A 72,089-nucleotide genomic window follows, 5' to 3' on the forward strand; every position below is an offset into this window, starting at 1 on the left:
GATAGGCTCAGCTTCTGAAGGACAGGCGACTTTGGACATTGCCTCCGTCCATAATCCCTCATCTTGAAACTCCTCCTTCCTCACTTCCTGCAGCCACCGCCCATCTTTGAGACAGCCTATCCCCAACTCTTCCTTTGCCTCTCCCATTCCCACCATCAGCTGCCTGGGTAGAGATGGGCTTTCTTACCTCTTCTGCCTTCATTGAGACATTGCACTAACCACTCTCAGTCCCCCGTGTGTTCATATCCCAGTATCTCTCCCTGGACAATCTAGGCCACGGGAGGGACAGATTTAATTACCTTCACTGTGTGCCCCACCCCTGAACCTGGTACCAACAGTCAGAATACAAAAAAGAGTCTCAGACTGAGTCAATGGATCAGGCATGGGTGAACAACCAATGGCTCAATTATGGGACTGAGTTTATTTTAAATTTATTCTTTTCTTTTTCAGATACAGGTGTGCAGCATTCACTCCTATAATCTTTCAGAAATTCGCTTACTTCAGTCAGAAGGTGGTGGTGGCACACCTTTAATCCCAGCACCTGAGAGCAGAGGCAGGCAGATCTCTGTGAGTTCGAAGCCAGCCTGGTCTACAGAGGGAGTTCCAGGACACTCAAGGATACACTGAGAAACCCTGTCTGGAGAAACAAACAAAAAATTTCACTTACTTTCCTTTAAAAATATGTAGATTATACTAAAGGAAGAGTTAGGTGTGGGGCCCTAGCACCCTCGTCCAGTATCGTCACTGCTCTGTTTCTTTCAAATGCCCTCTGCCTGCCCCTTTTAGCTGATCTAGAATCACCTCACGTCCTTTTCCACATGTGGTATCCATGCATATGTACATGGTGAATGTATAAACCTGTATATTACATGTGGATGCCAGAGGAGAACATTGAGTGTCTTCCTGTATCACTCTGCACCTTATTTTTCCACCTTTTCTGACAAAGACTCTCTAACCCTAAAGACACATTCCCATGTCGGTTAGGCTGGCCATCCCCTGGAACTCCCTTGTCTCAGCTTTTCTGTAGGTGCTGAGATTCAAACTCAGGTCTCTTGCTTGCTTAACAAGTGCTCTTATCCCTAACCCATCTTTCCTCCACCTCCCCAGCCTTATTATTCTATGTTCTTAACTAAAAATTTTAAACCTCCCTCTTTTTTCAGAATTTTACATTTATTTGCTTGCTTGTTGTGTGTGTGTGTGTGTGTGTGTGTGTGTGTGTGTTCATGCATGTGCGCATGCCAGTTTTCTCCTACTATGTGGTCTCCAGGCATGGAACTCAGCTCATGAGGCTCCAGGTCACAAGCCCTTATCCTCTGAGCCATGTCACTTGCCCGCTAAGCCTTCCTTGAGGCTGGTATTCAGTGTAGTGTTTATTTACCAAAGAATCTGGAAGAGGTTTGTGAGGCCTGGCAGGCTGGAGATGCTGCTGATGCAAACAGAGTGTGCACAGCCCTGATGTCTGTAGAGTTTATACCACAGCAGTGACATAAGGACGAAGAATGTTCAGCCTGCCCACTGCCCTGGAAGTGTCAACATGACCTAGGACAGCCGGCCTTGGGTTTGGAAATAGTGGCTCTATTGAGTGTGGAGCAAGCAAAAGTCAGAGAGGGAATAACAAGTAGCTGAAGACATGATGGGCAGATAGCAAAATGTGAAAGCACTGCGTCCAGCAGTATTGAGTAGCCCACGGGAGAGCAGTCGGGAGTGGCCAGCTGAGCTGTCCCTGAGGATCAACTTCTGGCTTCCTCCCATTACAGTGTAAGCAAAAGCTTTCTCTTCTGGAATCACTTTCTCAAGGATGCAGCATGTCTAACCCATCATCTCCTTGGTGTTCTCCTTTTCCCCCCTATGGAGCCAAGCTGACGAGCCAGCCTGACCCAGCACAGAGGGGAGGAAGAAGACTCAGGGCCGTGTTGCCCCCGAAGTCCACTTTCAGCAAGCTTAAACAGCACATGAAAATTTACCAGTGTGATTTACATCAACTTAAACAATTAGTGATGTGCTATTTCCTCTTTCCCCCACCGCTGTCATTTAATCAACTGTTGGGTCAATGGCCAGTAGCATCTTAGAAGAAAATATCTTGTGCTCATTTTTGTCAATCCATCCCAATATTTCTCAGAAATATTTTCAAATCATGACAAAAAGCAATTCTGAAATATAAACAAGTACCAGCACTAGCATTTGTTGGTTGTGTTAATACTCTCAGAATCCTTGTGTGCAAGGAGAACTTGGAGACAGACAGACTGGGAAGGTCACAGAATATTTCCTAGGATTGGTTTGTTGATTGTGATTTCTTTTTAATTGTGAGGAAAAGTCACTTGCCCTTTTAAAACCCTTAATGGGCAGACTCCATAGTAAGTGTCCTTCCTTCAAGGTAGAGGCCAAACTGAAGACTGTCCTCTCAGTCTCTGGCCCAGGGAAATGACGTTCAAACCGGGACCAATCAACAACCATCACACGTGGGGCTTTAGATGTCAAGAGACTAAAATGGTGATAAACAAGACATCAGCTGCCACCTGTCTGTGGATCTGGGGTAGTCCACCATAGAAGACGAGGGTCCCACCAGATCACACTGTGTACTGGGACACTGTCCACCATAGAAGACAAGGGTCCCACCAGATCACACTGTGTACTGGGACACTGTCCACCATAGAAGACAAGGGTCCCACCAGATCACACTGTATGTCTGGGACACTGTCCACCATAGAAGACGAGGGTCCCACCAGATCACACTGTGTGTCTGGGACACTGTCCACCATAGAAGACAAGGGTCCCACCAGTTCACACTGTACTGGGACACTGTCCACCAAAGAAGACGAGGGTCCCACCAATTCACTCTGTACTGGAACACTGTCCACCATAGAAGACAAGGGTTCCACAGTTCACACTTCAGTTCTGGTCTGTCATTGTTCTTTCTGGTTATCCCAAACTGGGGCTCCAACTCTTTGGCAATTCTCTGATCTCAAAAGACTCAGATTTAGCCGGGCGGTGGTGGCGCACGCCTTTAATCCCAGCACTCGGGAGGCAGAGGCAGGAGGATCTCTGAGTTCAAGGCCAGCCTGGTCTACAAGAGCTAGCTCCAGGACAGGCTCTAGAAACTACAGGGAAACCCTGTCTCGAAAAACCAAAAAAAAAAAAAAAAAGACTCAGATTCTCTTACATGAGCCGAAGGTGGTTTACACAGCATGGTAGTTCAGAACACTCACTGATAGCAGATCTGGAAAGTGGTTGATAATTGCTGAGTTTCTAGGGTTATCTAAATAACAAACCTGTGCCTTTCACTTAAGGAAGACAACCGTAACCCGCATGCCTTTCCATGAACCTAACATACACACATGGCAGGCACATGCTCAGACACCTGAATGTTGACGGACACATGCGTCATACGCATGCACAAATCTCACATACCAAGATGTAGAATAATGAATATCAGAACCTCCTAACAGTATCGAGATCACTTTATATACGTCACTTTCCTTCCATTTTCACATTCTAGCGACCAGAACGTTTGTTTCTCTCTCTTGTCCCAGAAGTTCAGAACGTCACCCCTCCATTGCAGCTCGGGTATGCTGGTTGGCTTTTGTCGTCCTGACACAGACTAGAGTCACCTGGGGTGACAGTGTTCCACCAGACTGGCCTGGGGGCATGACTATGGAGCATTTTCTTCCTGATAAATGATTGATGTGAGTTGGTCCACTGGGGATGACCCACCCTCAGCCTGTGGGCCTGGGCTACAAGAGGGGGAACTGAGAAGCCATGAAGAGCCAGCCCCTTAGTGCGACCCTCTGTCATCTGTTTCATCCCCTGCCTTGAGTCCCAGCTTTGAGCTCAAGCCTTAGCCCCGCGATGGGGCTAAAAGCTGTAAGCCCAACAAAGTCTTTCCTCCCCTAAACTGGGAGTTCTCATGGCAGAAAACAGCAAACTAAGACACCTGGCCTCTCTGTGTTCCTTCCTGTTGGGCTGTCAGGAGGAAACAAGAGGAAGGACACATGAATAACTGTAAGGGAGTGTCAAAGACTGACTGGGTTTTCATTTCGGCAGCAGCTGTGAAGCAACATCAGGAGGGCTGTGGAAGGCACAAGGGCTTACCAGTTTTTGAAATGATTGTTGCAATGTCGTTTACCTTCCTGAAAGCAAAAGGTGACAATTACTCTGCATGTTCATTCATTCATTAAACAAATGTAAGCGGTTTGTTTTCACTAACAAACAGTCAAGAAACTTATAATTTAGTTAACTGAACGATGCTAATCGATATGTTTCCTTTTTTCTGTTGAGATGTGTCTTATTCATCCCAAGACAATCGATACAACGCAAGTACCTAACAAACAGGTTGTTACCTAGATGCTGCAAGCCTGGTGTAGTTCCAGTGCTCTTGATAGACCCATGCCTTAGCAGATCCACAGCCCTAGCACTACCCCTGAGAAGCCTGGCTCTGAACACAGAACCGGAGATACACTGTATCCCTGAACCCAGAGCCAGAGAAAAACACCCTGACTCAAAGCCAGAGCCAAAGGAACAGAGTTTGCCCCTAGAGCCAGAGCCTGTTAAAGAAATTCACCCTGACCCTAAACTTCGAGCCATCTCTGCCTCTGCACAAAACCAACCAATCCTTGAACAGGAAAAACTGACCAATCCCTGAGTAGGAAAATAGTAACCTCTAGTTTAGAAGCATGACCTTTCCTGACCTCAGCCCAGGGAGGTAGTCACCTCTACTCTAGGGAAATGACCTCTCCATGATCTCTGACCTCAAGGGCTCCTTCCCCCTTAGTAGGGGGAGCTAATCAGAAGTGGGAAACCCCCTTACCCCTAGGAGGCAGCCAGGTCCAAGCCTGTAGAATTGGAGTTCCCCAAGCCTTCTCCACTGTAAAAACCAGTGTCCCCACACAGCTCAGGGTGCCTCCTGCTCCACTCTGCTCCTGCTGCTGCCGCTGCTGCTCAGATTGGACAGGACAGTCCAAGTTAACTCACAATAAATAAAGACTCTCTGCTTTTGTGTTGGATTCGGCCTATGGTGATATTTCAGGGATCCAGACTTTGGGCATAACAGTCTCTCTTCCATTCAGGAAAGGACAGCAGAATGAACAAGAAGAGGAAGATCACTGTGAGTGGAACCTGGAATTTGTCAAATCATGAAAGTAAGACTTTTACATACTCTTGTGGTCTCAGGGGTATTGCTCTTAGTTATTTGCAAAAGACTTCCCAGACGATTTTGAAATAAAAAGCAAGGCCACAGAGGCAACAGCAGCACTAAAAACTTCTTATGGCTGACGTATTCTTGATCATTTTCACACTTTATGTTACCTCAGACCCCTAGCTGTACACACTCAGCCAGTCCAATGGGTCTCCAGTGTTACCATGCCTCAGAGCTGCTTGAAGAGCTCGTAAGGACTTACAATGCAGTTGGCCAAGCCAAGCTCCATGACCTGAGTTGAACCCTGGAAGCCACATAGTGGAAGGAGAGAACAGTGGTTCCTACATGTCGTTCTCTGGCCACCACACGTGCACATGACATATCACACACACACACACACACACACACACACACACACACGACATAACAAACATCATGTCCACAGGCACACAGGCAGCATCAATTGCAATCAGTGCTTTATAAAACTAGAGAATGTAGAGAAGGTGAAGTTTGGAGGAAAATGTGCTGGGGAACTGGGAGGCGCTGAAATGGGAAAGCATGGGTTTGATCTAAGTACACTATATTCATGCGTGAAGTTAACACAAAAATACATATTAAAGGTTTGATAGTTTTCGGTGATGGTGGTGCTGTGGGTCCAGGAACCACACCTTGAGAACCAGAGTCCTAGGGTTCCAGGCAGTCCCTTGCCAACACATTTATTAAAAGCCAACCAGATTCCAGGCGGCCAAAGGAAAAGCAGCAGAGCCAACCTCATATGTCCTAACCCTTTCCCTGTACTGTGCTACAATCTCTACAATGACAAGACTTGCCTTTGTCAGTTGGCATCATCCTCCTATTTTAAATGTGAGAATATCACAGCCCAAAAAGATGAATCAACCTCATAGAGCATGTGCATACAAGTTGGAATTGTGAACTGAACTAGAAAATCTTAAAAAAATAAAAAACATAAGCAAAAAATAAAAATAGCTCTGGGTGTAAAGTATCTACAAGTGAATAGAATTCATGTAGGGTTAAGGAGAGGGTTTCAGTTCAGGGCACAAGCCAGGGCAAGCCACAGGAGAATGCTGCACCCAAAGAGGAGGGGCAAGAAGATTTGTTAGGCAAAAAAAGAGAAACATGCATGAGCTACTTCCCTGCAAAATGGATTGGTTTGAGAGACCTGAATCCAGAGCTGATGTTAGCTCTATGGTAGGACGCTCTAGAAAAGCTGCTTTTCTGAACAGCTGACCCCTTAAATCGTGTTAAAAACTAAGGAAATCAGTGCAGAATATTGAAGACATGCAGGGGAGGAGTCAGTGCAGGCAGACTGTGGAAGACATGTTGACATGGTTTATGTTCGACTCCTTTATCTTTGACCTGTCCACTGTCCCATGTCAACTCTGATCACAAGTAAAATGTGAGTGTATCTCCCTCATATTTTCTGACTTTTAATTTTTTCATCAAGATTGTTTACATAACAGTGAGAAGCTTTGTTTAAAAAAAAGAAAAGGTTATCTTCTAGGCCCCACACACATGGGCAACTGTAAATGCACACATGAATACACACACAAATATAAGTCAAAGACTAATCAGAATACAATGAAAATGGCAGGTTTTGTCTTAAATTTTGGCTAATAGACATAACTCTGGTATAGCTTTTATTCTTTCAGTTCTTTGGCGCCTTGGGAGCCCACCATCCACCTCCCAAATAAATACATGGAGTCTTATTCTTTCTTATGAGTACCCAGCCTTAGCTTAGCTTATTTCTAGAGAGCTCTTCTCAACTTCAATTATCTCACCTTCCCTTTGACTTTAGGCTTTTATCTTTCTCTATCCTGTATACCTTTCTTTACTTATTACTCCGTGGCTTGCTATGTAGCTGGGTTGCTGGCCCTTGAAGTCCTCTCTCTTTCTTTTCTTGTTCCTTGATCTTTCCTTCCCAGATTTCTCCTCCTATTTATTCCCTCTGCTGGCCAGCCCCACCTATTTTCCTCTCCTGCCTAGTTATTGGCCATTCAGTTCTCTATTAGACCAATCAGGTGTTTTAGGCAGGCAAACTAACACAGCTTCACAAAGTTAAACAAATGCAACATAAAAGAATGCAACAACCTATGCATCATTAAACAAATGTTCCACAGCATAAACAAATGCAACACATCTTAAATTTGTATTCGACAACACTCTGGTGTTATCTCATTGCAAAGTCTTCTGTTAGTTGTGGTACCATAGTATAATGTATAGTTGCCTTGATGACTCGAGACCTTGTGTGTCTTAGAACCACCACCAACGGCAGGAGCTACCACAGTATCCTTCTTTCCTGAGAAACACTGTGGGAAATGCATATACAGGATGCTGGAGGCTGGCTTCAATGTGCAGACAACTCCATTGTATTATCCTCCAACTACATTTAACCATTTAACTTCTTCATTTTCAAAATTGCTTTTATTTATTTTATGTATGTATTCATGGGAGGGGGCATGCAGAAGGTGCTGTGACATGCATATAGAATTCAGAGGATCACTTGGAAGAACCAATTCTCTGCTTCTGCCATGCGGGTCCCTGGGACCCAGGTCATTAGGCCTGCCAGCAGACACAAGTAAAGGCTCAGTAGAGAGCCACAGGCCCCCACCTTTTCTGTAATCAGAATGGAAAGGGGATCCGAAAGCAGAACTAACCAAATGGTTCAGTTGGGTGGGATTCAGATCAATCAAGCTCACCCCAATTTGTGCACATAGCTAACAAGCTTCATTAACTGTGACCATTTCTCTCCTTTGTGACTGGGTCAGTCACAAAGAATAAAGCTTTCCCTGGCCCTGTGCAGGGCTGTTACCCCATCATCAGAGAAAGACACGATCTGTGTAATTACCATTTGAGACATGAATCATCACTTGCAAGGCCCAGACCTGTGCGACTCTATAAAAGGAGCGCAGTTCCAGGGGCAGGGGTGCACTGTCTGCCACCCTCTGGGCTGACATATTTACCACGAGACCGAGAGGAAATGAAGGTGCTACCCGCCTCAGGCCTTGCTGTCCTTGTCACAGCTCTAAAGTTTGCCACCGCAGTCCCCACCCTATTTGCAGCCACCCCTAGGACCTTCAGGAGCAGCTACCACCTGGCACAGGTTTGTGACTCTCCACCCCATCCCTCATCCTCCTCCTAACCCAGAACACCCAACAGGGCATGTGAGAAAGCCAACAAGAATTTATTGATGTTTAAAGATCATCTTATTGTCCACAGAAGCCTGATTAACCCCACCATCTAAGATCCGCTCCTGGTGCTCTTAAGTGTGTGTTACATGGATGAATTAATGGCTGAGGAATTATCTGTGTAGATGTCTCACATTATACAGATTTTGAGTGGAGTTGTACAACATACAAAATTCAAAAACAAGGCTGTGAATTGAATGTTGAGTGCTTAGCATCCACATGGGAAATTTTTCTTAGGTTTGCATTTTGAAAAATGACCTTTGTGCTCCGGGTAACATTAGTCAGAATTTAAGACAGACCAAGCTTCCTTCTCACCACAGGGTCTTTTCACCCTAAGCTACGTTTTCTCCACAACCATTACCTCAACTTCCCTTTCCCCCTTGTTGTTTCTTGCACCTGATTGGACTATGAAGGAACCGATTGTGGTGGGAAGGATTGGATATAAACAATTATATTAGAATTTTATAAATATTTCATGGCTGGAAATCATCCCAAATACAGAGAAGTCAGTTAATGGAGAAGAGTGATTCTTAACCTGTAGGACCAGATCTCTGATGACGGAATTGCTAGCTACAGGGAAAGGTGTTTGTTGATGTGTGTCTGGATCTCTCTGGGAGGCTGATGAAAGTATAGCATGCATGTGATTCCGTCTCTGCCTGGGGGCCACTATCCGGTCCAGCTAAGAGCTAGGAATCTCTACCTAAGCACCCTCGACTGTCCCTACCAATTCTTTTGACACTCATCCATTCTAGTTGACCAGTTTCTCTTAACATGGGAGAATTCGGGGAACATTTGTAATAACAGCCCTGCGTATGAATAAGTGAGCTCAGCTCAACAGTAGACACCCACCTCCCCAGAAGATGGCAATATCAAGAGTAGACACCCACTTGAGCTGAACTTTCTTTCTCTGGAGCCCATGTGTGATGAACTCAATTCAAAGTACCTCCAGGTACTAAAATTTTAAACTGTGTTTTCTTGGTCCTTTTCCTCCAAATGCAATTCCCCCACATTCAGAAACTACAAAGCTTTTGTGGTGCACACTTCCTGACACACACACAGCAGGTGGTGCTCTACCAGAATAGATCTGAGCCAGTGCGGGTTCTGCTGTTAGTCCTGAGCTTGGGTAAATGTCCTTCTACCAGCCAACCCTGTCCAGACCATTAGATTACAGACTGTTGTCCTATAATGGTTGACTATGGTCTGCAGAACCAAAAAGCAGCTCTTTACAGAGAAATTAAGGTGGTCCCACTTGAAATAGGACTAAGGTCAGAAAGTTCTAGTGAAGTCATCTTTGCTAGTCTGGTCATCTGTGGGGTGAGGACACATTTCAAAAGAATGGTGTGACTGAGGTGCTGAAGTCTATTAGGAGACTCATATTTCATTCTCTAAGTAAGTCTCTGTTGTGCCCTCAGTACCTTGTCACCCGGCACACAGATGTTCCTGCTGCAGCGGGCCCAGGCACCCGCTCTGGAATGAGCATTTTCTTTGAGAGTCCACAAAGATGAGGGCAGATCTCTCATGCTAAGCCCATAAACTAGAAACAATTTATATACGATCTTGTAGATTTACAGAAATATCCACCAGCCTTGGGAGCTTAGAGAATCCCAAATGCAAAGAAGCAGTATCTATTGTTACTGATGGCCTCAGGGCAGTATGAGCTGCAAAGCATGGCTAAGAAGACAGGTCTGTCTCTTCTCTCACAGTGCTGACAGGAGGGTGGCAGGACCGGAGGGAGGGCACAGCGAGAAAGCAAACGTGTCTCTCGAGTGCACAAGCTTATTTCAGAAAGTAGGAAGAGACACTGGAAAGAGACTGGCTGACTGGGACTGTGGGCCATCCGGGGAACCTCTCAGACAGACACATCCGGGATGAACATCAGCTGTAGAATGAGCTTGTCCTGGAAAATCCTGGAGACAGGGCAAGCTGGCAAAAGCATCCTTAAGTGCAGGAGTCCAGTGTAGAGGAGTGTGGGGTGTAATCACTGTGTGGCCGGAGCTCAGAGACCATGAAAGACATCAGCAGACCATGGGTAACTAGAAGGCATCTTGTACTCTGCTCTTTTCTTCAGAAATCGCTAGCTACGAAATAACAACCCGGACATCTGTGTCCCCAAACCCACAGACAAACATCTGCACTCGAGAACTTAAACAGTCCTTACTTCATTTATTTATAAATCCTTAAGTTCCGGTTTGTTGATCTGCATTAGGGCTTTGAAATGATAGGATGGGGCAGTAGATGTAATATGGGCGGAGCTAGGGATACAGCTCAGTAGTCGAGCGTTTGCCTGCCACGCCTGGGGTCCTTCGTCCACTCCTCAGCAATACACACGGTGAGGGAGGAAGTGTGGGAGAATGGCTACTTGATGGCTTGCTTTTTCAAACAGTGAAGGTGTTTCTTGGTTTAGAGTGGCGCTGTCTTGATAACCTCACCGTAGGTCCCACAGCTTACCCAAAGCTCTTGTGTGGCCGCACAGCACACTGTGGTTAGCCGGCGTGGGCCTTGCTACTGTGTGGCTGCGAGCTGTGGTCATGGCTGAGAGGCTCGGGATCCAGAGAGAGAGCTACACCCGGCACTTCCAGTCCAGGAAAAGACCAAGAGGGAAACTTGGAAGTGCGGTTTGTATTGAGAGGGCATATCACCCTCGCACCTTCTTAAAGTCAAAACCCATTAGCCTACTGGAACGTGGGAACTACCTGGTGCTGTTGACATGACACCTAAAACAAGCTACTAGAGGGTCTCTAAACACAGTACTTACCACTCGCTTATGAAAAATTAAACCAAAAGAGGATCCTAGATTCTGGAGCCATTTGTACCACTTTGTTTTCTGTGATAAAGATTTTTCTAATTCCTATTATCTTTAAATTTTGGCTTCTACTTTTCTTGCTGAATATTATACCATAAAAACATTTTGGCTTTTAAACTATTTTCATAACTTTAAAGAGTTACAAATAGGGACTGAAGAGATGGCGGAGTTCCGCTCTCAACATCCACATGGTAGAGAAACACATTGGTACCGTCTCAGTAGGTAAGACAGTTAGGAAGGCTGAAGCTGGCCAGAAAGCTAAACTGAAAGAAATTCAAAGAATTGCCCTGGTCTGTTCTGCACAGCCTGCATTCAGATAGCGTCAAAGTCCTTACAGACCTCTTTCGATGACTCTGAGAGATAAGGTAAAAAAAAAAAAAAAAAGCATACTCTGGCTGCTCCTCAAACCAATGACTTGAGTCCTAAGATGTTGGCAGGGAGTCAGCAGAAACAGACCCTCTTAGCCTCGGCTACTTTTGTTTGTCAAACACTAGACAAGAAGCAGGCAGAGGACAGATGGAGTGGATGCTGAAACTTAGTGATGTGAACCGTGTAGGCGGTGCAGGTGAGAGGACACCAGTAAGTCTGGAAACCTGTGACCAAAGGACAGCATCAAAGTGGTGGCCTATAAAACGGGACAGTTCCATGTGTACCTCCAAGTGTTAAATGGAACATCTTGACTGCAGAAAGAATGTCAAAGCCTTGCTCTACAACTCCCACAGCACCAGCCTCATCCTAACTCAGAACCAACAAGAGTCCTCCATAGCAGCATTTCCTCATGCATTGCCTCGGGAATCACTAAGTCACCATCTCCTTAATGTCATTGCAGAGACATGGCTTTGTTCTTTTACTAAGTAGGAATAGCTTCTGAGTTTATTTCATTAAAACTGACTGCTCTGATCCCATCTATTAAGTTCAGCCTTAAACTTTTAAAGCTATAGGTTTGACAACCTGCAGAAAATTTAAAGGAAAAGGAAAACATTACAAGCATTGTGTAGACTCATAGGAGAAAGCATAAAAAAAACACAATCAAAAAAAGAGATTCCCCGAGTTCCATCAGCAGCTTGTAAACACTGCTAATCCTTTAGTCTATAGCTTTAAAATTAACTCGCTGTTACTGAGGGTGAGGTTATGGCCAAGGCAAGCATGGGCCTGCTTTTGGTTTGAGGTTTCGGGGTTTTTAACTTTCTATTTATTCTTTGAGAATTTCATACATGCAGACAATATATTTCAACCACCTTCATCCCACCCTCCAAATCCTCCCTGATCCTGTCAACATTCCCCACCCCAACCTCATACTTTCTCTTTTTTAAAAAATGTCCCTCTGAATCACTGCCCATACCTGTTGAAGGGGGGGGGTCACTTGTTTGTTCCCAACGGCTTGGCAGCTCAGACCCAAAATAATCACACAGAGACTGTATTAATTAGATCACTGCTTGGCCCATTTCTAGTAATCTGTGTATTGCCTTGTGGCTGTGGCTTACCCAGTAAAGTTCCGTCTGGCTCCAGCGGAGCTACATTACTTCTCTCTAGTCTATCTTCCTTCTTCCAGCATTCAGTTTAGTTTTCCCTGCCTAGCTAAGTTCTGCTCTATCAACAGGCCAAGGCAGTTTCTTTATTCACCGATGGTATTCCCAGCATACAGAGAGGAGTCCCACATCACATACCTTTCCAGGTATGGGGCTATCCCAGGAAGCAACCAGCCAGCCAGGAACCGCACCTCTAAGAACACTGGCTCCCTTCCTATGCTGGGGTGGGAGTCCCAGGGTACCCTTTACCCCTGCCCCAGATGATTCTGCTAGCATGTAAAATTTTCAGGGATTTTAAGGACTTTCTGGCATTGGTTTAAGGGGTTTGCCCAGTGTTTGTACAGATGTGTTATTTCTCTCGACTGTTGAGTCTTTAGTAACCTCTCACTGGGCCCTGTGTCCTTGTTTGTGACAATGGCACTTTAACAGCAGTAAATGCGGGTTTTGCGGAATTTACCATAAATACCCCCCTTCTAAGATCACATCTCATAAGGTAGACATCAGAAGGTCGAGTATAGCACATTCTCAAACAAGGGGGTGTTGGCATCCTTGAAACTGAAACCATCGTAGAAATACTGAGCGTCAGGTATTAGACGCAGTTCCCTTTTCTCCAAGAGGCGTAACTGAGACATCACCTCAAGCTGCCACAAACCAGAAGTCCTCAATGCAGCTTCAGCCTCAGAAAGAAAGAGAAAAAGAAAAGAAAAACATGAAAGCCCTGAGCACAGATGGAGCCCGAATCAGAATCCCAGAGTGTCAGTGTTCCTCATCCGAGTTGAAAGGCCTAAAATTTTAAAAAATGGTTCAGATCTATTTTTATTTGTGTGTGTTTGGATGAATGTGTGCCACACTTGTGTGTGTTCACAAAGGCCAGAAGAGAAAGATCTCCTGGAGCTAGCATTACAGACAGTTGGGAACCACCCAAACTGGGTGCCAGGAACCAAACCCGGGTCCTCTGGTAGAGCAACAACACTCTTAACTGCTGAACCATCCCTCTAGCTCCTTAGCCAAACTTCCCAAGGGTTGTTCCCCAGCAAAGTCACCTCCTCTGGGGACGGGAGTGAGGAAATGGAACGTGAACTATAACAACAGCCGACGTCACCACAGAAAATGTGTGGGCGCACGAAAGTGAAAGGCAGAGGCGCCTGCAGTTGCCCCATGCACCGACGACAGCACTGGCGCTCAGGCCTCGTTGCCTCCCTTCGTTGCTTACTGTATACACGTTCTTTACTTCCGAAACTGCCGGAATCCGACACAGATTTCTCTTCCCTTTTACTCTGTGTGTTGTTGTTCCATTGAGAACATTCTCTATGCCAGTAAATATTTTTTAAAGATATGATCTTAGTATAGACTTAGTTTTGCGTCACATGGATATATGATAATCTTTCTAACAAATCACCCTTTGTAGGTGGGATGTGGCCCAGCAGTCGGGCACTTGCACAGCACGCCAGTGTCTCCAGGGTGACACCCTAAAAACAAACGCATCCCGTTTGCTTGCAACATTTAAATATATTCTTTATATGTTAGTATACAAGGCATAATTTATAAATAATTAAATCTATGGTTAATGTAGAGATAAATGTTTTTATTTATTCATAGAGTTTTTATAAATTTATAAAATATAAAAATTTGCATACAATAAATAATCAACTAAACTTAAATGTAGGATGTCTAACTCTCTGGCGACACTGGGCAGGGAAAATTCCTGAACCAAACATGGGCCTCAGTCACCCTGCTCCCAGCTGAACAGCCACAGCAGGGTAATCAAGGTATCCTAAGAGGCTTGAAGTCTGTGTGCGGGTAAAACTTGGTCATGCAGGGAGGAGCAATGTTTTCTTTACTCTTTGAGAATTTCATACATGTGTGTGTTGTTTTTTGATCATATTCATCACTGCTCCTCCCCAGCTCCTGGATTCTTCCCGATCTCCCTCCCAACTTCATGCCGTGTTTTTTTTTTCCTCTGTCTCCTTTTTGTTACCCTCTGTGTCCAGTTGGTACTGCTCATGTGCACAGAGCCATGGGCCACCACTGGAACACGTCAGCCTACAAAAAGGCACGACTCTAAGGAAAGTGACCCCCTTCTCTCGGCAGCCGTCACAGGCCTCGTGTGCTCCTCCTCCTGCGTCCCTGCTGCAGGGTTGACTGGCTTGGTTCTGTAGTCACAGCTGTCACAGGCAGGGGTCCCATTTCATCCAAAGGACACTGTTGTACCTTACTCCTCCTGGGACTCTGTCTCCTCCAGTCTTCCGACCCCCTGCTCCAGAATGTTCCCCGAGCTTCATATGCAAGAAGCCTAATAATTTATGGCTCGTTTTCTTGCCTCAGAAGGTAGTGAACCTGTTTTAGGAAAACACCCTATAAAAAGAAAGGTCACCCACAACCCATCAAAACTAGTTAAGATCTCCAGTCCATACAGTGGCTTCTTTGTGTCTCTTAGAAAAAAACTACTTATTTCACATTACACATTATGTGTTCTACATCACATGATTAAGAATGACATACTAACATCAACCTGTGGTTTCCACATGAGCCCATACAAGCAAGTGTGCCCACACACACATGTGTATACCACACATATACCCAAAAACTGTAGGGGAGGATAACGGTCTACAAGCCTCAGTACTCAAAAGTAATCATTAATAAGTTTTGGCAAACATGTTTCATCTATGCAAATATGTCTAAGTTTTTAAAATAAGAATACATACCCTATTTATATGAGGAATATTGTGCCCTGCCATAGCTGAGTGGGGGCATGTAGGAGCGCTCACCAACCACACCACCGATGTGTCAGCCTCCTCTCCCTTTCAGGACTACCTTGACAAGTATTACACCCACAAAGGAGGCCCCCAGGCCGGTGAGATGGTGGCGAGACAAGGCAGCCCCATGGTCAGAAAGATTAAGGAGCTGCAATCTTTCTTTGGCCTCCAAGTCACTGGGAAGTTGGACCCGACTACGATGAATGTGATCAAGAGGCCTCGCTGTGGCGTTCCTGATGTGGCCAACTACCGCCTCTTCCCAGGTGAACCCAAATGGAAAAAAAATATTTTGACATACAGGTAATGAGATTGAGTCTTTCCCAATTCAAAGAGAAAGATGCGCCTCACACTCTTCTTTTTTCCCCAAACTCTCTTGTTCTTGATCTGTGTGGAAGGCAGAACCCACAACAGCCATAAGAAAGAGTAGAAACTCTCCAGCTGTTTTTTCAAAAATTCTAATCTCAGGATAGCTGTCCATCTCTCCCATTACAGACCTGAGCAGCTAATTAGCTCAGTAACAGTTTAAAGTTAAGTAGCCCTTGGGTAGGACTGATAACCTTTTCATCTGGCCAGCTGGGCTGGACTACTCAATCAAATGAGAGGCTAGAGGACAAATGAGACATCACCTCAGAAAAACATGGATGTCTTGTGAGAAACAGCACTGAAGTTTGGCCTCTGCCTTCACCCTACCCTTTCCCACACATACACTGCCAAAGACTCATTAATAAAATTCATTCACTGATTCCACAAATCATTTGCTACTATAGGCACTCAATTTGTGGAATATAAAGGTGCACGGCTCACCCTTCTCCTTTCTGGTCTTTAGGGGGAGATAGACATGAACAGGAAGAAAGAGTTGTCCTCACAGACCCTCAGTGGGCTCTGGGGCAGCAGACGGGGAGATATCAGGCTGGCCGGTCATACAGAAGTGACTCCTGACCCTGATTTGAAGCTAGTTGCACCTTCAAGTCCCGTTTACCCATGGTGCCTGCCTGGCACTGCCCCATCATCTGGCATCTTCCTGTTTAGACTGAGGAGGCCGCCCAGCAGGAGCTTTGGTTCCTCCTCCCTGGGCTCTCAGTAGAGAGAGCAAATTTCCTGCTCTAGCTTCCTTGATACACTCCAGGGTTCATTTAGAGGATAGCCCAGTCTAAAGAACATCACCCAGGGTGCCCACTCCTCAGCCTCAGTGAGTCTGAAGGAGGTGGGTGACGCTGTCAGGCATGGGCCTCACACAGGCCTAGTAGGTATAGCTTTGGGTGGTTCTACGCCAGATTTTTGTAGAACTTAGGCCGTTTCCAAGCAGGAACCTACCAACCAAGCTGAGTGAAATGGACTGTTGTGTGCCAGTCCCAGTGCCCAAGCACACTACTGAACTGCAGGAGAGGGCACAGCAAGGGAGTGGTGGAACTGAGGCTGGGGAGGCAACTGAACAGTAAGAGCTAGCTTTGGGGAAGGCCCAGATCTGGATTCTGTGGGCTCCAGGATCTGGATCCTGTTACATTGCCAGGATCAGCACACTTGGATGAGCCCTGGTGATGGAACTTCAGCAGGTTGGAAGAGAACAGTTTCCTTACTACGCCAGGAGCCAGCAGCAAAGGCAGGGATTCTTCGGTTTATTGCTGTGTTCCCAAGAGCTTCCTGAGCTGCTTGATGAACAATGACTATATCCAATGATGTAACTTTACAATTAGAGTGTATTTTAAAACAAAGCTAACCAGAACATATTACTTCCTGCTTTTCCATTTTGCCCCCACCTAGATTCACAAGCTTATCCATGTCTATTTTACCTGACTGATCTCCACACTCCACAGTGGCCTCTTGACTGTTGCCAATGTGGCATCCCTGACGGTTGGGCACTATTTACAGTACAGAAACCAGCAAGCCGTGCTGGCCGGAGTCATGTGTTCCCCGGTGAAGGAGACTGTTAAACCCTTCTGACAAACCTGCTGATCCGACACAAGGAAAGGAGAAGTTGGTGGGGCCTTTTGTTACCTGCTATGAGATGCCCCGTCCACAAGGTGCCACTCAGGACAAAGAAATCAAAGCAATGAGGTGGTCTGAGAAAAGTTCACCACAGTCTAAGAAACAACTTGAGTTTATGCTCTTAGAGAAAAAAAGATAAATTCATGACATCTTTTCATAATTCTTTCAACTGTGTCCTAGAATTTTAGGATGTTGCTATGCAGAGTTATCAGCAGGGTTGTGAATGTCGGAATAACTCTCGTAACTAACATAGCTGATGCACATGAGAGGCAGGAAGCACACAGAGTGCTTCTGGGCACAGCCTGGAAAGCAGACAGAGCAGGACTGGGCTCCCCCTAACCACAAAGTGCAGGCCTTGATCATCATCATTACCGACTGCCCTGGGCCTGAGAGGACGAGATAACACACCACGTTAAAAAGTGCTGAGAGCCCTGTCTGGCATGGAGCTCGTCTTCAAAGAACACTGCCTTCATACCTCCAGCTCATGCTTTTTCAATCCGTAGACCCCAGGTCAGAATTTTCTCCACTTCCCTTTCTCTCCTGTTATTCTTTTCCCCATCCTTCTCTTGGCTGTCTCAGCTACATCACCAACTCAAGGATACAGTTGCTATGCCTGTATCAAGAGGGAATGACAAGGTATTGTCTAGCCTGGGCCTAAATCGTAGGTCTGGAGGACAAAAAGGTGTGAGTATTTTGAAATCATTAAATGGTCCAGAACTGAGCAATTTTCCATCTTCTCTCTTGGTCTTTATGTTGAGTACCCTAGGATTTGGGTCTTGTATGCTAGCTCAGATCATATCACCTGCATGAGAACGATCTAAGAGACTTGCTAAAGTACAGATTTCAAAACTAAGCCAGTACATTCAACAAGCTTGCTAGACCGTTCTCATGGACCCTAAAGTTTGAGAGTCCCAGGATATCCTAAATGGCTAGCCTTTGTTCTTCCATTTGCCAAGTACCTGCATTTGGCAAATGTGTTTGTCTGTGTTAGACACGAGTCAAAGCTAGAGAAAAAGGGTGTGGCCTCAGATCTACCTCCAAAGTCAGCTGCTGAACATCTGCCTCCTTATTTTGTAGCCATTATTCCAGCCCAGTCCAGAGTCCCAGGTGAAATTCTCTCCCTCCCTCCTTTCACTGCTGGCAGAACCCCAACCTCTGGGCTTCAGTGCAGAAGGAACCCTAGGATCCAGCAACTCTGCACTTGCCTCCAGAAAACCCACTATGCTCTACTAGGTTGTCCCTTGGAGTCTCCCTGAAGAGCTCAGGCCTCTTCTCACCCCAGTGAGCATTCTGTACTAGGCTAACAAATCCTTTCAAGGAAAGCACACAAAGGGCTGGAGAGATGATTCAGCAATTAAAAGCACCTGCAGAAGATCCAGGTCCAATTCTCAGTACCCGCAAGGCAACTCACAGCCCTCTGAAACTCCAGTGCCTGAGGGATCAATGCCCTCTGCTGGCTATCATGAGCATTGCACACATTATGCACAGACAATACGTGCAAGCAAAACACCATTACACATACAATAAAAACAAACCTTTTTAAAAGTAAATTTTAAAAGAAACTGTGTCTCTCTGTCTCTTCTGTGTCTGTCTGTCTGTCTGTCTGTCTCTTCTGTGTCTGTCTGTCTGTCTGTCTCTCTCTCTCTCTCACACACACACACACACACACACACACACACACACACACACACACACACACACACACACGCACGCACGCACGCGCGCGCGCAGAGGCCACTCCACAACCCTGGAGAAATTCCACTGGCCTTTGATAAAGAATTAAGGTAGCAAACCCTCAAATAAATAACAATGAGAACTAACCGTTCAAAAACTCAGGGCTGGCTGTCTCTGCCTTCTAGGTCTCTCTGTAGTGTCCTGTTTGACAAGAGACAATCCAGGATGTTACAAAGTAGGGCAAACTACTGATTCAGGAAAAAAAACAAATTGTGCCATGGAGACCCGGATGTGTGGTCTGTGAACAGTCTATGCTATGGAGACCCGGGCCTGTGGTCTGTGAGCAGCCCGGCAGTCCCTCCTCCTGTCTGTTTGGGAGCAGTCACTGAAGCACACACATCTGCTTTCCCTTTGTCCAGAGTCTCTAAGTACACACCTTCCATGAGGCCTGCTGAGGTGGACAAGGCTGTGGAGATGGCCCTGCGTGCCTGGAGCACCGCCGTCCCTCTGAACTTCGTTAGGATAAACTCTGGGGAAGCAGATATCATGATATCTTTTGAAACTGGAGGTACTGTACTGTTTCTTGGGTTCTATTGCCCGAAACTTGCTCCTTTGACAGACTTATGGCTTGATTAGCACAGGGCTTCATCCCATAGCACTGGGACGGGTAAAGGCAGAGGCAAAGATGAGCATCCTGCCAGAGGCAGAATAGAGCGGTCTCAGCACTGTCTGACATTTGTAGGCTGTGCTGAGGGACAGACTCCCTGAGCTGCCCTTTCACTGCGGCTCTTCTCCAGGAGAGAACAGTTCTATCAGCTTTAGTTTCCTACTGACTAGGGGGCCAGACGACTCCAGTGTTTCCCATAACAATGTTTATCACTATTACCTGGTTTCATAGTGCCCAATATTCTCCTAGCTGGAGTCCCCTCTAAGGAAGTCAATTCCCCAGGGACCCTGGGATGGCCACCCCCTGTGGTAGTTACAGAGGTAGCATTCAGGGCCCACCCACCTTAAACACTACTTTTGGGAAGTGCATGTGAGTTTGCCTCTACCTGCCTGCTACTCCATTTTCTCAGCCCTCTGCAGAGAAACCCTTGAAGGAAACAGAAGAAACAGGATGCCCCTAAAACTCTCCCCTGCTCTGCTTACAGCAGTGAAGATGAATGTCACTCCCTCTTCCCCTGCCCAGATAATATTGCTAATTGCTCAAGACAGTCTGAGCCCTGAGCTTATTCCAGTCTGGTGTTGCTACAGGGAATGTGCTTAGGAGGGAGGGGAGAGGAAGCCAAGGGAGCCATGAAATGACCTGGAGTGGAACCTAGCCCTTGGCAAGTCCTGTTCCTGCCAGGCATCCAAGGGCACTTGGTGAAATGGCAGGACATTGTGAGTCAGGGTAGGTTCAGGGTATGTGGAATTGATTTGCGATTCTCTGTCATTCAAGTTGGTCTTCTGTCCCCTAGCACAAAGCCTGCCTAGAAACCAGGCAGCCTCCCATCTACTTCTCAGAACACACAGACCTGATGGAACTGTATCAAATGACACCTGAGAAATAGCATACTGAATCCGGGGGTGGGCTTTAAAAATGATAAACAGGGCCAGAGAGGTGACTGGGCCAGCAAAGCCCTTGCTGTCAAGCCTGATAGTCCAGGTCGATCCCAGAAACCTGCCTGGTGGGAGGAGAGGACCTGCTCCCTGTGTTGTCCTCTGATCTCCACATAACAGTGAGTACAGCCACTCTGTCACATACACAAAGTAAATACATTTAAAACTAACAAATTAATAAAATGAAATACAAATACCAATTTTTAAGTAAACAAAAAATCGAGCACTGTCACCAAAATTCTGAGATTTCAAGAGCAGTAGCCTCTGTGCGTTCTTCAGATGGTTTCTGGCGAGTCATGATGCTGCTAACTACAGATGGCAGAACAAAGGGCCAAAGGCCCGGGTGCCAGGACTTCCTGGGCCACCTTTACTTTCGTAGACTTTACATGTGCAGCTTTCAAAATTACAAAGACATTTTCTTTTGATTTTTTGCACTTAAATTATGTTATGCCATGCAAACAGAAAGCATGCTTTCAGTTTACTAAAACCCTCCCAGAGGAATTGGACTTTGAAAGTCCTTCCTGCTGACAGGTTTATATTGTAATCAGTCAGTGGGCCTGGTTGCTATCAAATGTCCTTCAGTTCTTTCTCCTTCTGTAATCTGTGTGTGTGACCATCTACCATATGCTGTGTCTTGTGATGAAAACCATTACCACAAAGATTGCCTGTTTGAAATGTGTCTTTGAAGTACAAAATAATCTTTCTATTTTTCAATTCCACGACCCTTGACCTTTCTATACTTAAGAATGAATATTAATACCAGGGAAATGATGTGGCAGTTAAAGAGCACTTTTGCTGCAACTGCGCCCTCTTCTGGCCTACTTGGGCACTGCACGTGTGAGCAAATACTCCCACAGGGAGTACACACATAATTTTAAAAAGGTCTTTCAAAGATAAATATTGAAAAGTGCATTTAAGGGTCAATGCTATTGAGAACGTTGATTGCCTTCTGCCCAGAATTACTATGCCTTGATCTGATTGATGTTTCCCACTTAGATCACGGGGATTCCTACCCATTTGATGGGCCTCGAGGGACTTTGGCCCATGCATTTGCACCTGGAGAAGGCTTGGGAGGAGACACGCACTTCGACAATGCTGAGAAGTGGACTATGGGGATGAACGGTATATATGCACAATTCACCATAACCTGGAAACTATTGTACCTTCTTCTGGGCTCCATCATGAAACCTTGAGGTTCAACGTCCCAAGCTACCCTTTAACTAGGGGGCTGGCTAGGAAAAACAAGTAAGCCAAAAATCCAGAAGGGAACCTACAGGGGAAGACCCTCCCACTATGATGCTATAGATTTGCCTGCTCTCTGTTTCTTGGCATTTAATCCACAGAGCCAATCCCATCCCAGTGCACATCTTACTTCTCATTCAGATGTATAAGACGTATGGTTTTTTACCTGTATGTGGAAATGAACTATATTTAAGAATGACCCTACGAAATGAATTAGTACTCTCCTGAGGAGTGTGATGGGGGAGGGGATGTAATGTTCCCAGAATGCCATGCGGGTCATCTGAGTGTGAAACACAATGAAAGAAGAAGCTGGTACACCCCACACACTTAGGTATAATCGTTAGAAATCCTTCTTTGATGCCAATTAAATTAAAATCTCAATTCCTGGTTCCACTGATGTTGACTGTAACCATGGGTAAATTATTTTGACTCTGTGAATCTATTTTCCCTCAAGCACTAACTGTAATGTTAAATGTGCATACTACGGAGCTGTGTGAAAACAGACTCCTTTTAGAGCCGGAAGTTAACCTTCCTATAACTGAACTCAGCTTTGTGTGTGAGCCCGATTTTCCCATAGCAGAAGATAATTTGATTGCATTGTACTACATTCCATTTCCATTCCGTGATTTTTTTCATATAACCAATTTATAGTATAAAAAGAGGTAGGTTGTAATAGCAGAAAGTGACTCTAGGACTTAGGGCCCAAAGCTGTGCGGTACTGCAATTTTCATCATCGCTACTAACTACCAGACCCTTTGTTATCCCTCTATCACACATCGCTGGCAATGAGAGAATGGATTGTTTTACATTTTCCTCTGCCCCCTTTTCCCCCAAAGGGTGAAGGAACCAAAAGAGATTAAAGACAGGAAAGCCAAGTGCTAGACTAGTCTCCCAAACTTTGAGTCCTGTTATGAAAGGAGAGCTAGCTGTGTTCCTGGGAGACAAGCTGAGGAAACACAACTATGTTGACTCTCTCTCTCTCTCTCTCTCTCTCTCTCTCTCTCTCTCTCTCTCTCTCTCTCTCTCTCTCTCTCTCTCTTTCTCGCTGTTTAGGGTTCAATTTATTCACCGTCGCCGCTCACGAATTTGGCCATGCTCTAGGCCTGGGCCACTCCACAGACCCCTCAGCACTTATGTATCCAACGTACAAGTACCAGAACCCCTATAGATTCCATCTCCCCAAGGATGATGTGAAAGGAATTCAAGCACTATACGGTATGATTTCTTCACTACCTCTCACCCCCTGGTTAGGGAAAGTGCAATTTCCCAGGACTTAGCTGCTTAGACAGAGATGAAGCGTGTGCACCAGAGAAAGCACTGCTGTCTTGTCTTTCCTCCAGAGTATCCTGGCTCTAAAAGGCCAAGGAAAATGGTCCATTACCTAATTTTCCAAAGCAAACAATTATGCATTGGAAGATGGAAGGTAGTGATTATAGTTTATGGTATACAAACACACACACACTGACAAATAAAGGGTCTTAGCTCACTAAAAACAGCAATAATGATGCTAATAACTCTATCACTCAACCATATAAATAATCTGTTGAGTGTGATACCTGCTTACACTTGTCATTTATGTCCTTTTCATGGCAAAGTTGTATAAACTCTAATTTCATTGAAGGTTAAAGGTAGTAGGGATCTTAAGGCATCTTTAGCTACCATTTGGTTGTGCACAACAGTAAAAAATAGCAACCTCTTCTTATGTACTATTTTCATTAATTCTCTGAGAATTTCACATAAGTTTACAATGCTTTTTGATCCTAGTCACTTCCCATACCACCCCAACTCCTCCCATATACACACAGGCTGCCAAAACCTCCTACCAACTCTGTGCCATCTTTTGTTTTTATAACGCACTAAGTCCAAATTGTACCGCCTGTGTACCAGAGCACAGCCACTCAAGGCCACATTTATAGGCAAACTGGCTTTCCAGGAGTCTTCAGCTTCTGATATCTTCAGGTATTACTAAGTTTTACACAGTATTGATAGGTAGATTCTACTGGTAGCACTCCCAATTTACAACTGATGTAACCGAGGCTTTAGGAAGTTAAATTACTTGTTTGATGTCACACAACTAATGATGCTGAGATTCAAACCCAGGTCTGCCTGCCATTGGCAACCATTTCCTTATGGTATTCTAGAGCTCTCAAGAGCAGAAGTGGACATGCTCTGAGTTGCTGGCATCATTTTACACTTTGAATCCTAGGACCCCGGAAGACATTCCCAGGAAAGCCCACCATGCCCCATATCCCACCTCACAAGCCATCCCTCCCCGACCTCTGCGACTCCAGCTCATCCTTCGATGCCGTGACGATGCTGGGAAAGGAGCTTCTGCTCTTCAAGGATAGGTGAGCCCAAGATGTCCCCGGCCTCAGCCATGCCAACAATGTCATTGTCTCAGTGACGGAAGACCGTGCAGACATGCTACGTTGATTGGAAGTAGGCCAGGCAATGGGGTCTGGGGAGATGCTGTGAGTGGAGACCGGCTGAGGTCTGGATGCTTTGCTGAATGTGTTCCTAATAGCTGCCATCTTTGTTCTAACTGCTTTCGTGATAAAGATTAGAATCCCCAAAGGCAGCAGCTTGTCTCCCCAGGCATCAGTCCAGGTGTATTGGGCTACTGTTTGTTGGTATGTGTCTAGTGAGAGGAACAGTAAAAGGCTCCTTTGCTATTTGGTGAATGACAATTAGCTAGTTGGACAGATGAGCAGACTGGTAAATGCATGCATGCATGAACGGGAAGATGATAGGTGGGTGGATGCATGCATGCATGGTTGATCAAATGCTACACACACAGGTGGGTATTTCTAATGAAAAGCTCTTCCTAAACGCCCCATTCTCAAGGCCTCCAGGGTTTTCAGTGTCAGTCGGCTGTCCTCATAGATGCCTTCTGTCCCCTTACTCTGACTACTGAGAGAGTCTCACAATTGTCCTCATGAGACCTCCGTGACTCCATGAAGGAAAATAGAAACATAGCAACATTCACCCATATTCTTTCCTTTACTGAAGAGGAAATTTAATAGTAACAGAATATAGAGACGGCCCCAAGAACATGTATGTAACCTTGTCTTCATTGGGAAAGGTGTCCAATTGAGTACTTGGGTATGAGGAACTATCATACTGTCAAACATTGCAGAAGTAGTTCTGCCTTGGCACACCTCATGAGAAAAAACATTCAAAAAGCATTGCAAGGGCAGGGACATAGCTCAGGCTGTAGAGTGTTTGCATACCACACAGGGCCCTGGATTTAATCCTTGGTACCTTGTAAACTAGGCAGCATGGTAAACACCTGTAACCTCAGCCCAGGAAGTAGAGACAGGATGTTCAGAAATCAAGGTTATCCTTGGCTATAAATAATGGGTTTTGAGACCAACCTAGAATACTGGAAACTGTCCCAATTTTTTTCCATCATTGCAAGACAGCTCAGAAGACAAAGCCATGTGCAGGAGTGAGGACGTGCTCAGGAAGAGAGGCATGTTCAGGGGTGAGGGCGTGTGCAGGGGTGAGGATGTGTACAGGAGGAGAGCCTCGTGCAGGGGTGAGGATGTGTACAGAAGAAGAGCCATGTGCAGGGAGAGGGTATATGCAGGAGTGTGCAGGAGTGAGGATGTGTACAAGAGGAGAGGCATGTGCAGAAGTGAGGGTGTGTGCAGGGGTGAGGGCGTGTGCAGGAGGAGAGCCGTGTGCAGGGGTGAGGATGTGTACAGGAGAAAAGCCGTTTGCAGGAGTGAGGATGTGTACAGGAGGAGAGGCGTGTGCAGGGGTGAGGGTGTGTGCAAGAGTGGGGATGTGTTCAGGAGGAGAGCCGTGTGCAGGCGTGAGGGTGTGTGCAGGAGTGGGGATGTGTTCAGGAGGAGAGCCGTGTGCAGGCGTGAGGGTGTGTGCAGGAGTGTGCAGGACTGACAATATGTACAGGAGATCTGTGGGCAGGGGTGAGGGAAAAGCAGGTGGTGGGGTGCTAGCTTAGACTAGTTTTGACGTCTTAAGAATCCAGACAAAGACAGTTGGTGAGCCCAAGACCACTGCCTCTGTCACTGTCGAGATCTCTCCTGAGTGAGGATGGCCCTGCCTTCTCTTCATGAGTCATGGCTTATGAGGCTGCATCCCCTGCTCCTCTCATGTGTGTAAACTGTTCGACCTCTGAAGCAAACCCCTGACTTCGTAACCCACACCACTCCCACACCTGCAGTTATAAGCTCCACTCACAGCTTCTGTGAACTAAACAATGAATGCATGGTTGACTTTGGGGCCTCTGAAGCAAATGACTAATAAACCCCCAAATGAATGCCTTCTCACCCACAGATGTGCTGGTATGTAACTCAAAGTTTTCAGGAACAAGTTTCAAAGGAAACTGTACTGGTAAACATTGTGCTGAAAACTTCCATAGTAATACTCTGGTTCTCTTCAGACCATGTAAATCTTTTAAATTTTGCCTAGTGTCAATTAATAATTAAAACTTTGTAGAATAAAACACCTTTTAAATTTTTATGTAAATAATCATAAGTGCCTTCAGGTTCATAGAGCACTTTCTTTTTAAGACCCCCTTATTCTTTTAGGGGACATGTTCGCAATGTTTAAGAGGGGCTCATTGTAATGGGGGTGAAGCTGTCACGTTTCTCTCCTAGACGCGGTGTCTAGACCTTCCGCCCGTGCACTTTGCGCATCAGGCTCAACCCCAGGACTGCTCTGGGGGTGAGCTGCTGTCTGCAAAACAATCATTATCAAAAGGTAACCTGACTTTGAAAATGCAGTAAAGGTCAATTAAGATGCAGTTGCTCCTCCAACGCCAGTCATTTCAGGAAGCAAAGGAGCACTAATAATACTGTGTGTACCAAGAAACCAATTAGAGAGTAGGTAGGAAAAAAGCAGGGTGGGGCCGGCGGTAGAGAAGAGACAGAAGAAGAACTATAAGGCAAGGTCTGAGAAGATGAGGCAGCCCTAACTAAGGGTGGAAAGAAAAGGAAACGAGGTACAGAAATACAATGGGATACCCTAAAACCATCCCAGCTCTTGGGTTCCCCAGGTCTGATGGCAGATGCTGTTCATGCTTCTGGGCAGCCTTTCACAGGTCTGAGAATTCTGGCCCCATCCCTGGGTACTCCTTCCCACGATGGGCTGTGAGTACTGGTCACACCTCAGCTCTGACCAGACTAGATATCATTTGCTCTCGCTAAAACTGTCTTCCTGGTTGTCTAGAGGTATCCAGTAGGCCAGGGTTCTCATACACTCCAGTGGCAAGTGTTCTGGATCCCAAGGATGTGTGCTTCCAGGAGGATCTGTTTCCTCTAGAGTGGCTAGACCACCATTTAAAAATGGCATCATTCAACCACTCTTGTTGAATGCCAAGAAGAGTGTTTCCCTAGCACCTCCCCTTCTTCTGCCGGTCCACAGCTTTTAACTCCCTTCTCCTTGGATTTTGCTCTTTCGAGTGTCTGTTACTGGAAGTACAGGGCAGATTTAGGCCATGGCTCCAGTCTAGCAAGAAGTAGGAATGAGCTCCCCAAAGCTCACCACGACTCCAGGATGGAGTCTTCACTTTATTCCCCTACTGCACTTTGTTATTGACACTAGAGATTTTCAGCCATCACATACCTCCTCTGAGGTTACTTAGTTACCTAACATTTCCTGATCTGTTCCCAAGGATGCTGGCAGGCCATGTCTGCATGTCTTCTGTGTACTGTTTCTCTCTTTGTACCACACCGCCTGACCCCAAAAGAATAGTCAGCAACTAGGAGCATCCAAAAGAGGGAAAAGGCACCTCTTCCTCCTGTTCCCAGATAAGGATACCAGAGAAGCAGACTCAGGAGGGTGTGGGGCTAATGTGGGTGAGAGACAAGAGCTTGGTGCAGCTGTGCTGGGCTCCCATGACTTCTGAAAGGGAAGAATGTGGGGCTGTCTAGGCAGGTTTGACAAAGATGGTCACAGCGTTTCTACTCCATGTGGGGGGCAACAGTACAGACTTCCTGAACAATGACCAAAAATTCAGAAAAAATGAAATGTATAATGAATCCCAGGTGTTTCCAGCAGCCCTCATCCATATTACATTGTGTAATCACCTCAGGCTTGGTTCTGTACCCACGATATGCATAGTTTACACTGGGCATGGTATACCTCTCAGCACGCGATGCCGATGGACACAGCACAGTACCTCACTCCGGTTTAAGACTGTTGAAATTATGTGTTATTGTGATACATACAACATTTTCTGCTCTTACAATAGTGTATGGAAAGCAATGATTTTTATCATGTTCCTAAAGTCATCCCTTCTATGAAAGGAAATAGACAAGCAAGCATCTCAATTGGACGGAAAATCTGTCTTAATCATTAAGTGGTAAAACAAAAATTTATGTGTATGCCCAAAATCAAGATAAAATTCTTTATGATTTATCATCAGTAAATGATTAATTTGTATAGCTATTTATTATGCCTATATACCTGGGTTGCTTATATCTTTCTCAGAAACAAAAAGGGTCATACATGGCAGAAATCTTAAGAAAAAACATTCAGCCTGGAAGGTAGTTCTGTGACTTAGCAAGATCCAGAATTCAATTCCCAGGGAGAAAAAAAGGGTCATCCAACAAGGATCAGATACCCTAGGACAAAAAAAATGAGTGAGACTTGATCCTGCCTGCCCCAGTGTTCCAGAACAGGCACAGAGAAAAGGCCAGGGAGGAGGCTAGCAGTACATTAATACCACATTTAATGAACTAGCGTTCTAGTAACAGAAAATGTACATTTCATAAACTATGAAATTCATTGATCAATTATATTCTGCTCAACCCTCTGGCATCAGCTGACAAATGTTTATTGGATCTTGATTATGGCAACCACCAGGTACACAAAGATAAATAGTGCGGTAATAAATATCAGCTGGTTGGTAATATCAAGTTCTACTATTGTCCCTTCCTTATCAAAGATTAGATTACGGATGTTGACATCTGTCTGCTGCATTACATAGTTCCTGTGTGTCCTAACTTGTCTTTTGCCAACAAGTCTCTAGATCGGAGGAAGTTCCATTTTAAATTCTTTATTCACTTTTAATTCATCTTTTGCTTTAATATACTGAATCGATGTTCTATTGCTTTCTTATCTACCAAACATAAGTTTTCTTCACCCGCTAGTTGATGAAGAGCTTTTGTGATAATTACATTTAGTAATAGATAGCACTATATAGAATATAGCACCGCGCGGAATGTGCACATTGTAACGGAACAGTTGAAAACAGCATTTCCTGTCCTTGGAGCCACTGATACTGTGGGCCATGCTGTCTCTTCAGTTAGCTACTCCAAATTCTGAGAGCACTCCCCAGCCTTGGCTGTGACAACCAACATTATCACCAGACATTATCGAATCCTGTGTCCCCAAGGGCACGGATAATAGAATCAGAGTGGCTACTGTGCTCCAGGTTAGTCCTCACGATATCTGCAGTAGCCAATTCTGACACCCAGGAAAGCCCTAAGCCACACTTAGCTGCCTGCCCTTAGCACTGCCCTCCTATGCCTGACAGTTGCCCATCTGAGTCCCATTGCTTCAGATGAAAAGTAGTCTTTAGGTTTTTCCCAGTCATTTGTTCATTTTCCAATTTATTTTGGAGATTTTAGTTCTGGAAATACCAGAATGGAATACAAAAGAGAAATTGGCGTGTAATGATCTATGGGGGTAAAGGGTGTGTGTTCCATGAATACCCATGCTCTACCATCTATGTTCTGAACACCCTCACATAAGTGAAGTCTCAGAGGTCCTAATACAATCAGAAAGAAGAAATGCTTTAAAAGGTTAAAAGATGAAAACCAGACATGACAGCAAACCCCAGGAACGTAGCACACAGGAGGTGGAAACCCAAGCACCTCCAAGCATCAAAGTCATCCTTGATGAGTTTGAGACCAGCCTGGGTGGGATTCATGAGACCTTGTTTCAAAAATAATAATAGTGATAGTAACAGTAGTAGAAGTAATAAATGTGTTAGACTCTAAATCACAGCAAAGGGCAGTGGGGATTTCCAATGTTCTCTGCTAATGGCTTTAGTACCATTTTAGTCCCCGCAATCTAAGATCTCAACCAATCATTGATGTTGATTTCTTCTGGCCCACCCAATAGGATTTTCTGGAGAAGACAGGTACACTTGGCAGCAGGAATTCGGCCCAACACCATCACCAGCTCCTTCCCCCAGCTCATGTCCAATGTGGATGCAGCTTATGAAGTGCCTGAGCGAGGCCTTGCTTTCTTCTTCAAAGGTATCTGCAGAGAAATGCCAAGGCCTTAGTGCCATACCTGTGTGACTCGGTGCTCTTGGGCAGGTTTCAGTTGTTCCTTCTCAGGCTGGGCACTAAATGTCACTCACACTGTTGTAGCCATGGCAGGAATGGCAGTGACTTATCAGCAGACCCCAGTGTGGGAGGTCCTTCTATCTATGTGTTGCTTTTATTGGTTAATCAATAAAGAAACTGCCTTGACCTATAGCATGGGAGGAAGAAGGTGGAGTTACAGAGAAGCCATGGAGCAGCTGAAGACACACTGCTGAAACTTTGCTTGTAAGCCACGACCTTGTGGTGATGCACAGATTAATAGCAATGGGTTAAATTAATATGTAAGAGTTAGCCAATAAGAAGCAAGAGCTAGTGGGCCAAGCAATGATTTAATTAACATGGTTTCTGTGTGGTTATTTCGGGTTTCGCCAATCTGTTGCATCAGGCCCCTTGTTTGTCCCTGTTGCCCAGAACTGAAATGACCACTCAGAAAAACATATTATTTGCAATACCGTTTGGCCAATTTTTGGCTAAACTCATATCCTAAACTAACCCATCTCTATTAATCTGTGCATCGCCACGAGGTCATGGCCTACCAGCAAGGTTTTAACGCTTCTGTCTCCAGCGGCAGCGGCTCCATGACATCTCGCTCTCTCTGCCTTTCTTCTCCCAGCATTCAGTCCAGTTTTCCCCACCTACCAAGTTCTGCCCTATCAACAGGCCAAGGCAGTTTCTTTATTCATTAACCAAAAAACCCACATAGACAGATGGACCTCCCACACCACCTCAGCACCAGTCCTTGGGCTTAGTCGGCACCATGCTACATGATCAGAACTAGGGGCTTACAACCAGGCCCTGGGCTCTATGTTTATAACAACGTGGCACACTCTAGTGAGATCCTTTAACATTCCTTGAAATCCTTGCTAGAGTCATGCTTAGAGCAGCTGGTGGGACACGAACTCCTGTTTTTTTGGGAGACAAACTCACAGGCATCCAATCTCTGGCTTCAACCCCTCATTACTTGAATAACATTGAGACATTATCCAGCTCCCATGAGATTTTATTTCTCATCTGCAAAGTGATTAGAATAAGACCAGTCTTGAACGTATGTCTCAGCAGTAGATAGTCAAGCAAAGTCACCTGGAACACGCTGACTGTGGCTTTGCTGACACAGAAGACTGTTGTCAACTCAAGTGAAAAACCTCATTAGATGTCACTTCTCTCCTGTTCTTTGTGAGTACATGAAGGTGAGGGAGGTTGATTTAAACAAAAAGATGTACTGAAAACACAAAGGTGCTAAGTGTAAGAAGACACAGATTTCTCAAGGTTTAAATGTAGCCTTGCCTCGGGGAAGTTTGAAGTCTATTGCTATTCGAATTGAGTAACTAGGTATCTATATCCACGTGTAATCGCCCCACTTATAATCCAGTACACAGTGTCTTCATGGGGGAAACGACTTGATGAGTGTGGCAGAATCTCTGCAGACTCCAACCTTTGCTTCCAGGTCCGCACTATTGGATCACACGAGGATTCCAGATGCAAGGTCCTCCCCGGACAATTTATGACTTCGGGCTGCCAAGGCGTGTGCAGAGAATAGATGCTGCTGTCTACCTCAGGAAGCCCCAGAAGACCCTTTTCTTTGTGGGAGAGGAATACTACAGGTATGTTTGACTTCTCGGCCGAGGGTGGTCTTTAAGATACAGAGCAATAGGCAACCATCTGATTATCTTTAGGACCAGCATTGTAATATTTCAGTGAATTCATTAACTTGGCCCCAGTGACCTGAGAGAGTGGAACTGGTGTCTCCAGTTTCATCACTACCATGTAGAAATGCCTGATTCCACCATTCCATAAGATCATAGAAATCTTTGTGATTTGAAACAGAAATGGATGTGGTCACAAGAGAGGTGGTCACAATGTGGTGCTCTTTGAAAGAGAGCTCTTCTTAAAGGAAAGACCTTCTGAGAAGTCTTCTACCCAAATTAGAACATAAAGACCTCTCACATGAGGGAAGCTGTGTATAATCTTCATGGCTGTCCTTCAAAGGTCACAATGAGCAGATCTGCCTAAGGTCAGACCCAGCATCCAGCAACTATACATGGGGCCACATTACAGCTACCAGCTAAGGTTCTGGGAACTGATTAAGGCTCTCTGCCAAGCACCCACAAAGACCACCTCAGCACCCCCACTACCATCCAGTCCCACCTTTCTGTTGCTCATTTCCATGAACATCAAACAAGAAGCGAAAACAGGTTCTAAGCAGGCAGCTGTGGCAAACACCATGTGTCCATGGTGGGGCTCTAAAGGAAATCAGGAGAGGAGAGCACCCAGCTTGGTAGAGAGAACTTTTGTCTCATTTTATGTTCTCTATCTATCATCTATCCATATCCATCCATTAGTCTACCTATCATCTATCTATCTATCTATCTATCATTTTAGTTTGCTTTCTTTTTCAAGACAGGGTTTCTGTGTGTAGCCTTGGCTATCCTGAAACTCACTCTATAAACCAAGCTGGCCTCCAATTCAGTGATCCTCTGGCCCCTGACTCCCAAGTGCTGGGATTAAAGGTGTATTATGCGTCCGTGCCTTCCGTTGCTTAGAAAGTGAGGTCAGCTGCAGGTGACAGGGATGCCCCCCACCCCATAATCACTGGGATTCTGATACCTAAGGCTCTTTTAATATACATCAAACAGCTTGAGCCGAACCCCAGCTGGAACTCCGGGTCACCAGGACCCAAGTATCTTCAGATATTCTGTCCCCATATGTTTTATTTTGTTACATTTTTATTTATTTTCTACAGGGGGTAGGGCACATGCCACCATGCACATGTGGAGGTCAGTTCTTTCCTTCTGCCATGGGGTCCTGGGGACTGGGCTCAGGTTACCAGGCTCAGCAGGAAGTGACTTTGCACACTGAACTATCCATATTCTAAACACGTGGCTTCCATTCCTGTGGTTGCCTCAGGATTTGAGATGGCTTGTAGGTAGGAGCATATTCAATACTTCTTGTAAGAAGAAAACTTTGAAAAAGAAGGGAAAACAAACAAATGAAGTTTCAGGCCAAGCATGGGGCCACACTAAAACTAAAGCAAGCTGTGATATAAACAAAATTAAAATTAAATTAAGCCTCTTAGCGGGGAAAAGACTCCATGAGCTCTCAGGATTTGGGTCTGATTTAGTGAATGAAGTGCACAAGAAAATGGTTGAAGAATTTCCACCATAGGAGTCTGAGGATTAGTGGGGCAGCTCAGTTCAGGCCTTGGCTTATCACACAGCAGGAACTTACAGGAAGTGGCACACACAGAGTTCAGGGGAAATCTCAAAGAGCACTTGACTAAGTTGGCACCCTGACACCACCAGATCACATCTCAAGAATGTGTGTGCGAATAATAGAACATATTAAATTAATAACTTAGTAAGCTTGGCTATGCAGGGCTGTTTCTCACATGCCATGCTACCTTTACTCCTTCCCTTCCACTTTCTAACAGCCCGTGCAGGCCAGCCAGATGTTTCTCTTTCTTCTGTTATTGAGGGCTGACTTCTCCCTTCAGTCTTCTTTATCCACCAATGGCAACAGGATGGCGGTGTCTAGGGTCCTCATGGGGTGCGAGTGCCCTTGTCTCCATAATTCTTTGTTATGATCAATGATTTCTCAGTTTATGTAGGGTGATTTGTACATCCACAGATCCCACCCCCTTTCCCTTCACACTGGCAGTGAGGACACAGGCTGGCAATATGGTAGGCTGGTGTCTCGCTGTCGTAAAAAACACATTTCCCACATCTCCTTTCTGGATGCCCCTCTAATCCTGGAAGATATTTTCATTTAAAGATTTTATGTTTAGTTACCATAGAGAAATAAATAGTAAGTGGGGAAAGTGAGACCAGTTAAGTAAAATTAGTTGCTTATGAATGTCTTAAAACAACTCATTACAACCTTGCTTCATTAAGCCTAGTTATGAGGTATGAGTATGTCCTAGACTCACTACCGTAATCTTGATACTCCAAAGAAGGCACCGTTTCCAGCTAAGCGTGTGCAACAGGACTGAGGACATAACTCAGCAGTAACACACTACCGAGCCAAAGTTGAGCCTTGACTTCTAGCAATGCCCTGCCCTCCCCTAGCAAGTGTGAGGCCCTAATCTCAATCGGCAACACTCTCACAGCAAAGCTGAGGTCCTGAGTTTAACCCGCAGGGTAGCAAACCCAAGGTGTGAGCAGGAACAGGGAACCCTGGTGTTTACATCAAGCTGACCAGCAATGATCAGGCTAGCTTTCCATCTATTCATTTACAGAACAGAGCCAGAAACCATACTTACTTCAGAGTTACTGAATTGAAAGATTAAAAAAAAAAGCGTGATGCCTGTCACCTGATATGTGCTCATAAATTATCCTACAGATAATTAGATAAATAATTAACAGATGTTCAAGTGCAAAAGCACTCTCATGGGAACCGGCGTGGCTTTCAGAGAGCCAGATCAAAAAGGAAGCAGGTGGTCTAGCAAAGGTATCAGGAATGAGTCCCTGGAGGAAGTCATGGCCACACCCTCTGTGAGAGCTGCATGGGAGTTTCCCAGGCAGGAGTGGGGGAGCCAGTGGCTTCCAGGCAGAGAGCAGCTGATGTAAGGCACTGAGACAAGAATAGGCTGTGAGGGGGAACCACAGGTGACTCATTCCACACTGTAGGAGGGACGCCATCCAAGACAACCGGGGAGAACAGTCGGGGAGGAGCCATGACTTTCCACAATGATCCATGTCAACTCTGTAGAAGGGTGGGGCTTAGTCAAATACCTTAAATAAGAGGTTATCTGGACATGTCAACTCTGTAGAAGGGTGGGGGCATTGTCAAATACCTTAAATAAGAGGTTATCTGGATGTGTTTTGTGACATAGAAATATCACCCTATCAGCACTGTGAATGCCTGGAAGTCAAAGGAGCGAGACCACAAACCACAGAAAGCCTATTTAAAGTGTTCAAAGAAATAACCTCCAACCAAAGGTGCTCATGCCTCAAAGCTATCATTTAAACACAAAGAGAGGCTGGGCAAGCTGGCGCGTGCCTTTAGGCCAAGCCTGTGGAGGCAAAGGCAGAAGGATCTCTGTGAGTTCAAGGTCAGCCAGAGCTGCTTAGTGAGAGCCTCTTTAAAAGAGATTTGGGATGGAAAATAGATCCATACAAAGAAACAGAATATTCTCAAGGAAACAAAGTCTGAGAGAATTTGTGACTTGGCCTTACAAGAAATAATTGAAGTTATTTATGCTGAAGGCAAGCAATCCTAAATAATACACACACACTCACACAAGCACAGAAAATGCAATTATGAATGAACAGAATAACATAAATGTGCTGCTTCTTCTGTCTTCTCTTAACTGACTTGGAAATCAATTTAATTAACATATACACATGCTGGCACACGTAGAATTATCACTGCTTTGTGGAAGAAAGCTGTTTTGAGCAATGGAACTGACACCAAATGATAACACACACACACAGAGTGTCCATGGAACAGGAAGGCTAGTGTAACAAAAAAATACAGATAAATACTTATATTCTTATCCCTGAGCATCATTGCAAAATATGCAATTATACAAAATTGTGGTTATAGAAATTAGTTACAGCCTGCAATATGTGTTGCAAAATCACGGGAAGAAAATAGAGCAATTTAGGGTAAATCTGTCTTACTGGAGTTAAGATACTTTGAGCCTTGAGTACATATGTATACATGTGTGTGTGTTTGCTCCAGCACAGGTACACAGTGTGCATGGTGACACCAGAGGACAGCCTGGGGTGTTGTTCTTACTAGCTACCTTTTTATTCTCTTAAGTCTTACTGGCCTGGGACTTGCTAAGTCGGCCAGGTTTGCTGGCCAGTGAGCCCAGGGATGTTCTGTCTCTACCTTCCCAGCACTGGGATAATTAGCACGTGCCACCATGCCCAGCTGTTTTGATGAGTGCTGTGCAGTGAACTTGAATGCCCAGGCTTGCAAGGCAAGCCTTTTGCCAAGTGAGCCACCTCCGCAGCCTCAGAAGCTGAGCTTTTGAAATGAACACACACATGGAATTAGGTATCATGCAGTGTGCCTGCAGTCCCAGCTCTTGGAAAGTAGAGGCAAGAGGACCAATGTGTAAGGTCACCCACAGCTGCGTAGTAAATTTGAGCCCGGCCTGGCCCACATGAAACTCTGTCAAAAAATAAATAAATAGAAAAAATAAAAACACCTCAGAAACTCAATGGCAAAAAGATATACATGGCAAACCCAGGAGTAACCACTAATGAAATAGCATAAGAAAATAATAAGTTAAAATGCTACTTTAGAAAATTTTTGCTAATACAAAGCAAACAGCAAGGAGGGGGTGTGTGATGTGTAGAAAAGTGGAAGACGAGAGAGCAGGCATAAATCTAACTTCTTCAATGTCATCAATAATACATAGCGTGGCAGTGATTATCAGATTAGATTTAAAAATAAATAAGATCTAATTACATGGTGTCTACCAGCGACAGATTTATTTGTTTGTTTGTTTTTCATCTATTTAATTGTTGGCAGGAGGCTTGCATGCCATTGCTAGCTTGTTCAAATCAGAGGACAGCTTGCAGGAGAAGTTTTCTCCTTCTCACATAAGGGTCCTGCCGACAGAGCTCAGCGTGCCAATGGGGGGCAAGTGCTTTCGCGGCTGAGCCAGATACTGCAGGTGTTGCCCATCATTCCAAGCCACTTCCCTCTTTCTCTCTTTTTTTAAATATTTATTTATTTATGTTTTTTATATGTGGTTGTTTTGCCTGCTTGTGTGTCTGTATACCACATGCATGCCATGTCTGTGAAAGCCAGCAAAAGACTACCACAATATCTGTCAACTGTTAGTCTAACTAAAAAGTTATATAAACTTTTGTTTCATTTTTAGTTTTGACTTCTCATGTGTTATTCAACCAGGGACAGCTAGCTTACTGTTGAGTTCAGTCTGTTGGGAACAGGTCCTGCCAGATGCCAGTATTGTGCCCCGTGGATCGTCAAAGGAAATTTGCTTCATTTATTTAAAAAATTTCATTATTATGGCTATTTGAAAGTTATTTGAGCATATCTCTAAACATAGAGAATTTTGTCTGATCTTATCTAAGAGGAGACTTTGTAACTTTTCAATCATTGGATATTGACTCAAACTTGCCTTGTGACTCAAGCATACCAAATAATTTCCTATATGAAATGACGTTTTGAGCTGGGGTGTAGCTCAGTGGGAGACCATTTGCCTGTCATGTGAGGCCTGGGGTTCAACCCTCACACTTTAGGGGAAACACCAGAGAAGACATTCTATGATTGGAGTTATCAGACAGTCCCCATTCGGGTGTGCCGTCCTCTGGAGACATCAGACAGTCCCCATTTGGGTGTCCTGTCTTCTGCTTTTTTTCCCTCCCTACTGAATACAGAAAAGTTACAATCCACTCTCTCCTTTCATGCTATCAACCATTGCTTTTTACTACAGAGGCAGTGTTATGATTACAGACACAAATACTCATATCCAACTGATGGAGTGAATCTTGAACCCTATAATTTGTTCCTACTTTGGGAGTAAATGGCTTTTGTCCTTACAATTGTTCTGTTAATACGCAGCTGTCATTTTTATACTTATTGATTTCAATGTTTTTGTAGCTTTAGTTTCTGATACGTGGTTTGTGGACATGGTATTTTGATTTTTGTTTATAGGAGGTCGTGTTTTTTAGACAGTATCTCTCTCTATGCAGATCACATTAGCCTCAAACATTCAGCAATCCTTCTGCCTCAGCCTCATGACTGCTAGGACTACAAGCATGTGCCACCATGCCCAACCAGTGTATTATTAAGTAAGAAAGTGTTTAGTTGAAAGCAACTATAGCAAAACAGTCCATATTTTTGAATTACTGATAATTTTGAATCTCCTGTTCTGCTTACCACCTACACCCTGTTCACTTTGCTCACACTTGCCTCTGTGTGTTAAGAGGTCACTAGCCAGGCCTGGTGCTTGCTGTCACAGAAGATCTACATATATCGTGTGAATCTGGACATTTTGCCACATGCCTGTGCTTGACCAAGTTTCTTTAACTTTATAAAAATAGCTGACAGTTTTTGTGGTGATCAACTGTTCCTTAAAAATGTTCTTTGGTACCTAGAATGCACATACCTGCATGCACACACATGCATGCAAACGCATACACATGCACACAAAATGCTTGATTAAAATTAAATAAATTTTTAAAATAGTTACAAATCCTAATAAAAATTTACCCTAGATATTTAAAACTGAAATAATACTGAAAAATAATTTCCTAACATTAGAAATTCTCTGGAAGGGTTTATTCACCAGTGATTTTCTCTAAAATATCTAAAGAAAAATAATTAATTAATACCAAATTTTCACAAGCTTCTCCAAAACATAGAAGAGAGCACCACACCAGCTGGCTGTATAAGCCATCAAGTCTTGACACAGAAACTGGGCAAAGGTGTCATGACGAAATAAAGAAATAATTTATTTGCATATATGAATCCAAAGGTGCTCCAAAAAGACTGCCTAAAAACCCAGAAAGTGTTCAAAAATAATTACACACAAAGATAAAGAAGGAATTTTTATAGGAATGTAAGAATATGTTAATATCCAGAAATCAAATAGCATCATGTATTATGTGGCTTAGTATACAAAAAAGCATGTGATTGTCTCACTAGATGCAGAAAGGGTGCTTGGTGAAATCAAGCATCATTTTATGATGAAAAGGAAGCATGACAGTAATAGAAACAGAAGAGAGAGAAACTTCCTCACAGCTAGAATGAAACTCAGCAATGACGACTGATGTCTGTCCCCAGTAAGATCGAGGGCAAAACGAAATCCCCACTTTCCCGCTCCTTCAGTGTTTTCAGGAAGTGCCAAGCAGGGCAATGAAGCAAGAGCAAGTGAAATGAAAGCCAGAGGAGAAAGTCAAACTATTTCTCTCTGTGCAGGGTACTATCTTTTAATAGAAAAACATAATTAAGACTCAGAACAAAACTATTAGAACTAACAAATGCATTCAACAAGTTTGCGAGGATGAAGAGCACATAAAACAACTACATAATATAGCATCGAAGACACAAAATATTTTTTAAAAATAAACTAAGGAGATATTCAAATTCATGCAATCTAAATGCTGAGCTATCCGTGAAAGCAATCACACACAAGCTCCGAATGGAAAAGTGTTCCTGCCTGTGAGCCGCAAGCCCTCGTGATCTTCAGCTTGAGCACAGTATCAGAGTGTCGCTTGCTTCTTTGTAGAAAGTGACAAGCTGAACTTCACGGGGAAATCCAGAGGCCCCCGAATAGCTAAGCCAGTGGATGAAGAAGAGGAACGAGAAGAATTTGCATACAGTCCATTCTTGCTGATTTCAAAACCCACCACAAAGGAGCCTCAGTCAGAGAAGTGTGAGTCATAAGGACAGACATACACATCGACGGGATAAAATTTGGAGTCTAGAATTTGACCATATGGCTATGGTAAGTTGGCTCACAAGCTGCTAAGGACATTCAGTTGGGTGGCAATACTTCTCAACGAATTCTTTGGTACAAGTAAAGAACCACACGCAGAAGCATGGGAATGGACTCTTCGCAGCATGAATAAAATTAAGTCATAGGTGGTTAAATACCTTACATATAAATGCTAAAATGAGAAAAACTTTTAGAGAAAAATAGAAGCTCCGTTACTTTGGATTTGACGTTGGCTGCTTAGATACACACACACACACACACACACACACACACACACACACACACACACACACACACTGAAAAACAGACAAACTGGACCTCATTAAATTAAGCTTTCTGCTCAAAGGACACTAAAAGAAAGTATGATAAAACATAGGGAGAGTAAATGTAAGTCCATGGGTCTGGTAGTGACTTGTGTCATTTAGTTCAATTACTAGAAAGGCACACAATCCAGTTAAAACATGACAAGGGAGCCTAACTAGACATTTCTCAAAAAAATATGTTCAATTGTCCGAATAACACATGGACAGATGGCTTGCACCCATCATTGGATAAAGGTGAACCAAAGCACAAGATGTCACTTCATACATACTAGAAACTCTAATCTAAAAGCCAGATCCTATCAAGTATTGTGGGAATGCAGTAAGACAGGACCTTCTTACAGTTGCTGATAGGACGGGGAGCTAGTGGGGCTGCAATGGAAGACTGTCGGCCGTACCAGAGAAACGTCAATAGAACTACATCAGACCCAACATGTACTCACATGCACATTCCTAAAAGAAATAGGATCTATAACAAGTAGTCATGGCAACATCTCGTAATAATCAAGTGAAAAAACAACCCAAATTACCTTCAAGTGCTGAACTGGTAGATAAAATATGATAAAATCCTTCAATTGTATATTATGTGGTACCTGTGGCTCTTGGGAGACTATATTAAAGTATAAAGAAACTGGCTGTACACAAACCAGAAATAGTGGAATGTCGTGACACAGGCCTCAGTACTGGGGAGGTGGAGGCAGGAAGTTCAGGAGTTCTGCCATGTGACCAGTTCAAGGTGAGCCTGGGGAGTCCTGTCTCAGAAGAACAAAGCCACACCAACAGAAGTGCTCCACAAGCCTATGTTGTAAGTACAGTGTTATGTTCTGGCTCTTTGCCAACATTAGTCTTCAGTTACAAATGTGGAGATGAAGGTCCATCTGAGAATACACATTTGATATCTCTGCACTGTGATATCACTAAGTCATTGGCAACGATTCATGGCTATGCCCTTTGATCCACATTAAATGATGGGGCAAATGTTCATGATTGAAATAATCATACTTGCAGAGAATTATTTATAATTTGGTATCCAGGTTTCATAGACAAGACTTTAAACATGAGAAAATATAGTGGTAATTTTAACATATCATAGCACATAGCAGATTATCAATAAAAATGTTTACTATAAATATTCAAATTTAGCTAATAGTCATTTTGTTGGCTTATCATATGGCAGGAACTGTAGACTATCTCCGGTTTTCCTCCTTCTATCTCTCCCATGTGCTTTCTCAACAGTCTTGAGAAGAACGTGCTCTTGCCTTTGTTTACAGTTTAAAAACTTGCATATCTATTATAGTTTAAATGAGAGTTTCAACCTATCACAACTAGTGGTCAGCAAAATGGCAGAGCAGTTAAGGCATGTGCCTGACGACCCGCATTCACTCACAGAGACCTACATGGTAGATGGAGAAAACAGAGCCCCTCAAGGTGGCCTCTAATCTACACACACACACACACACACATGCATACACACACACACATGTACGCACACACCCATGCACACGCACACACCCACGCACATACACACACACACACACACACACACACACACGCACATGCGCATGCACACACATTAAAAATAAATAAAATGTAAAGGTAAATGTTAGGATAACACAGCTAGGAAGTGGTGTGTCAAAAGCTGCATCACATATCCTTTGAGCCCAGATATACTCGTTCTTCAGTTTATCTCACCATAATTTACTGAGTCAGAAAGCCCGTGTGTCTTGTGCTGCACCTAAGTTCTTCTGTAATCCTGTCATCAAAGTCCCTGACTTGGCTCTCGGGAGCAACTCCACCACCTCCCACCCTCTGTCCACCCCGCTTGACCCTTGCCTAGTACAAAATGTGATCTGCTGACATAGGTTTAAAGATTGAAAACTGAACATGAAACAAAAAAAAGGAAAGACAAAAGAAAGAGAAATTAAGACTTAAATTCATTAAAGGTGTAGGATCCCAGATCAAATTACAGAGTCTGCTAGACCTTGTGGAAGAAGTCAGAGTCAATAGTTCTTGGGATCAAAATAAACCACAGTGACTGCGGCTAGAACTTGTCGTGGCTCCCATCTGAGGAAGGGAGAGTGGCAGAGGGGACTGAGTTTGTGCATGTGAGCTGTCTTATCCTCATGGTCACTCTTTTCCAGCGAGGGCTTACAGTTCCAAGCATAGTCTCGTATTCTCTCAGTTACACCTTGTATAAATAAGGTCAAAAAGCCAAACCCAAAGCCATCTACCTATAGGCACGATGCTCTCTGCTCTGTCACTGGAATCCCCAAACATCTGTCCACAAAGGGCAAAACCATCACCACATTTTCACAACAAAGTAAGAGCATCACCATGCCCTAAAGGGGAAGCATGTCAGCATGGGGAAGGTGGTTGGCCGGAGGCATCTTCTATTCCCACCTTATACTCTTTCCGCCTTTCTAAGTGATGGCTTCCTTCTTTGTGAACAATGATGGAAATCGACAGCAACCAGTCACTTGATGATCACGTTCTTCATTACTCTGTGTCAGTAATGCAGAGCCTTCCCCTACGTCTACATCAGAGGTCTCAGTGGCATCCTAGTACTTCATACTCTGCTGATACGCTGGGAGCGTTGGCCTCTCCCCCTGCGCTAGCACTCTAGAGAGCAGCACAGCTCAGTCCCAGCAGCCTGAACACTTCCTTGTGAAGGCTCAGTTTCTCCTCAGATCTTGGCAGCTGTTTTCCCCTGTCCCATGGAGGCAGAGGTACATTTCAGGGGATGGTAGGCATAATAGGAAACTACCCGGTAGCCCAAGGAAAAAGTTTATCTGGTGAGGTATGCACATGGGAATGCCCCAGCTGGGACTCTGTGCTCGTAAGGAAGGGATTTTCTCCTGCTTGAAATGGAGTCTCACGGAGCAGCCGTCCTCACCTGTGCTGAGCTCATCCAGTGTGGCTGACTCACGGCCATGGCCTTTTACAGCTTAGGGCTCAGAGAGGCCTGCTAACGGTTTCAGAACTAGAATCCTACTCTCTTTCTGGGAAAGAGCAGTGAGACTCAAGTGACCTGATGTGAAAGAGAAGAGAGTCACATGTGTGGTAATCGTGTGGAACTGTCTTAGAGCCGGGTGGGCTCTTCAGTGGGTATACAACTAAATACAATGTCTGCCTGTCCCTCAGAATCAGTGGCCACTGGTTCTGCAGGGTGGGGTAAGGTGGAAGCATGGGAAGGGCTGAGCCAAGTGCAGGCTCCAGGATCCAGATGGAAAATGTGCATATTTGAAATTCTCAAAGAACAAACTCAACAGAAGCCATCTTTTTAAGACTTGGGGGCTCAGTTGTTACATATTTCCTTGGTTCTGATCATTCATACATTCATTTGTTCATCCAAAAGAGACAGAGAAAGATCTCAAACACATTCAAAATCAGAGCTGGCTAATAATGTTCCTGGCCACCTTAATGTCACCTATAACCAAGAGTACTTATTTATGAAATAATATCTCCTCCAGCTATGATGAAAGAAAAAAGAAAATGGAAAAAGACTATCCAAAGAACACCGAAGAGGAGTTTTCAGGAGTGAGCGGCCAAGTAGATGCTGCTGTGGAGTTAAACGGTAAGTGTCCCCACAGCAAATGTTCCCTGGGAAGCTGCAACAAGAAATCTGGGCTCTGCTTTAATTTATAGAAAATAGATTCCAATGGGAGTCACTGGTTCTTATTCGGGTCCTAAGTCATTTCATGAATTTAAATAAGCAAATTACATACCAAGAGGGGGATTTTTAAAAAAATCCTCTAAGTGTAGTGTTAAGTTGGGAAATGTAGCTGACCCTGCCCCGACCCTGTGCCAGCCCTGGGTTCAATTTCCAGCTGACATAAACTAGGCTTGTGGTTTGTAATCCCAGCACTTGTGGAAGGGAAGTTCCAAGTCTTCAGCTACATAGCAAATCTAAGGATGGCCTGGGATGTGTGAGAGCCTTTCTCATATGAACACACAAGAAGTGCACCTCTGGCCTGTAATCCCAGCATTTGGGAGGCTGAAGCAGGTAGATGAAGAGTTTGAGGTCAGCCTGAGCTACATAGTGAGACTCTTTCTCCAAAGCAAACAGCACCACAGTGTTGCTTCCATAGTTGGAGTCTCTGCCTTCCTGATAGTTTACCTTTCCACCACCCAACTCCTGAAATCTCACACATAGCTAAGGAAGTCAGATGAACTATTATATACAAATCAAATCAGTCTAGTTACTTCCTTTCAATCATGTTCTTCCTGAGTGTGTAGCACAGAAACAGACAATGTTCAGAAATTGTAAGGAGATTGCAAATGTGGTCTTTATTCTCATGGAATGTTGAGCCTCCTTGGGAAATGCCTATGCATGTAACGCAGATGGAATTACTGGGAGACAAGACAGTCTGTGCTGTAGTATTGACTGGTGTTACTAGACTTCACAATGACGTTCAGAAGTGATCTAAGACAGAGGGGACAAATGTGGCAGTTTGCTATATCATGATGAGCCATTTGCTGGTCCTGAAGGCCAGTTAGATGTTTGACAGGCTACAAAAAGGCAAAATGACTAAGCAAAATCATAAAACATGATGAAGGTGATTTATCTCATGACCTGAGTGAAGCCCTTACCCTGTTGGGGCACAGGACGGAATGAGGAATGAACTGAGAGGTTGGGGTGTCAGGTTGCTGGAGCTGCCATCTGACGGAGCCCAGCTCCCCACTGGGACCCCCTCAGAGCCACAGTTGTAATCCTCCACCCAGAGATTCACAAGCCATCTCCAGTAACCATGATCTCAACCTTGTCTCTTCTAGGCTACATTTACTTCTTTTCAGGACCCAAAACGTACAAGTATGACACGGAGAAGGAAGACGTGGTTAGTGTGGTAAAATCCAGCTCCTGGATTGGTTGCTAAATCAGCAGGGTTAGTCTCCTCACAGGGACGGAGATCACTGTGAGCAACTGATGACGGACATTATGGACTAAGCAGAGAGCCCGGACACTCTTGCCCGGCCTTCAGCCCTGAGGGTGATTTAAAGTTCCTTGAAAACAATAACAATTCTATTGCTTTTCCTAATTATTCATTTCCAATTTAAATCCTAGTGAGAAATTAAGCCACCTTTACTCAGAATCAAATAATACACCCTTTGGTTAAACATTCTTTTTTTTAACCTACTGTGTTAAAGCAAATTGATCGGTTTGGTTTCTATTTATAGGAAAAAGACTGCATACACACACACTCACACATATCTTTCATTATGAAAGGTCATTACCACACAAATTATAATTATCCTTTAAAAGGGGACATCTATGATGAGTATAAATGTGCCTATTTACATGTTGAAGATGTCACTAACAAAAGGCAGCACCAGGTCTGTTTCTTGGTTTGGGTTTCCTCTGGTCCCCTCACAGGTCTCTGGAGTGGGGTTGGTACACAAACATTCAAATTAATTTTCATGTTTACCACCAGCTGGACACTCTGCCACAGGGAACCTTTTTAACAAAACCCAATAAAAAATATTGTATTAGAACAGTTCCTCATTTCTCTTTTCTGTTAACATTTACTTGCTCTTATCATGCTGTATTTGGCAACAAATCCTGTGTACCTGTAGAAAATGTAAACAGTATCACAAGCACACAGAGCCAGGGAAACCGTGCAATCTGACCAATTTCCCTCTTCCTGGTAGCGCCTCCGCCCCCCAGGGGAGACATCTTTCATCCACCTGTTTCTTCTGAATAGTTTTCTACATAGGGAAGTTTCTGTCCTTCTAGTTAATGGGTTTGTTTGTTTTGTTTTGTTTTTATTATCTTTTTTATCCATCCACACTAAACCTTTTCTTCTCAGCTCTACCCAGCTCACAATACAGACATAATTATGATTATCAGTCTTACAGTTTTTAAAACTTTAGCCTCTAGAATTCTAGAACTTGTCTAGAGAAAATCTACATTTTAGGAGTTCTGAAACTGAGTGATATTTTATTTTATAGGTTGTTTAGAAGAGCTACAGTTATAACAGCTATAAGCTGTTGTTAGCATCATTTATTAAACTTGCTTTATGTATTCATTAAAAGATTTAATGACAGATACGGCAAGCATTCCATTAGGTTTCTATTACTGAAAGTATAGTGCATAGCCAGCCAGATGTTGACTATTGAAGACAACATCTGGTATCTTTACTAAGTCCAAGGTGCTCCTATTAAGAAGCAGAACTATTTCATTTTTATTGCAAACATCTTACTATCAATAAGCAAAAAACTGGAGGCCAGAGGGATGGCTCAGAGGTTAAGAATGCTTGCTGTTCTTGCAGGGGATCTGAGTTCAACCTCCAGAACCCATCTGGACAACGTACTACCATCTGTTAGCTCTACTTTCAAGGCTCTGATCCTCTCTGTGGCCTCCTTGGGTACGTGAACATATTGTGCATATTGACACACATACATATAAATAAAAATAAAATAAATTGTTTAAAAAACAAGCAAACAGCAAAGTAGTGTGTCAGGTCCTCACAGTGTTAAACAGAAGCCCAGCAATTTCACAACTGTGTATATACCTATGAGAAATTAAGACACAAAATCTTGTACACAGATGTTCATGGCAGCATTATTCACAATAGTCTAAAGTCGAAATATGCCCATTACATGATGCAGGTATGAATAAAATGTGGTAGATTCAGACAATGGAATGTTTAGAAAACCATAAAAGGAATGAAGTGCTGAGACATGCTGTAATATGTATGAAGTTTGAAAACATCATGCTAAGTAAGACGGTAGACACAAAAGATCACATATTGTATGATTATATTTATATGAAATGTTGATGATAGAAAAATACATAGAGACAAAAATATGTGAGTCCTTGTCCGGCAGCAGGATGCCAAGCAGCAGGGGACAGGTGTGTCTGGGAATGTTCTAGAACTGATGGTGGTGATAGTTGTACAACTCTGTGATGATGGGAAAGTTTCTAAATTGTACATTTTAAATGAGTGAATTATGTGTTTATAATTTCTGTCTTGATAAAGTTGGTATATTATAAAAACACAAATAAGCAAGGAGATCAAAGCAATGCAGTGATCCATGTAATTCCTGCAACTTGGGAGCTGTGGTGAGAAGCACAGAGCAAAGAAACGTGGCACTGAAGAGAGCTGGTGCTGAGCAGCAGATCGACACTTTCCTTCTGCACAGCAGTACCCAGGAGAAGGAAGCCTGCAGATGCTGCCCTTTGTACAGGGATGTTCCTGGAAGCAAAGACGCATGTGCTCTGGGGACAGGCTGGCTGCATTCAAAAATCAAGGACTTGTTCTCTGCTGTGTGATGTTGTTCAAGTTCTCTGATCTCTTCTTGATTTCCTCCTTTGCAAGATAAGTAAGAATAGCTCTTGACTGCCTGGGGACAATTTAGGGACTTAAAATATGACTCAGATTATACAAAGTTCTGAGAGCAGTTCCTCGTATTCTGAAAGGTTTACTAGTTGTCATTCATAAGATGATTAGCTAATTCTGTTCTGAGATACTGTGGAGAATTTGGATTTCCCTGGAGATCTCACAAGATCTAGTGACATGTAACAGCAGCACATGAATTGATAATTGGTAACCTGGAATTTTTCTTCTTTAAATTTCAGATTAAATCAAAAACTAGAAAATATACTGGCTGTGGCCAACTCCTAAAAATTTCTATCAAACTGTCACTGTTCCTTTGTTGGATCTGAGGCGTCCTGGCTCTCAGCTGTAACTCATGTACACTCTGGGAAGAGGCAGGCTCTGAAGCATGAGACAGTCTTTGTGTCATTACTTATGGCCCTTACCCTATTAGAGGCGAGACGTATGAAGAAATAACTTACAACACAGACAGTGATATTCCCATATCTGAGGGCTTCTTACCCACAGACTTGCCAGACAGGGATAAAATACAGTGAGAAACAGTTGCCTCTATATTGAGTATATGTTTCTTTATCCTCTGAAATTATACCCTTCTGCTACCTACACATCATCTTCGTTGCATTCTATATTTTAAGTACATACATACAACTACACTATATGCGAGCATCCATAGAGCTCACCTTTTCAAGGAGGAACCTGTACCTTCCTAGATGGTATCCATGGAATCAGGATCCAAGCTCTGAAAACCCAGGGAAATTAAGTGAAAAACTGCCATCCAGTAACAAACATCCTGTCTCTGGTGACCTCCATGAAGACTGTCAAAGCCCTCAAAGTGCCAGAAAGGACAGATGCGTAGATTCTCCTGGGGGTGCTTCCCTAGTGGCTCCCTTGAAATGTTCTTTGGTTGGTGCAGGTGATCTTCCACTTAACCTCATCTAAAATGGCAGTCCTGAGTTAGTGGGGGAAGCATCGGGGACAGTGTGGCCCTGTATGTCACAAAGTGGATGCCAAACCAAATATTCAGGGTTTTATTTAGAATTCTGAATATGTGTTTATGAACTCTCAGATGGTCTCCAGGGTGTTTTCATTTAGATACGTTCATGTTTTGCCCTTATTTCTGTTTCTATCATTTTCTATAATGGCATGAAAGGGTATGTGTGAATATTCACAGCTAAAATGCCCAGTGAGGCGTAGTTTCTAAGCACCAGTCCAAGAACGGGGAGAGTCTAAGGGAAAGGATACTCTGCACTTCCCCCAACAGGCCTGAGCAAAGGAAGATTCAGCACCTTCGGACTGTTTCACACCTGCCAAGCTCATCTTTAGCATGACTAAACATTCAATGTGACTTGATACTGTGATCAGATCAACGGATCTTTTTGTCCCCCAAATTGCATAATCCCAGCTCTGTTCTCATTATGTAGACTCTCAGAATCGAAACGGGAGCAGAACTGGAAACCTTGTGGGAAATAAGTTCTAGTTTGAAATAGCAAATGACTTTTAGGGACAAATTAGCCTTCTTTTCAAGTACACATGTCTTCATTGTAATCTGATCTCAATATATTCCTTCCTCTAATCCAATCTGTCATCTAATGTGTTTGAGGATAAATTAAACTTCTCTTGTACAATGCCATTGTTTCGGCAAGAGTTGAAGGAGAAGTCAAAAGACAGAAGAACAGAAGTCAATGAGAAATTCGCAAGAGAACACAGACCATGGAAATTCCTCTCACTTTGTTCATAGTAGGGAACATCATATGTTCATATGAAATAGCAACTTGCCTATTCTTGGAATATCTCAAGGCACTAATACAGTGATAAGTAACATTAGCCTGAGCTTAGCTTTTGGGCACATTTCTATGTATGAGTTTGCTGTACATTCACTTATGCATCTGAAAGAATATTTATCTGGGAACATACCTAAGAATGGAATTCTTGGGTCATAATCTATGCATGGGTTGAGTTTTCATATGTACCACTAAACCACTCTCAAAGTGATTGTAATTATACTATTGTACCTTCCCACCCACAGCGTGTGATAATTGTCAATGAGTTTTATTAAATGATCCTTTTTATAGAGCATTCATTGTGTGGCAGACACTGTTGAGCAGGCTGTGAGATGAGTGCTACTCTTTTTCCATTTTCAAGCTAAGTAAACTTAAGCTATCAGAGTCACAAAGAGACAGGTGGCAGCGGTACCTAGGTCCAACACTCTTAGAACCCCTGAGATCATGGGAGTTCCTTTATGCTCAGAACAGACGCACGCGTGTGGCAGATGCCTTCACAGGACGCTAAAGGAAGAGCAGTGTTTTGCTCTGTGCCGGCCTTGGCTCTCGGCTCTGCACTGGAAACTGCTGCTACTGGTGAACAGAAAGGGAGCTCCCAGAAAGACCCAGTGTGGGAAGAAGCATGGGGAGGCTGCGTGGGGGTCCGGCGACGAGCAAGGCAAGGCTAAGCAGTGAGGAACGCACAGTGGGGCCAAGAGCCTGCTCCCGCTCTGCCCTCAGCGTTGGCACCGTTCACAGGTAACGTCTTTGCCCGTGAGTCATCTGGTTCTTCTAGAACTATCTGACCCCAGTACCTGATACCCTAACCTTTCCCTGGGCAATGCTCCTCAGTTATTTACTCTGACACTCCAGCCTTTATTCTTTGGCGCTGATTTTCTGCCTCTTTTCCTCCTTCTGCTCATGCTGAGGTCACCACACTGCTGGGAATTCCTCTTAAAATGCCCAGTCTCTTAAATGAGCCTTACCTGAAACCCCAAGGTATACCTTGGCTGAGTGCCCTGAGTCTCTGAGGCAACTTCCCAGCTTTCCACAATGCATATTAGAAGTGCCAGGGCGCGGGTTATTCACATTTTCCTCTGCGTGGACTCTGACCCCCTTGAGAGAGGTATGGGAGACACAATCAGGTGCTTTTTTAGATCAAGGCATAGCCCAGCCTTAGATGGACACTTCTCTAGCTACGGTTTGTAAGACCCTCTCTCACCCTCTCTGCTTCCTGGCTCATGGTGCCAGCGGTTTTCTCTCCCATGCGTTCCTGCCATGATGGGACAGCTTCACTGCAGGCCCACACCAAGTGCTACCGAGCATGTGATGAATTACACCACAGTATAAATCCCCTATATTTTGAAAATTACATTTATGAATTGTGGAACAGAAATTTACAGCTTGGACAAATGGGATTGGCATCTAATTTCCTGTCCACTGTGCCTGTGACCATCTTGTAATTCACAGAAAGCCGTGAGACAAAAGCTGGAATGTGTAAATTTAACTTTGAGACAACTAAATGTTGCTTTCCTTGATTGGGGAGGGCAGCCTGGATCCAGGAGCCTGAGACAGAGAAATCCAAGCCCTTCCTTGTTAACCTGTTTTAGAAGTGAGACCTGTCTGTGTGGCAAAAGTAAGATCAAAATCCAACTCCAAGCTCACACTACATCTCCTTGTGTGGCAGCCAGTTGTTGGACACAGCAAAATCTAGTGGCCCAAACAGTTCCTATGCTGAACACTGGATCATGGCTGCAGTCCTTCAGATAGCGTGAATCCTGGCAGAGCTGGGTTAACAGCACAAATGAGGGTTAGGCCTGGGGCACTCCCTCAAGGGACTTGGGTCTGTCTTCTCCCGAATCGTCACCAAACTCCAGCCCTAAAGAAAAATTCTGTGCCTACACAATTAGCCTTGCTAGTGTACAGATCCATGACATCACTTCAGGCCAGTGTGGACGAGGGTGGAAGATGAAGGTGGGGAAGTCCAGGCAGCAACGTGCTTCTCGGGAAAGAAGAAGCAGGCATTTTCACAGCCACCAGAGGGAACCCCTCTGTGCAAAGCCCCGTGGAAAATCCTCTGACCAGAATGACTTGAACAAGACAGCTCTGTGACTCCCCTGAAGGCGTGGAATAAACAGGGGAGTGTTCTTGCCCTACCACCAAATGCAGCTTCTTCAAATCAAAGAAGTCGAGGAAAAACTTGAACATGGCAGTTTGTCAGTCACTTTCTTCTTTGTCCTCTAGAATGCCTGGCAGACTCTTACATGAAGCAGGAACCCTAAAGGACCATCCTATCTTTTGGAAAGCTCAGCAGTCATTTTTATATGGATCCTGCATGTTCAAGTTTATACAACATATCATCAAGTAGTACAGGCAAGAGCAATTTCTTACTCGAATGGCTAGCCTTGTCACATTGAAGGCAAAATCCAAAATGAGTTTCTTTAATGCCCATCAACCTCTCTGACTCACTGTAGAGAAAAGTCTAAGTTCTTGAAGCCTTTTAAATGCCATATTCTGTAGGTCTTTAAAAGGTTTGAAGAATACCTATCCATCTGAAATATATCTCTGTACATCTGGAAAGCCTAACTAACGTAACTACATTATAGATGACTATCTATTAATCTGTATTTCTTATTTATACATTACATTTGGGGTTTTTTTTGAGACATTACATTTTTAAATGAGCTGCACAAATACAATACCTTAAACAAGAGCAGAGATACATATACACAGTGTAACAAATCAACCTTAAATTAATATCAATAGATTAAGATCCATACCAATACAAAGTATTCATTTTTATACCATATCTCCCCCAGCCTTTTTAAGAAAGAGATAAACTGTGACCATTTAACAACTTATAATGAACCCCTTTTAAATGAAAACAAATATTTATAAACAATCATTTTAGGAATTTGAGCACAGTTTTCTCCAAACTGCTTCCTGTTGTTTGTTGGGCGAAGTATTTTTAGGTTCACAGAGACCTTTCGGGGGTCTTGTTCCATTAAACCACATTAGCCTGGAAAAAATGCACATGTTCTCATCTTCTGTGGAAACAAAAGTAGAACCTCTTTTCCAAAGTAACATAACCTTATACTCAAATTTTAAAGTCAAGATACCATTAAAATATATGTTTATCATTATAACGAAATGTCTCTCTGTACTTAGCTCATTCACAGTCAAAAAATTCAAAGAAAGCACAATAATATGCATAATCCAGACTCTTTGTGTATCTTTATTTTTACCTGGCTTTTTTTTACCCTATTACTTTTAGTTTTTATTATCTATACTTCTTTAATCTATGACTATCTGTACTCTTTCTTCTCTCTCTCTATCTCTTAAGCCCATGTACATTTATTCAACACTGTGACCCATTTAGAAGTCTTTTTATCTGAATCTGTCTTTATTGCATATTTTTAATCATTTCTGGACCAGGAGCACCTTTTTTTAATGCTAAGCAAACATGGCTAGGACCAACACTATAGCTTTGCTGCTTGGCTCTGCCCATTCCAACATGGCAGAGATGTGTTTACTGTCTCTGTGAGCCATGCTTACCATCCCAGCTCCAGGAATGCAGTGGGTATATGTTACCATTAAGCAACTTGTAGCACTCTGCTAACAAACCCCATTTAAGTGCTCCATTGCTAGACCCCCACAAAGAGCCAGAGCCATTCATGTCACCAGTATGAACCAGGAAGCTACCTCTTAAAGGAGCCATGCCTCCACTTGCAGCCAGCAAACAGAGCCTATCTGGAAAAAAATGTGGCTACCAAGAAGCTGCACTTGGCTCCCGTTTTGTGGTTCTAGAAGGCATCTTTTTTTCTTAAGTCTTTTTTAAGATCTTATGTGAATCCATTCCCCAAAAGGTGGGCACCATTTTGTAGGTGGAGAATGCACATTCATTCCAGCCACCCAGGCCTGAATAATAACACAGAAACTATATAATTACAACACTGCTTGACATCTTAGCTCAGGCTTCTTATTTAAAAACTCTTACAACTTAAATTAACCCATTTACATTAACCTGTGTATCACCATGAGGCTGTGGTCTGCCAGTAAGGTTCTGGTGTCTTTCTCCTGTGGCAGTTATGTGGCTTCTCCTTGACTCTGTCTACTCTCTCTCTCTCTCTCTCTCTCTCTCTCTCTATATATATATATATATATATATATATATATATATATATATATATATATATCTGTTAAGATTTCCTGCCTGGCTTTATTCTGCCCTGCCATAGGCCAAAGTAGCTTCTTTATTAGCCAATGGTAATAAAATATATTCACAGCATACAGAGGGGAATTCCCACAACAGTAATCCATTGGAAATAACTAAAACCCACCAGCTATTACATTCAAGGGTAGGCGGGGGACTTATTGCACACCTAGCTCTACTCTTTCAAAGCCTTCTTCTCTAAAAGGGATTTAATACTTATAAGTGAATTTAACTGAACCAAACAATTTGACACAAGAGTAAATCTGAAGATTTTTATGTGTTAAAAAGCCAAACTCTAAAGTTTTTTTTAATTAGCTCGTCCAAGGGATGTAGCTCATTGGTAGAATACTTTTTAAGCATGTATGAGCCCCTGAGTCAAATAAATAAGCACACATACACATATATTCTCTCTCTCTCTCTCTCTCTCTCCCTCTCTCTCTCTCTCTCTCTCTCTGTGTGTGTGTGTGTGTGTGTGTGTGTGTGTGTGTGTGTAAAATAAGCCAAATAGAGATCTGCCTCCTGAGTGCTGGAATTTAAAGGCATGTGCAAACAGAAATAGGAATATCAAGGCAAAAAGCAGGACACAAATCTAATCATTGAAATGTTCATTTACCTAGAATCGAGCATTGATTGTGAATTTTTAAATTGGTTCCCATATGGGGCCATCACTTATGTTCCAGTTCATAATTTTCCAGTAAAACCCATCCTGTCCCACGGGGCTACTTCTTCTGAGTCTATGTGGAAGGGGACAGACATACCAAGTTGTGTCCCACTTCAGAATTTGGGCTGGGACAAGGGAAGTCCCCTTCTTCCTGGAGGACAACCTGCAAACCCTGAACTGACAGGAAAAGGGTTATGGCCACTCCAAGGTTGTTCTGCCCCCCTGGAGTGGAGCTGTGCTTGGTTATGAAAGGTCCGAATCCTCGGCAGGTTAGGGTCAGGTGGGAAGGAGAAGTAGAATGGTCAGCAGCCTTGTTCTGCCTTCTTCCTCTGGAGAAAGCTCCACAGCAGAGGGATTCTGAGCTGGGGCTGTGGTCATGCAAACCATCCTTTCCCTTAGTTTCCTCTCACTTCCCCCTCCTGATCCTTTCTCCTACAGTTTCCCATTCTGGAATTCACCATCTGCATGAGCCTCGGAGCAGGGCTGGCTGCCTGAGAGGCAAGGTGTTAGAACAGCTCACACCCAGGAGCTTCTGCATAGCAGTTTAGCCCAGTGTCTCTCACCCGAACACAATGGAAGAGTCACTGACTCCAGAGGAATCCTTCTGCCTTTCTGTCCTTTTTCGAGCCTTCTGATGTGGGACTTTTCTAGGCATTTAGAACTTGGCTTGTGTCACTTGTCCTAACATCTGGCTTACCTGGTTTCAGTCTTTCTTCTTGATTTCCTCTGTGTTCTGTTGTCCACGCTGTGCACCCAGACAGCTTCCTAGTAAGGATTGCACTTTCCTTGTTTTCAGAATGAATAGCCAAGAGACTCCTGTACTGGCATTTCATTTGTATTTTAATAAATAGAGCCTGAAGACAACCACAGTGGCCAGTCTTACAGACCAGGCAGCAACGGCACACACCTTTAATCCCAGTAGGCACACTAGATTACCATAGAAGCCAGGTGGTAGTAGTGCACACCCTTAATCCCAGCACTAAAGAGGAATATAAAACAGGAGGAGACAGCTCTCAGGTTCAGCCACATTTTGAGGTTTCCTGAAGGCAGGATCGCCATTTTCCAACTGAGGTCGAGGTAAGAGCCAGTGGCTGGCTGCTTCTCTTTTCTGGTCTTCAGGTTGAACCCACTATCTGTCTCTGCATTTTTATGAATCATGCTTCAGACCCTCTGCTAACTCTCATTACACATCACACTGTGCAGTTACTTCCTGATGTCGCAGGGACATTAGCATTAGCAATTTCAGTAAAGATTAACGGGACACAGCCATTTCAACCTTTTATTTTTCTTCTATATTTGTCATATTTTCACACTAGATTCAAAGATGTGAAAGAATAAGAGTTTGGCAGTTCCTCAAAAACAAATAGAATGTAAACTTACTGTTAAGACCCATAAAAGTCATTCTTGATTGCATACACAAAGTAATTGGAACCAGAGGTTTTTATTTTTTAATTCATTTTACATTCCAACCAAGGTTCTTCCTCCCCTCTCCCCTCCCCCCTCCCCCTTCCCTCTATTTCCCCATCCACTCCTCCCATGTAAGGTAAGGCTCCTACGGAGAGTCGACACTGTTTGGCATATTATTCGGGGCAGGACCTAGCCACTCCCCTCTGCATAAAGTCTGAGTATGGCATCCCCACATAGGGAATGGGTTCTAACCAGTTAGCTCTTGCACCAGGGATAGATCCTAGTCCTACTGCAAGGGCCCCCTCAGATAGCCCAGGCTTTTCAACTGACTCCCGCATATGGAGGGCCTAGTTCAGACCCGTGGAGGCTCCTCAACTGTCCATCCAGAACTCACAAGTTCCCACGAGCTTCGTTCAGCTGTCTCTGTAGATTTCTCCTTCGTGATCTTGATCTCCCTTGTCAGTGTGTTCCCTCCTTCTCTTTGACTGCATTCCCAGAGCTTGGCCTGGTGCTTGGTTGGGATATACCAGTGATCAATGCACAAGTTACCCAAATGTCTGCTTGGGAATTTATGGATAAACAAAATTTGTTATATCCAAATGCTAGAGTATTATTTATCTATTGAAAAGAAAGTTGTGGACTAGTACAGGCTACAATAGTAAATCAGTAAATATTGAAAGTGTCAGGGAAGGGACATAAGCAAACACACCAAAGGGTAGTTGTGATAATGGCGGGATTTAGATGGAGCTCCTGGAATAGTCAGAATTGTAGAGAGAGGAAGAAGAATGAAGATTACTAAGAGAATAGGAGAGAAGACAGCAATCTGAGGCGATGAAAAGTTCTAGAAGCAAATCCCCTGTAAGCTGGAGAACATGGTAACGCGTTAGTGCCGTTGAACTGGACATTCGGAAATGATAAAAACGGGCAGGTGAGACGGCTCAGAGAGTAATGACGCTTACCTGACCACCTGAGTTCAGTCCCGAGGGCCTGCCACATGGTAGACGCAACCTGACCACCTGAGTTCAGTCCCGAGGGCCTGCCACATGGTAGACGCAACCTGACCACCTGAGTTCAGTCCCGAGGGCCTGCCACATGGTAGACGCAACCTGACCACCTGAGTTCAGTCCCGAGGGCCTGCCACATGGTAGACGCAACCTGACCACCTGAGTTCAGTCCCGAGGGCCTGCCACATGGTAGACGCAACCTGACCACCTGAGTTCAGTCCCGAGGGCCTGCCACATGGTAGACGCAATTACTACATAAAAATAACGCCATGTTTTAAAGGTGAAAATTGAGCTAGAGAGATGGCTCCGTGTTTAAGAGCACTAGTTGCTCTTGCAGTGGATCGAGGTTCAGGTCACTGCTCCCACACAATGACTCACGACCATCTGTAACTCCAGTTCCAGGAGATCCAACACCTATTTCTGGCCTCACACACAGTGTTCAGACACACAAGCAGGCAAATCATTCATACATATAAAATAAAAATAAAACTTTAAAAATTTATGGTTGAAATGGCAAAATTTGCATTGTATCTATTCTATACAGTCCAACATGCACACACATGCGCACATGCGTCTAGTTTCCTGCTTTAACAGTGAGTCACTTACAGCCTGTGACTGCACACTACGTCACTCTCATGAGTTCTAGACATGTTTTCCCAACTGAACCCTCAAGTTCAATATCCAGTATTGATCCCAATGGCTTAGCCACAGCGGACTCTCTCTCCCTGGCAATGGCTGTCCCTTGTCGTAACAGTGACACCCTTCACTAAACTCAGACCTCCTCCGATTCTTTCATCTTCAGTCCTGCACTAACCAGCTCCCAGGCTGTCGTTCTGTTCTCTTTGCTCTAAATTCTGATTTGTTTATTTACTTATTCTTTCTTTCCTTTTAAACAACAGTTCTTTATTCCATGGTTTGAAACACATATCAGAATAACCGTGCTCCCTGAAGTTTAGCAGTGGTGTTCAGTGCAAATCCACACTGCAGTTCTAATGGGTCTCCATAGGTCCCACTTCAGAAAGCCTTGCTCAAAGAGTTCTAAGCACTAGGAGAAGTTAGCAGCAGTGGTTTGATGTTTTCATTGTTGGAGTCAAATATGCAGGTTCTTCTCACTATCCTAGAAAGTGGGAGCTACAGAGTTAGTATAACTTACCAATGCAACGTTGAAGCCATTCAGAAGAACTTAATAACTACTGCCGGGAGGCCGGGAGGCAACTCGATCTGAAGGATGAGATTTGAACACACAGACACACACCACAGTAAATGTCTACTCCAGAAGAGGTGCAAGTGGAACTTCTCATGCACTACAGGAGTCCCTACACTGCAGCAAGCCTGCTTTCTTCCTGGTGTTAGCTGTAGTACTGCAGAGCACTGTGGGCAGTCACTCTGTGCACTGGCACAGGAGACACCTGAATTTGGACTATTGGACAGTTCTGCAGGTCAGACTCTGTCCATTGGCACGCAGTTCCTCTATCTCCGAATATATTCTGTTAAAACCTTGCTCCTTGGCAATCTCACTAAGCAGCTTGATGCTGTAGTCTATGTTCAGGAGACCGAGAAGCACATTTGCTAGAGAAATGTGCTTCTCTGGAGAAATATCACTAAATTTGGCATGAAATTTTTCAGCAGCAAATCATAATCCCAGAAAACCTAGACAACAATGAGGACACTAAGAGAGACATACATGGATCTAATCTACATGAGAAGTAGAAAAAGACAAGATCTCCTGAGTAAATTTGGAGCATGGGGACCTTGGGGAGGCCGGGAGGGGAGTAGAGAAAAATGTAGAGGGGCTGGAGAGATGGCTCAGTGGTTAAGAGCATTGCCTGCTCTTCCAGAGGTCCTGAGTTCAATTCCCAGCAACCACATGGTGGCTCACAACCATCTGTAATGAGGTCTGGCGCCCTCTTCTGGCCTTCAGGCATACACACAGACAAAATATTGTATACATAATAAATAAATATTTTAAAAAATGTAGAGCTCAATAAAAATCAATTTAAAAAAAATCTCTGAGCTCAATCTTTCACCCGTCAGTCACCCTACCCACCCCATCCCTGTAAGCACTGATCTGCCTGCTGCCTCCTTTTATTGAACGGCACCTGTTGAAATCACAGATTGAACCTTTTCTGTTGGCTTCCTTCACTTAGTAGAACTCATTTAAGGCTCAGTCATGTCTTTTCAGCGTTGGTAGATCTTTTATTTTTGGTGCTGAATAATTTTCCTTTGTGTGGCTTACCACAGTCTCCCCATCCATTCCTCCACTGAAAAAAGACATCTTGAGTGTTCCCAAGTTTTGAACAGTATGGATAAAAGTGCTATAAACATGTATTTGCAGTTTTATAAGGGCATAGATTTTCATTTTCTCTTTGACTAGAAAAGAGTACACTTGCTGGATCATATGGTAAGAGGTGGTTTAGTTTTGGATGTGCCAAACTGTATTCCTAAGTTGGCTGGACCCTTTGTATTCCCAGCATGTCTTGCCTTAGTGTTGCCCGTGTTCTGGATTTCAGTCATTTTAATGGGTTTTAATTGGCTTGTTCTTATTTTAACTCACATTTCCCTGGTAGCTGCAATGGGGAGCATCTTTTCATATTTACGTAGCATCTATGTATCTCTTTTGGTGAATTATCTGTTTGGGTCCTTGGTACATTTTCAAAAATCAGTTATGTTCTCGCTGTTAGGTTTTAAGAGTTCTTTATATAATTTAGATAGTAGCCTTTTGTTAGATTTTCTTTTTGCAGTATTTTCTCCCACCCTGTGGTTGTCTTATTCTTTGAGATAAGAAAAGATCCATGATTTTACTCCAAAACAAGGGTCAGTGACCATTTCACAGCATTATGGTTACTGATACAGGTCACACCTCTAAATACTCATGTATTATACAGACAGAAGTTATACATGGCTCTCCCTGGAGATTTGGTGGGGATGCTTGGCTGAAGGAAATTAGAAATAGCACTAAGAAAAGAGGCCACCGATTAAAGGAGCACTTACAGGGGCTTCTCACGGAGCAACTGAGATGCCTGGCTGATAGAGGAAACTCTAAAAGCTAGCTCCATGGCAGCCACTGACACAGAACCTGCCTCCCTCCTTCACAAAGCCCACTTCCCCTTCCATCCTCCCTTGTTTCCCTCTTTCCTTCTTTCCTTCCCTCCTTCCATTCTCCCTTCCTTCCTCCCTCCTTCATCCTCCCTTTCTTCCTTCCATTCCTTACTTCCCCTCCTTCCTTCCTTCTGTCCTCCCTCCCTTCCTTCCATCCCTTTCTTCCCCTCCTTCCTTCCTTCTGTCCTCCCTCCCTTCCTTCCTTCTGTTTTTCCTTCTCTCTTTCTTAGTTTAATCATTGTCTCGCTATGTAGCCAATGGTCTCTCTATATAACCACTATGTGGCCTCAAACCTGCAATCCTCTTGTTGAAGCAGCCTCCTGAATTCTGGACAGGCATGTTTCATGGTGCTTGGTGTAGTATTCTTTCTTGACATTGATTTTATCACAGTACATGTTCAGTAAAGTTATTTGTAATTTACATGCCCATTACAAATTTTTAGAAGAACCCTTGTAAGATGCAGAAAACAATGATGAACCCAGAACTACTTTGTCGATGAGAAGACTTGGGAAAGTAGTCATTTGATTCCAACAAATAAAACATGGTTTGGGGAGATTCAGTACACGGCGGCAGGGCTGGGAGGTCCTCTAAAAGATAAATACCATGTGTTCTCCTGCCAATATAAGGACGTAATACTTCACCATTGTTGCTAGTGGAAAATAACACATTCACTCTAAAAAGAAAGAAAGGATGCAAATGAGTCACCTATTTAAACATTCAGGGTTAAGAAGTCATATAAATTTCTCCGGCCCCTGTCAGAAAACATCAAAGCGACTGGTAGATCGGAGAACAATTGCCTTTTGTTGCCAGTTATGCAGCTCGCCCTGTTCTGGACTGTGTGTCTGCTGCCAGGCCACCTGGCCCTGCCACTGTCCCTGGAGGCTGGAGATGTGAGCGCACTGCAGTGGGAACAGGCCCAGGTATCTGTCCTCTCGCCCCGGGCTCTCTGGCCTCGTCGCCAGCATTCAAGTGTGTTTCTGAATGATCTATCCTTTGATGTTAGTGTGACCGTGGATGTTCCCGTGTACTGTGTAGCATTCCTGGTTGGTGTTAGTGTGACGTGGATATTTCTGTGTACTGTGTATTATTCCTGGTTGGTGTTAGTGTGTCCGTGGATATTCCTGTGTACTGTGTAGCATTCCTGGTTGGTGTTAGTGTGACGTGGATATTTCTGTGTACTGTGTATTATTCCTGGTTGGTGTTAGTGTGTCCGTGGATATTTCTGTGTACTGTGTAGCATTCCTGGTTGGTGTTAGTGTGTCCGTGGATATTTCTGTATACTGTGTAGCATTCCTGGTTGGTGTTAGTGTGACGTGGATATTTCTGTGTACTGTGTATTATTCCTGGTTGGTGTTAGTGTGTCCGTGGATATTCCTGTGTACTGTGTATTATTCCTGGTTGGTGTTAGTGTGACGTGGATATTCCTGTGTAGCGTTCCTGGCTAGAAAACAGAGTACACTTTCTGTGAGGAGCCATGCAAGCTGGCTTCCAGGGCCTCCCTGAACTCTGATTGAGTGCCAGCTCCTGACTCTGCAGTCTAGGTGGACTTAAGAATGTCATTTCATTTCTGACCTTAAATTTTCCAGTGCAGAAACTGGAGAAGTATAGCAACGCTGTCAGCAAGTGGAGCTAGATAAGCTTCTTAATACAGTACTTGAAATATAATTCATGTTCGGGAAACGGAAGTATTGGTATTATTATTTATTGCAACTTGAAATTATTTTCATAAACTGTACTGGCCTCACAGTGAAGAGACCGACAGTCAGAAAGCACCAGCAGAAGGCGTGGCTTTCTTGCATGTGCAATAGATGTTATAACACCATCTGTGTTCTGCCCACAGGATTAGTCTACCAGACAAATAACATGACCATAGGAACTCCCATGTGTGTAGTGGGTGCAGACCATAAGTAACTCTGAATCCAGCATGTCATGTGATCACCAGCGCTATACTGAGAACTCAAAGTCACCTGATTCACATTCTTCTGCCAATTGTGACAGGCATCAGGATAAGCTTTGCTAGCTCAAAAATTGTGTTTCTTCAAATATATTGCTGATAAGTACAGTAATTAGTAAGAATAAAATGTCATATGGTAAAATCAGATAATGATTGGTAAGCTTTAAGTGTAAGAACTATATTTCACATTCAGTTTGACTTTTTTAAAGACCTAATTGATATACTAAACTCAACCACATGAAATCACCAATATTTAACTGGCTTTTCCCTTAATGTTATGCCCAAATCCATGGGTCCCCACAACAGCCAACAAAGACCATGTCCCATATGTAAAAGCAAAGAGCCTTTATTTTAATCAAGTTTGCAAACTTGGTCTCTCCGCAACTCCAACGTATTGGAATATCCGGAGAGCCCCGAAATCAGTTAGAATTGGGTTTTTATAGTAGTAAAAATGGGGGTGAGGGGTTTCTGATGTTCAGGACCCCTGATTGGCTGACATTTGTCTAGAGGTGTCCTGGTGAAGTGCTGGCAGGTGTTTCTATTTACAGTGCCAGGAATTTTCTTTGAATGATCTGCTCTTGAGTAGGGGTCGGATAATCTCGGCCTGCCAGGCATTGATTCAGGGTAAACTATTGAGACTATAGAGTCCCAGGTGATAAAGGTTGGAGGAAGTAAAGAACTTCTTTTCTGCCCTGACTTAGATTATCATGCCTGGCCCCCACATTACCAAAATAGCATTTTAGGGGTTTTGATCCAGTTTTTTCCAGGATGCCCTTACCAACGTGTTTAGGCCTGTTGCTTAGCACACAGATTGTCCAATAGAAGAAAGAGGTCAGCCTGAGCTACACAGTGAGTCCCACGATAGCCTGTACTACAAAACAAGATTCTATCTCGAATCAATAACCAAAGTAGAAAAAAGAATGCAGACATGTCCTCCGGAGAAGTCCATGAAGTCCATGTCATAAAGTCCACGGCTCCGGAAGGGACTCGTGTCTGTTATTTGTCTTAAAGAAAGGGTGCCTCCCGCGGCACCCTCCCTGAGCCTCCTGCTGCACCCTCCCTGAGCCTCCTGCCTCCTGCTGCACCCTCCCTGAGCCTCCTGCTGCACCCTCCCTGAGCCTGTAACTTTTCCTAAAGAAGTTTCTCTGGAAGTGGATGGCAAACACCTGGATGGTCACTGCCAGCTGTTTCTCCTCTCTAAGCATGTGTCTTTATATAAATCAGAGGTGAAAGTTCCATCTCTGCTTTACAGGGTGGTTATAAGGTTTTGTTGAAATAAATATGGAGCAAATGTGCACCTGTCCCTAGGAAGGGTCTTCAGTGCCTTTGTGAGCTGCTGTCAGCTCTCGCCTCTTTGCCTCTTCACGTTCGGGCTGCATCGCAGGACACCTGGAGACTTTCAGACGTTCAGTTATGCACGGGAAGGTATGGGAGGGGGTCTGGTTTATCCCACCACCTCCCAGTGGGTGTGCTAACATAGTGGGTGTGCTAACAGCGAAAGAGTCCGAAGGGAGGAAGAGGAAAGGGAAAAGGGCACTGCGGATAAGGAGATTCTAAACAGATCTGCCACCAACTCAGCTTGTGGACCTGAACAAAGACTTGGGTGCTGTTAACTGTGCTTTCTTCCCGAATGACTAACTCAGACTAGTTAAACAACAATCACGTGATTTCTTCTTCCCTACTGAAATGTAAATAGCCAAATGGCAGCAGCCCTTACCAGGCTAAGGAAACTTAGAACTCCCTGTACGGTCTATGATACCTAATAGTCTTACTTTGTGCTCCAGTGCTCGCTCTCTGTATGCATGTGTGTATGTGTGTGTATGTGTATATATTTGTGTGTATGTATATGTGTGTATGTATGCATGCGTGTGTGAGAGACAGTACAAGAGTATGTGTGTGTATGTATGTGTGTATGTGTGTGCATAATTGTGTGTATGTATATGTGTTTATGTGTATGAATATTTGTGTGTATGTATACGTGTATGTGTATGTATTTGGGTGTATGTATGTGTATGTGTGTATATTTGTGTGTATGTATGTGTGTATATGTATTTGTGTGTATGTATATTTGTGTGTATATGTGTATTTGTATGTATGTATATGTGTGTATGTATATTTGTGTGTGTGTATTTGTATGTATGTATATGTGTGTATGTGTATATATTTGTGTGTGTATAGTGTGTATATATATTGTCTGTATGTATATGTATGTATATGCATGCATGTGCATGTGAGAGACAGTGCAAGAGTGTGTGTGTATGTGTGTGTATAGGCTAGAGGTTGATAGTGGGAGTCTTTAGTGGTCTTCCTACCTCTTCCTCCCTGGCGCTGGAGTTAAAGAAGCACCCAGTTTTTCAGAAGGCCTAGGGATCAAACTCGGGCCCTCAAGTTTTTGAGGCAAGCTCTTCTCTAACTGAACCTTTTTTCCAGCCTTTGGTGTGTTCCCCGAAGACATGCTGATACTTCCTGCTCCTCTAAAAATTAGTTCAAGATATAGAAAGTGGGCAGTGTGTATTGAGAATACAGTGACCCTAAGGATTTCTCTCCATCTTATGCAACAACAGGTCAGCGTTTTCTTGTCAATATTCCATTTCCCTCACTGGGAAACACTCACTTTATTCCATAACTCTACAACGACTCTGTCTTCAAAGAACTATTCAAATCCGCAACAACAGCAGGTAAAAGAGATGCATATTTTTAAATAAAAGATTCTTCACTCTCTATCTACCAGAATTATCTTAGGAAATTCTACCTTCATGACTCTAAAAGAAAGGAAGGCAACAGCCTAGTGGTCAAACTCAAGGAAATGCAGAAATTCTTTGGCCTGCCCATGACTGGAAAGCTGTCCCCCCGTACCATGGAAATAATGCAGAAACCCAGGTGTGGCGTGCCAGATGTTGCAGAATACTCACTAATGCCAGGCAGTCCAAAATGGCAATCCAGAAAAGTTACCTTCAGGTGAGGCTCGCTTTGGCTCATTCTGATGGAGGCAACAAAACCTTTTTCCTGAGGACTCAAACGCTGTCTTCTTGTGTGCTGCCAGAATCGTGTCCTATCCTTCAGACTTGCCACAACTCACGGTGGATCAAATCGTGGCAAAGGCTCTCAGAATGTGGAGTAAGCAAATCCCACTGAACTTCAGGAGGGTGAGGTGGGGCACTGCCGACATCATGATAGGCTTCGCAACAAGAGGTAAGGATGGCTCCGCGGGCTAAATCTGTGTGCTGTTCTACCTTTTGCTATTTATATCAGTGTTCTCTTTTCAAGATTTAAACCCTTCCAAGAGCGCTATAGAGGGCTGTCATTGGTGAAACATGTTTAATGTGTAAGAGGCCTTGGTTTCAGTTCTCATCACACACACACACACACACACACACACACACACACACACACACACACACGTACATTCACACTGTTTTAAGATCTTGACTCCGGTGAGCCTTCCACAGATGGTGGTCACCAGTACTGAGCAGTGGATCTAATAACAGACACCTGGACCAGATTCACAGCTAATCCTGTGTGTGTGTGAAATTGGCTCTTGGTGCCAGGAGGTTAACTAACTGGACCGGCTTCTCTCTCCAACCTTCATAACTGTATGATCTGAAGAGATGAGACAACCGAAGAAAACCTGAGCTGTTAACAAAAATCATGGCATTGTCTTGCAGATCACGGAGACAGCTTCCCGTTCGATGGGCCTGGAAACACTCTGGGTCATGCCTTTGCGCCCGGGCCAGGCCTGGGAGGAGATGCCCACTTTGATGGGGATGAACAGTGGACGGACGGTGAAGGTGCAGGTAGAGTGGCCTATGTCTCTTCTACTGCATATCCTTCTAGAAAGCCCAGACCTACACCCAATTTCATTTTGATCATTGCTTTAATTATAACAATTAGAGACACCTTAAGTGCCAATTCCTGTAGTGCATGCTTTAAATGTTTTAGCTCATTTAATATCTTCTTTTTTAATTTGTGTGTGTGATCTATGTGGAAACCCATAGTGGGAGAGAACTGACTCTCACACATTGTCCTCTGGCCTCCATACGTGTTCTGTGACAGCACACACAAACACGCATGCACACACATGCACACACACACAACACATGCACACACACACATACATGCACATGCACACACACACGCACGCACACACACACATTAAATAAAAATAAAGAAATAGGATAATAAAAAAGTTAACCAGAAGAGGACTTGGGCATTAAACTGGTCATAAACCTGAAGGGTAAGCTGAGGAAAGCCAGAGCAACTAACTACACTCTCCTGGCCCAAAGTTATCGAGAGCTAAAGGGTGAGCTGAGCTGACAACAATGAGTTAGCTCTCTCAGCATTGGGACCACACAGAACAGCTTCTAACTGACGACAAAATTAAAACCAACAGTAATAATATGCAGTGGATTAATTAATTCATCCTTGACAACCTGAGGTGGTGAACACAGTGCCCACACATGAGGCTCCCAAGAACACATTTTCTATGCCTCCTTCAGAAAAGCCTCAACACACAAAGATTTGAAGGGACTGGATCTTTGGCCTTTTCCCAGTTCCCCCTTCTTGCCTTCTGGCAAAGTATATTATTCTCCCCTTGAATGCTGATTTCCTTATAAATTGCTGTAGCCTTTCTTCTGCACTCCCTTTGGCTCCTTGTCTGGGAGGCTGGTTTAGGGTAGGTGTTCCTAACCTTAGGTCTCTTCTCTAAAGGACTCCTTCAGGCTCTCACTATTGTTCTGATGTGAACGTGAAATGTCCCTGAGAGCTCCAGTATTTGAACACTTGGTGCCCAGTAGATGGTGCTGTTCGGGGAACATTCTAGGAGGTAGAGCCTTGCTGGGGGAACATGCCACCAAAGGCGGGCTTTCATGGAGCACCCTCACCTCGTGCTTGCTCTATCTGTCTCTGTGTCTTTCTCTCCTTCACGCTCTGACCCTTTCTCCCTCTCGGTTCCCGTGTGTGTGTGTGTGTGTGTGTGTGTGTGTGTGTGTGTTGTGTGTGTGTGTACACGCGAGCGCATGCATATGTGCATGTGTGTCCTTCCTATGTGTAGATGAAATCTGACCTGCAGATTCCTTTTTTTGTTACCTGCAGTTTCTATCCCTGACATTGTGGATTCTATCCTTCTGCTTCCAGACCAGAAGCCAAAATAAACTCTTCCTTAAGTTGCTTTCGGGCACGGTGTTTTACCACAGCAACAGGAAATCAGTGGTGCTGGAGCAGAAGCCAAGGAATGCTGGGGTGGGGTGGCTGCTGCTTCCATTACGATGTGACAATTGCAGGCCTTTATGCAGTTATTTTAATATTTACTATGTACACTTCTCTGGCTGCAGGAGTGAACTTCCTGTATGCTGCCACCCACGAATTCGGCCACTCTCTGGGTCTGAGTCACTCTTCTGTTCCTGGGTCTGTGATGTACCCTACCTATGAAAACGGCCGCCCAGAAGACTTCGGACTTACGGAAGATGACATTGAAGGCATTCAGAAGTTATATGGTAAGAGTTAATGGCTCTCAAGAAGAAAATGTCAGACTTGAAAGATGTCAAGAAATGGGGACCTGGAGAGTCACAGTGGGACTTAAACCTGGAAACCTGTGCAGTAGGCCAGGGCAGTGGGAAGCTAGTCTGTGTGAGGCCCTCAACACTTCTGTCTGATGCCAATAAACACCTTCCTAGGTGAAGCAACAGCCTTTCTACATCCCTGAAGAGGATGTTCTATGCTGTGCATGCTATCCATCAGACTAAGCTTCTAGCCACTCAGCCACTCCACCACAACCCACATTTCATGCTCTAAGCTTTAGAAGGAAGTCCATGATGGGACAGAAATGTCACCATCCTTCTTTGTTCAGCTCAGATGCAGCAAGAAAGCCCCCATCCCAAGCATCGTCCATAACTGATCACTCCTAAGGAGTTGCCCTACCTGGTTAACAGTGAACCATGCTTCCCTGTTGTTGTAAACATGTAGGGAAAGTGGTCACCCACAGACATAACAGCTATAGGAACCCCTGACCATGAAATCTCTGAATGTTTGTATCCCAGTTTCTCCTTCTTTGTTTTGACCAAATTCTAAAATCAACTTCATCGAAAGTAAAAAATTCTAAAATCAACTTCATCGGTCAGTTTTTGCTTGATGAAGCTCATTGGAAATAGAGTTTGGGAGACAGATGAGAAGCATAGTAAAAAAATCCATGTCCCCAGAAAACTGTAAGGAAAGAACGTTCAAGGGGAAGTGACTTGTGCAGAGGCATGTGGCTTCCATGGCCAAGTCAGTTCCCTGACTGCAGGTGTGGTGACATGTTTCTGCATCTTCCCCTTCTTAAAGCAACACAGACATGAGAATCTGGAATTCCATACTCACCAAAGCCTACCTCACACATAAATGAAGATGAAAATATGCTTTGGAAAGATCTGAGTCTTTGAATGATTAAAAAAAAGGCCTGTACTCAGGGGAAACTGTTTCTACAGGAAGAGAAGTGGATGCAAGCAAGCATCTGCCAAACTTGGGTTCATTGTGGGTCAGCATTTCCCAAGATGTACTCCTAAAGACAAGAGTTGCAAAGGAGGCTATCACAGCAGCACATTACCACCTGCTGTGCTAGAGCCCTAAACAAGTTCTGTGTTGTTCTTACTGTCCTGAGCCTACTGTGTAGACCAGGCTGGCCTTGCACATGCAGCAATCCCGCCCTCTCTGCTTCCCTGTTGCTGGAATTAGAAGCCTGTGCCTCTCACACCTCATCCAGCCGATACAGATGACTTTTTGGGTTTGGTTTGCTTTGTTTGATGCTGGGAATTGAACCTAGGACAATGCTGTACATTGTACATGTGTAGAATTTTCCTATGTGATTTGTGACATCTTAATGTTCGTATTTTCTTCCTTAACAGGAAAGAGGAATGATTCATAGAAGATGTAGACACTTCAGAGAGACTATCTGTACAATCATTGGGTTGTCTGTTGCATTCCCCAATCAGAATGAGCAAACGCCCTTCCTGGACTACATGTGCTTCATTTTTTTTATAGTACTGGGGTGGGTTCTGCATATCCCTCTGAGGCTCATCTTTACTGGATGATTCTGACTAGTCTCAGGTGGCATGAAGTTGATAGACATAAATAAATATGTGCACAAGTAATACCATCGCTATTCTGTGGAGAAATTACTCATGTTTGAGAGAACATTTTCTTTTTTTTTTCTCATTTTTTTATTCAAGATTTCCATCTCCTCCCCCTTCCCTCCCCTCCCTTCCACCCATACCCCCACTCCACCCCTCTCCAAAGACAAAGAGCCATCAGGGTTCCCTTCACTATGTTAAGTCCAAGGTCCTCCCAGCTCCCCCTAAGTCCAGGAAGGTGAGCAACCAAACTGACAAGGCTCACAGTGAGCCCGTCCATGCTGTAGGGTTCATGTTCATTGCCATTGTCCTTGGTTTCTCAGTCCTCCTCCACCGTCAGCCACATTCAGAGAGTCTGGTTTGGTCCCCTGTTCCATCAGTCCCATTCCGACTGGACTTGGTGGTCTCCCGTTAGATCTGTCCCACCGTCTCAATGGGTAAACGCACTCCTCGCGGTCCTGGCTTCCTTGCTCATGATCTCCCTCCTTTTGCTCCTCATCAGGACCTTGAGAGCTCAGTCTAGTGCTCCTATGTGGGGCTCTGTCATTTTCTCCATCCAATGCCAGGTGAAGGTTCTATGGTGATATGCAAGATATTCATGAGTATGACAATAGGATCTGGACATTTCTGGCATCCTCTCCTCAGCTGCCCTAGGAACTAGCTGGGGTCGTCTTCCTGGACACCTGGGAACCCCTCTAGAGTCAAGTCTCTGCCAACCCTAGAATGGCTCCCTTAACTAAGATATATAATTCCTTATTCCCATATCCACCCTTCCTATACCCCAACCATCCTATTCCCCCAAGCTCTTCCCATCCTCCACTTCACCCTTTTCTCTCCCCATCCCCCCATCCCACCCCACCCCCATGTTCACATTTTTTGTCCGGCAATCTTGTCTACTTCCAATATACAGGAGGATAACTATATGTTTTTCTTTGGGTTCGCCTTCTTATATAGCTTCTCTAGGATTTTTTACGAATTATAGGCTCGATGTCCTTTATTTATGGCTAGAAACCAATTATGAGTGAGTACATCCCATGTTCCTCTTTTTGGGCCTGGGTTACCTCGCTCAGGATGGTGTTTTCTATTTCCCTCCATTTGCATGCAAAATTCAAGATGTCATTGTTTTTTACCACCGAGTAGTACTCTAATATGTATATATTCCACACTTTCTTCATCCATTCTTCCACTGAAGGGCATCTAGGTTGTTTCCAGGTTCTGGCTATTACAAATAATGCTGCTATAAACATAGTTGAACAAATGCTTTTGTAATATGATTGGGCATCTCTTGGGTAAATTCCCAATAGTGGGATTGCTGGGTCCTGGGGTAGGTAGATCCCAAATTTCCTGAGAAACCTCCACACTGCTTTCCAAAGTGGTTGCACAAGTTTGCATTCCCACCAGCAATGGATGAGTGTACCCCTTACTCCACATCCTCTCCAGCAAAGGCTATCATTGGTGTTTTTGATTTTAGCCATTCTGACAGGTGTAAGATGGTATCTCAGCGTTGTTTTGATTTGCATTTCCCTGATTGCTAAGGAGGTTGAGCATGCCCTTAAGTGTCTTTTGGCCATTCGGACTTCTTCTGTTGAGAATTCTCTGTTCAGTTCGGTGCCCCATTTTTTAATTGGGTTAATTAGCGTTTTAAAGTCTAGTCTCTTGAGTTCCTTATATATTTTGGAGATCAGGCCTTTGTCTGTTGCGAGGTTGGTGAAGATCTTTTCCCAGTCAGTAGGCTGCCTTTTTGTCTTAGTGACAGTGTCCTTTGCTTTACAGAAGCTGCTCAGCTTCAGGAGGTCCCATTTATTCAATGTTGCCCTTAATGTCTGTGCTGCTGGGGCTATACGTAGGAAGCGGTCTCCTGTGCCCAAATGTTGTAGAGTACTTCCCACTTTCTCCTCTAACAGGTTCAGTGTGTTCAGATTGATATTGAGGTCTTTAATCCATTTGGACTTGAGTTTTGTGCATGGTGATAGACACGGATCTACTTTCATTCTTCTCCAGGTTGACATCCAGTTATGCCAGCACCATTTGTTCAAGATGCTTTCTTTCTTCCATTGTGTGCTTTTAGCTCCTTTATCAAAAATCAGGTGTTCATAGATTTGTGGGTTAAGATCTGGGTCTTCTATTCGATTCCATTGGTCGACTTCTCTATTTTTATGCCAATACCAAGCTGTTTTCAATACTGTAGCTCTGTAATAGAGTTTGAAGTCAGGGATGGTAATGCCTCCAGAAGTTCCTTTATTGTATAAGATTGTTTTGGCTATCCTGGGTTTCTTGTTCTTCCATATAAAGGTGATTATTGTCCTCTCAAGATCTGTGAAGAATTTTGATGGGATCTTTAAGGGGATTGCATTAAATCTATAGATTGCCTTTGGTAGTATTGCCATTTTTACTATGTTGATCCTCCCAATCCAAGAGCAAGGGAGATCCTTCCATTTTCTGGTGTCCTCTTCAATTTCTTTCTTCAAAGACTTAAAGTTCTTGTCAAATAGGTCTTTCACTTCCTTGGTTAGAGTTACCCCAAGATATTTTATGCTATTTGTGGCTATCGTGAATGGTGACGCTTCTCTGATTTCTTTCTCTGCTTCCTTATCCTTTGTATATAGGAGGGCGACTGATTTTTTGGAGTTGATCTTGTATCCTGCCACGCTACTAAAGGAGTTTATCAGCTGTAGGAGTTCTTTGGTGGAGTTTTTCGGGTCGCTTATGTACACTATCATATCATCAGCAAATAATGAAAGTTTAACTTCTTCCTTTCCAATTCGAATCCCCTTGATCCCCTTGTTTTGTCTTATTGCTATTGCTAGAACTTCAAGTACTATATTGAAGAGATAAGGAGAGAGTGGACACCCTTGTCGCGTTCCTGAATTTAGTGGGATGGCCTTGAGTTTCTCTCCATTTAATTTGATGTTAGCTGTCGGCTTGCTGTAAATAGCCTTTATTATATTTAGGAATGACCCCTGTATCTCTAATCTCTCCAAGACCTTTATCATAAAGGGGTGCTGAATTTTGTCAAATGCTTTTTCTGCATCTAATGAGATGATCATATGGTTTTTATCCTTCAGTTTATTTATATGATGGATTACATTGATAGATTTTCGTATGTTGAACCAGCCCTGCATCTCTGGGATGAAGCCTACTTGATCATAGTGGATAATTTTTCTAATGTGTTCTTGGATTCTGTTTGCCAGTATTTTATTGAGAATTTTTGCATCGATGTTCATAAGTGAGATTGGCCTGTAGTTCTCTTTCTTGGTTGAGTCTTTGTGTGGTTTAGGTATCAGGGTAATTGTAGCTTCATAAAAGGAATTTGGCAATGACTGTTCTGTTTCTATATTATGAAATACCTTAAGGAGCATAGGTATTAGGTCTTCTTGGAAGTTCTGGTAGAATTCTGCATTGAACCCATCAGGGCCTGGGCTCTTTTTGGTAGGGAGATTTCTGATAACAGTTTCTAATTCTTCGCGACTAACAGGACTATTTAGAGCATTTACCTGGTCCTGGTTTAACTTTGGTATATGGTACTTGTCTAAAAAAGTGTCCATTTCTTTTACATTTTCCAATTTTGTGGCATATAGGCT

General features: G+C 43.9%; 2 protein-coding genes across 2 annotated transcripts; both read left to right on the forward strand.

Annotated features, from left to right (window-relative positions):
- Positions 1-8,129: 8,129 nt before the first annotated feature.
- On the forward strand, positions 8,130-44,847 carry Mmp20 (matrix metallopeptidase 20). The gene is made up of 10 exons (XM_038323884.1): positions 8,130-8,252; positions 15,478-15,725; positions 19,505-19,653; positions 21,684-21,809; positions 22,983-23,144; positions 24,136-24,277; positions 30,027-30,163; positions 31,680-31,836; positions 43,444-43,547; positions 44,747-44,847. Exons 1-10 carry the CDS (start codon positions 8,130-8,132, stop codon positions 44,845-44,847), a joined length of 1,449 nt encoding a protein of 482 aa, XP_038179812.1.
- A 15,413-nt stretch (positions 44,848-60,260) lies between these two features.
- Positions 60,261-68,000, forward strand: Mmp7 (matrix metallopeptidase 7). Its single transcript, XM_038322110.2, has 6 exons — positions 60,261-60,371; positions 64,137-64,363; positions 64,449-64,597; positions 65,071-65,199; positions 66,736-66,897; positions 67,867-68,000. The coding sequence occupies exons 1-6, from the start codon at positions 60,264-60,266 to the stop codon at positions 67,998-68,000; spliced, it is 909 nt and encodes a 302-aa protein (XP_038178038.2). The 5' UTR covers positions 60,261-60,263.
- The last annotated feature ends 4,089 nt before the right edge of the window (positions 68,001-72,089 follow it).

The sequence above is a fragment of the Arvicola amphibius genome, chromosome 3 (genome assembly GCF_903992535.2).
Source record: "Arvicola amphibius chromosome 3, mArvAmp1.2, whole genome shotgun sequence".
Taxonomy (NCBI): domain Eukaryota; kingdom Metazoa; phylum Chordata; class Mammalia; order Rodentia; family Cricetidae; genus Arvicola; species Arvicola amphibius.

Bases quoted from the DNA above. Each gene is read 5' to 3' on its own strand.
- Mmp20 (XM_038323884.1), top strand. From the start codon at position 8,130: ATGAAGGTGCTACCCGCCTCAGGCCTTGCTGTCCTTGTCACAGCTCTA. The intron at 19,654-21,683 runs GTACTGTACTGT...TTTCCCACTTAG, and splicing joins GATATCTTTTGAAACTGGAG to ATCACGGGGATTCCTACCCA. The intron at 31,837-43,443 runs GTATGTTTGACT...TATCTCCTCCAG, and splicing joins GTGGGAGAGGAATACTACAG to CTATGATGAAAGAAAAAAGA.
- Mmp7 (XM_038322110.2), top strand. From the start codon at position 60,264: ATGCAGCTCGCCCTGTTCTGGACTGTGTGTCTGCTGCCAGGCCACCTG. The intron at 64,364-64,448 runs GTGAGGCTCGCT...GTGTGCTGCCAG, and splicing joins TCCAGAAAAGTTACCTTCAG to AATCGTGTCCTATCCTTCAG. The intron at 66,898-67,866 runs GTAAGAGTTAAT...CTGTTTCTACAG, and splicing joins AGGCATTCAGAAGTTATATG to GAAGAGAAGTGGATGCAAGC.